General features: G+C 37.2%; 2 protein-coding genes, 2 long non-coding RNA genes, 3 other non-coding genes and 2 pseudogenes across 7 annotated transcripts; 8 read left to right on the forward strand and 1 right to left on the reverse strand.

Annotated features, from left to right (window-relative positions):
• Positions 1-1,085: 1,085 nt before the first annotated feature.
• On the reverse strand, positions 1,086-3,612 carry LOC114459523 (uncharacterized). Its single transcript, XM_028441739.1, has 4 exons — positions 3,121-3,612; positions 2,626-2,784; positions 1,961-2,053; positions 1,086-1,397 (listed from the first exon to the last, which is right to left on the reverse strand). Exons 1-4 carry the CDS (start codon positions 3,610-3,612, stop codon positions 1,086-1,088), a joined length of 1,056 nt encoding a protein of 351 aa, XP_028297540.1.
• Positions 3,613-10,362: 6,750 nt separating this feature from the next.
• On the forward strand, positions 10,363-16,580 carry LOC114459524 (uncharacterized). Its single transcript, XM_028441740.1, has 9 exons — positions 10,363-10,387; positions 12,496-12,541; positions 14,373-14,418; positions 14,707-14,928; positions 15,092-15,262; positions 15,390-15,537; positions 15,954-16,111; positions 16,225-16,342; positions 16,470-16,580. Exons 3-9 carry the CDS (start codon positions 14,405-14,407, stop codon positions 16,578-16,580), a joined length of 942 nt encoding a protein of 313 aa, XP_028297541.1. The 5' UTR covers positions 10,363-10,387; positions 12,496-12,541; positions 14,373-14,404.
• A 26-nt stretch (positions 16,581-16,606) lies between these two features.
• On the forward strand, positions 16,607-17,078 carry LOC114459522 (uncharacterized). Its single transcript, XR_003673384.1, has 3 exons — positions 16,607-16,686; positions 16,777-16,884; positions 16,972-17,078. It is a non-coding gene; the product is annotated as an uncharacterized LOC114459522 (long non-coding RNA).
• A 19,625-nt stretch (positions 17,079-36,703) lies between these two features.
• LOC114459520 (uncharacterized) lies at positions 36,704-38,234 on the forward strand. Its single transcript, XR_003673383.1, has 4 exons — positions 36,704-36,757; positions 37,663-37,727; positions 37,871-37,962; positions 38,098-38,234. It is a non-coding gene; the product is annotated as an uncharacterized LOC114459520 (long non-coding RNA).
• A 3,075-nt stretch (positions 38,235-41,309) lies between these two features.
• On the forward strand, positions 41,310-41,392 carry trnal-cag (transfer RNA leucine (anticodon CAG)). The gene has a single exon. It is a non-coding gene; the product is annotated as a tRNA-Leu (tRNA).
• A 368-nt stretch (positions 41,393-41,760) lies between these two features.
• trnay-gua (transfer RNA tyrosine (anticodon GUA)) lies at positions 41,761-41,847 on the forward strand. The gene is given in 2 exon segments: positions 41,761-41,797; positions 41,812-41,847. It is a non-coding gene; the product is annotated as a tRNA-Tyr (tRNA).
• Positions 41,848-43,515: 1,668 nt separating this feature from the next.
• On the forward strand, positions 43,516-43,598 carry trnal-cag (transfer RNA leucine (anticodon CAG)). Its single transcript has one exon. It is a non-coding gene; the product is annotated as a tRNA-Leu (tRNA).
• Positions 43,599-63,219: 19,621 nt separating this feature from the next.
• LOC114459526 (ras GTPase-activating protein-binding protein 2 pseudogene) lies at positions 63,220-64,941 on the forward strand (annotated as a pseudogene).
• A 926-nt stretch (positions 64,942-65,867) lies between these two features.
• The window catches only part of LOC114459528 (peptidyl-prolyl cis-trans isomerase FKBP8 pseudogene), a 12,776-nt pseudogene continuing 6,554 nt past the window's right edge, over positions 65,868-72,089 (forward strand).

A 72,089-nucleotide genomic window follows, 5' to 3' on the forward strand; every position in this document is an offset into this window, starting at 1 on the left:
CACTGTAAAATTCAATAAGTTGACTTTACTTAAAAAAAATATGCAAACTTGCTGCCTTAAAAAAACTAATTTTTGTTGACTTAAGTTAATTAGATTTGATTAACTTATTTATTATCAGTTAACACTCAAATGAACCTAAATAATTGAATTATTATAACTTAGTAATTTTGAGTTAACAGTACTCAATTTAACTTGAATAATTGGATTGTAATAACTTGTTTATTTTGAGTTTACAGTACTCAAATTAACTTAAATAAATTAGATTAAAGTAACTTATTTATTGTGGGCTTTCAGTACTCAAGTGATAGCTTAGTTCTTTTAAGTTTTTTCTCCATCACATTCAGCTGTTGAAATAAAACAATTCTATAATAGAATGAGAATAGAGCAGGATATAAAAACTCAAGAACAATGAATGGAATAAAAATCAATGGATTAACAGTGGGTTTAAAATTTATTTTCAAATGCTCAACAATGCATTTAACAAGACACATGGCACTTAACTGTTCTTTATGCTCGTTATGAAGGCAAAAATCACCAAATGTACTACATCATTTGAATTAAACATTAGCTTCAAACAATTGAGCTAAAATCTTTTAGTTACCTTGTAACATGCTGTAGCTTTGGACAAAAAAGAAGAAAAAAAAGTTCTCTATGCAGAATATAAAATAATCATGTTGATGAAACAGTTAAAAGAAACATTATTTTCAGAGCAAATCTCAGAGAATCTTTATAAAATAATATTTCTTACTTCAGTAAGTTAGGTTTATGTTTGGTGCCTGTACTTTTAAGTAATAATCTGAAACCCAATGACAAAAGCACATTAACAAAAATAAATTCCTGTTTGTCCGCTCTTCAAAATAAAAACAAATCAAGACTGAAACCACAATTAACACTGGTTTCATCTTTTGGGCAACATTGATCAAACAAATAACACTTTTTCAAACAATACAAATATATTTGAAATTCAAATTTAACTTCAACATTATACCTAGAACATAACTTTAAACACGGAAAGTTAGAACTTTTTAATAGAAATAAGAACAATATTCTTACTAACAGTAAGTTTTGGCACTGTATGAACTGGTCTACATCAGTAGTTTATTTTTCAAACCTAGCAATTTTGGGGGGAGGGCTTTGCTTCCCAATCCAAGCATGACGGCTTGAATGAACGTGAACGTGTTTGCCATGCATTTTGGGTAATCTAAGTGAAGGGCATATATAAGCCCAAAGATGAGGCAGACTGCCTGGGGAAAGTCCCTAATATTGTCCATGACAGTACCTCCCTCAATGATGATGGCATTGGAAATGGGTTGGAAGTGCACTGCATTTAGAAGCTGTTGCTGAGGATCTTCACTGACAACTGTCACTGAGGCGAGGACCTCTTCTTTAGTTGTATCCTGCAAGAGAAGCACACACACATGTTTTCAATCTAGCCTTTTTTTAGGGTAAAAATCCCCTGGTGCAAATAATTGATATTGTATTTTAATTCTGTAGACTGGCTTGTACCCCCTTGTGGCGCAATTTGAAACCTATTTTGAAATATGTTTTAAATAATGTAGCATCATCTATTGAATGCAACATTACACAACAACTAAGTGCTACCATGTTTAATTATAAGATTACAATTTCTCTTTGCTGACACATTCATTAAAAGCAATGTACAACACAAGGTGTGTCCAGTAGTAAAAGCAAACTTTAAAATAAAATAGGCTATATTTCCAAAATACACAGGAAAATCATTTTTTTCTAATTCAGTTACTTTTCCAGGAATTTCATGATGGTGGGTCCACAGTTAATTACATTTGTACTACAAACCAGTTTACTCGGGATTCTGATCAGTTTTGAGTGAAATCATAATCAACCTGATTCTGATCAACTGAAAATAATTATATTTTAAATAAAATGTGATTTGACAATACATTCAGATCAATATGTTTCATTCTTTCAATATGTTACTTACATAGCAAGTCTTGTACACTTCACTGGAGTCATCACCAAGTAGAATAGGAAGGCCTTTGAGGACAACAGAACCAAGTGCTGTCACATCTGGTGACTAAAAATACACAGAACAGACAAATGAAGAACTTCTAGCATTTTGAGGATGTGGGGGGAATACAGTGTGTTGATATACTGTTCTGTATTTACTCAGTGCATGCTTATCTTAGAGATAGGGCTTTAATTTTACTAGTATAATTGTTCATATATAAACATCCCACTTTCCCTGTAAACATTTTGTGTTAATACAAAATCAACATTTTAATTAAATGTAAAATGAAATGACCCAGTGCAAGCATTAAGCAGAAAAAGCACTCACTTGAAATGGGCAAACAACCATATGGTGGTACTTTTTTGTTACTAAGAATGACATAAAATCCTGTTGGATGAGTAGTCCCCAACTGGTATAGGTAGCGAAAAATGATTTTAAAGAGCACATTTAAACTGTTGAAGTGATTAAGTCAGTGTACTCATGGATACATATCATTGGTCACATGTCTTGCTTGCTCTCCACAGCAGCATGTAGACAGCGTGACTTGTATGTGACAGAGGCCTACGGTGCATTGCCGCCACCCATTATAATGGAGTGTAATTTACTCAAAATCTGAAAAAGCACAACAGGACTCTTACCATCCAGTTTATGTGGCACATCAAGTCGGTCAGTTTTTGTCCTGACATTCCTTTTTTGGATCTGAAAAGTTCAATGAAGCGTGGGGTATGTTGGTCTAGGGCTTTGTAAAAGTCTCCTTCAAGATTCTTACTTGTGATGCGATTAAACTCAGCAACAACCTGAAAAATGGATAGGGGAGGGAGGGAGAGGGATAGCAACATTAAGCTTGCCATCAATCAATTTATATTGTAGCAAATCTAAGAACTTAACATATGAAACTATGGTGAATAATACATAACTACTTATAATATTACACAAATAACATTACTTCACATAATGCTAATAAAATCATTTTACTAATTTGTATAGTGCAAGAGTTATTTTTTCATGAAGATAATGTCTGTTAATATTCCAAAGTATTAACATTTCTGACCTCACATCTTGACATGTTCAGACTGACATTTGATCTGCTGGAAACTTTATGGGGGAAGGCAGGCCTAAATGAAGTAGCTTACCTGTCTCTCAGTGAAGAGTGCTGGCCATCTTTCAACCATGCTCTGCACATCAGGCTCCTTTGTCACTATCTCTCTTCTGCGCAGTGGGAATGTTTGGTCCATCATTTTTGAGACTTGAGTGGCATTGGGTATTTTTTTCTTCAATTCCTCTACGACCAACATTCTGGCATTTTCAAGGGTTCTTTCATCATGTCCGGCAGGTAAATTAGGCAAATAATTGGCCTCACCTCTTTTTGGCCACTTGATATTCTTGCTGGATGATTCTCCTTCTGGGTTGGATTTACTTCGTTTTCCCCCATTAATCTTTACATCATCACATCCTGATTTTTGTAGCTTTGTTCGAAAGTTGGCCATCTTGAATTTAAGGCTGTTCTTCCAGCCAAACCATCCTGGCTGGGGACCAGGTTCAGTGAGGCTGGGGTGCTTGCTGATCAAAGCTTTTGCAACACTGCTGAAGTCATCATCGTCAGGGTAAGCCTTGAAACTGTACATACTTTCGGCAAGCTTCTGAAGTATGTCATGTTTCATATCTCGTGATAGAGTCATTGGGAGACGGTCTGTCATGAATAAAAGGTTTGCCTCTCTCAGTCTGTACTCTACATCCACTGAGAAATTGGGTATGTCGAAGAACTCTGGCCACTGTGTTCTTAGAGAACGTGGTGATCCAGCAATGGACAAGATCTCAGTGTCTGTTCTGCTGCAGTCTGAGTCTTCGGTGGGTGAAGACAGGGGGTTTAACTCGAGAAGCACAAGAGGAATTACTTTCAACGTAGCTCTTTCAGGCAAATCTGTCATACAAGTCAAATTGCAGAGCGCATTATTAAAGTCTGGGTCTTCATATTGGAGTTTGAAGTCATATTGCAACAACAGCTTATCCTTCAGCTGTGTCTTTAGTTCTTTAATGGAATCTGGTCTCTCATTTAAGGTTAGCTTCCTTATATCGTCATTATCTATGACAACTCGGAGCATCAATCTTTGGTCCATTTTTATGTCACCTCTTGTGAAAAAATTAGAGCTTTATCCAAGACATGCAACATGACAGTGTTTAAAACACTCAGCATAATATGTACCGTTGAGTGTAACAAGCCTGTTTGCCATCAACTCTGTAAAGTGACAGAGGAAACACATCATTTAATTCAGACAACTGAGTGACTGAGAAGGTGGGCAAATGGGTGCGACAGAGGTCATACGCTCTAAGATGCTCATCATACCATGAGGTCATCAGTCGGCAGACAAATGCTACATCGGTATTAATAACGACAATATTTGCGATTTCTCTGAAATCTGGGAGCCCTGCGCAAGATCCAACAGAAATGACGATATCAGCACTGTACTTAATGCCATCAATACAAACAGAGGAAGCGACAAGTACTGTGTTCTGCTGGTTGTTCCTTTGATTGAGCCAGATTTTCACATTTTCCGGAAATGAGGAAACCATCACAGACTTCACTTTGTGAATTTCAATAGATGGCTTAAAAAAAGATGTGGCAGCTAAATGGAAGGCTATCATTTTCTGATGTTGGTTTGCTAAAGTAAGGGGTATGTTCTTAAAGTTGTGAGAGTGACGCACAACTTTCTTGAAGAACTTGTGTTTCCCCTCAAAACGCATTGTCCACACATCAGATAGAGGACCAAACGTTCGAATAAGCTGAGGCTAGTGCTCCACGTAGTGGTGCTTTGGTCGTAGCTTTTCACCTGGGAAAACCTTCTGGAACAAGTGTCTATGTTCAGAGATTTTGCTATCAAGAAAGCACAAGGACTCTTCTGTAAAGCTTGTGGATACTGACAATTCCACCACATCTTTTAAGATCATTAAAACCTCCCAGGTTTCATCACCATTTGGAATGTGTTGACCAATCAATAATGGCAGAAGTCGGAGAAGAGTCCAATTTTCATGACCATTCCCCCCAATTGTTAACTTTGAGGAGAACGTCTTTGGAATGAGCTGGGGTTGATTTGTTCGGTCTGAAAATGTGTATGGGAACTGTTTAATAGCATTATTGAGGGCCTCAAAGGAGATGATTCCCTTCGATATCAGTGACTTTAAGCACAGGGCCATTTCTCTTGGAACAATACCCTCCAGAAGATCATGCAAAATGTCTGGAGGGTAACCATTAACAACATGAAAATGTTGCAAGCTTTCACTAAGTGGACAGCTTCCTTTAACACCATATTGCTGAGCCTTGGTTGAATCCTGTGAAACCTCTTGCAAATGTTTGTCATGGTTTTCTTTTGTTCTTTGTTGAAAACAGCCTGTCCGTACTTCCTTGTGCTGTATTTCTTCCCGCTTGGCCATACAGAATCGACACACTTGGCTAACTGTGAAGCTTTCAAAAAACCCTCCCAAAGAATGGGCAGCAAGATTGTCTGCTGCCACAAATAACACAGTGCCCTTAACAGTGGCTCCTAACTGTTCAATATATATGCCTTGTTGCTCAAGAAAAACAAGGTCCTGAATGAGAGGGCGGAGAATTTCAAAGTAACCATGGTGTTTGATGTTGTTGGCCTTGCAAAGCAGAGCAAGCTGAATGGAATGAAGAGACGAGCGATGTTTAGGGTGTAAATTGCTAAGTACCCAGTAGATGGCAGTTTGCTTGTGTTTTTTTCTAGAGGTTCCCAAGGGATTAGCCACCTCAAAATCATCAATATACAGGCAAAGAGCGACCCTGAACTCTTCCTCATTCAAGAAAGCATTGTCTTTGAAGCGGGCCCCATCTCTATAAGATTTGTATCCCTCTGACACAGTTGCCTCATGTGACATGGTCTTTTCCAGAATTTCTCTATTGCTCAGCAATGTTTGCAACATTTTTAGTACGGGGACATAAACAACAGTCTGCTTGTCATTTGATAGAACAAACTCAACTGGCGTGACCAAAGAGAATTCCCTTGAAATGTATGATTTTCGCCTGTTAGCAGTTGACAATGATCCTCCATCTGAAGTGAATTTGAGGAATACATTATTCTCAGTGACCACTCGATCTATCTCATTAACCAAAACATCATCAACATTTGCACAATGAGTATGTAGAGTTCTTCGAATAAAAGAATGTAGCAATGGCTTGGATAACAAATATATTTGGTTGATCTGATCTATGAACTCTTGCAAGGCAGTTTCAGAGATGTTAAGAATAAACGACATTTTCAGAAACAGAGCAGCTACATTGCATTCCAACTGATTCTCTACGTCCTCCACATCTTCATTCAGCACAGCAACTTCACACTCAATATCATCAACTTCAGAATCACTCTCCTCCATCTGAACACTCACATTAGTTGGAAGTTCTTCAACTACATTTTCTGAAACAATTTCAAGTTTAAATGCATTACTGTTGGGCATCTGATGTTCTTTGCTTTTGTGTGCAGTGAAGGTCGAATAAACACTACTCTGAAAGTTACAGTCTTGATATGGGCAAGAAACCATTTGCCTCAGCTTAAGATGTTTTCGCAAATGGGTGAAAAAGCCTGCTTCTGTGCAAGGCTCCACGAAGTTGCACAACTGACAGTGAAATGCAGTTTCTCCACTTTTGCCAGCATCCTTTTGATTGTGCCAAGTTGATAGGTGTACTTTGAGTGCATTAAAAGATTTAAATGTGCAAAGGCATTCCTTATGAAGGCATGGGAGTAGGGATGTCCGTGTATGGTATCCATGTTTTAAGCGGTAATGCTTTAGCAAGTAGCCTCGCTTTTCAGTAATAAATGTGCAGTACTTACAAGTCCACTGCATCAGATAATACTGCTCTGGTTGACCTGGAAAGACAAGATAATTTTAGCATTGAGCACATGTAAATAATAATAATAAAGTTCAAATTTTACTTTACTGCCATAAATTAAAATGTGCAGTTATTTTTTATATATATATATATATATATATATATATATACAGATTTTTTTAAATCACAAACTAAAAGGTGAAATCATTTTTTTTTTTTTTTTAAATTAATGTAATTGATTATTTTTGAACAAATGGACAATAAAATATATAATCCAACTGTAGTGGTGTTATTTTATGTCTATTACCCCAACCCATGAAACAAATACAAATATTGAATGATATACCTTTAATTGCTGAGACTGGGTAATGGGTGAACAGTTGACCCTCTGCTTCAGCCTGAATGGGGGACTGTGAAAAAGAATATCCAATTAAGGCAATAATTTCAAATATATACCCATACATGACTAACCTTCAACAAATCACTGTCATAACTGTGTCCAAATATCAGAGATATGTATTTTATAGCTTATTTTATATTGAATTGCTCATTTTAGTATAGTGCTTTTGCCATTTCACAGAACAGCACGAATGCAGTTAGACACATTCTGAGTGTGCCCTAATCCAGACCTTCCCCTAAACAAGACATACTACAGAACTCATTCACACGTGCTGTCCCTGAGAGGAGTAAAAGACAAAACAAGCTTAACACTGGTTTACACTATACAACTGCAATATGAAATCCTGAGAGAATTTAATTATTCAAGTCACCAATTCTTTTTAAAAAGGTGAAAATGTAATCTAAGATGGTACATTGCAATCCAATAAGAAACTTTTTCAACACAAAATTATAAACACAGAAATAGGCATCAATGTGGTGCCACTAATAATCTATTGCAGGAGATTATATACAGATTTTCATAATTTCTATCACTCTATAATAATAACTGAGTTTAGTGATAAAAATGTAATGATATAGAATAAAGTATATATAAAGATAATAAAGATATAAAATAAAATATTCTGTAAACGTCAATAAAATACCTCAAACGTTCAAATCAAGATTGTTCACTAATGCACAAAAAACACTTAATGCACATGATGTGTCCTATATTATATAACTCAAAGTTAGTAATAATAATATTTTTTTCTCGTGTGCCATGGTTTATTCTTTGTAGCTATCCTAAATCGTAAAAATGTGTTTTATTTAGTAAATTAAAAATGTGTATAATTTAAACCTAATAAAATAAAATAAATGGTTGATAATTTTATTCATTTAATGATAATTGTTTAATAATAATAATTGTATTTTTCTTAATCATGTTATTTTTTTTAGTGTAATAATTGAACTTGTAATCACATTTCGATTCATTGCACAGCCCTCCTAGAAAGAATGAGAACAGCTCCAAATATACAGCCTGACTCTAACAATGGAAGTCTGGAATGTTAGGGGGAAGTGCCCTGGAAGCTAAAGTCACAATGCCCCGTTTATTAACTCGTTCTGCTTGATGCTGGGGGAGAACAAACACAGACTACAAACATTGAAAGAAACAGAGTCACTTGAGGGCAAAAAAACATCAGATTTAATGTGTAGTGTAAATGGGGCCTGAGACAAATCCAGTAAGGACATTGTTACTGAGCACTTCAAGAACCTGGGTGTGCCTCTCAACAATAAACTGTATAATAAGGGCCATAGTGTAAAATTATATATATATTTTTTATTATCACAATCCCTTCACAACCTGGTCAAGACACTGATGTGCATCAGAATTTATGAAGTTTGATGAAATCATAGCATGTTCAGAATGTGTTCAGAGTATGTTCACAGGTTGGGGTGGGGTAGGGAGGAGCTGAGATCATTTCCATACCTATAGGAATAGCCTATTTTCATGCAGCCTTTTGTGCTGTGGGGAATAAATAGCTGACTGCTTCCACCACAGTCATTAAAAATAAATAATTTTTGTGTTCTTTTTGAATGAAGCTTGTGTTGGAAAGTTGGCATTTAAAAATAAAAAAGTAACCAGAAAAATTGTAGATGTTATACAAAAAATGACAAAATCAGGAAAAAAGGTTGCTGTGTAATAGAGGGTTAAAGCCTCCACCTTATGAGAATTTTAAATATATATTTCTTACATAGTCCATTAACACATGTAAAAAAAAAACCAAAAAGAGTTAAAATATCAATGCAACTGTATATAACTATATATTAACTGAAATTCTTCCTGAACCCAGGATGCAGGGCCCCTCCTGTGGTGCGACACTTACTGCCTCATTGACATAACAAAAGCAGCTGAGGACAGACTTTAGCTCAAATCCTGTGGGTCGAATGACCCCTCTCTGGGTTTTATAGGTAAAAAGTTCATTTGACCCCTCTATGGGACTTCTAGTGTTAAATGTAACAAATTAAATATATGACTTTATTGTTGTATTTTATGAGTTTAAATGTAACAAATTAAATATATGACTTTATTATAACAAAGATAAACAATTTACAGGTAAATGAAATAAACACTAAGATTAAAACTATTGATTTAAATGTTTTTTTGCCATTTTTTGTTGTATTTTATGAGTTAAGATGTAACAAATTAAATATATGACTTTATTGTTGTATTTTATGAGTTTAAATGTAACAAATTAAATATATGACTTGATTGTTGTTTTTAATGAGTTTAAATGTAACAAATTAAATATATGACTTTATTGTTGTATTTTATGAGTTTAAATGTAACAAATTGAATATATGACTTTATTGTTGTATTTTATGAGTTTAAATGTAACAAATTAAAAATATGACTTTATTGTTGTATTTTATGAGTTTAAATGTAACAAATTAAATATATGACTTTATTGTTGTATTTTATGAGTTTAAATGTAACAAATTAAATATATGACTTTATTGTTGTATTTAATGAGTTTAAATGTAACAAATTAAATATATGACTTTATTGATGTTTAATGAGTTTAAATGTAACAAATTAAATATATGACTTTATTGTTGTATTTTATGAGTTTAAATGTAACAAATTAAATATATGACTTTATTATAACAAAGATAAACAATTTACAGGTAAATGAAATAAACACTAAGATTAAAACTATTGATTTAAATGTTTTTTTGCCATTTTTTGTTGTATTTTATGAGTTTAAATGTAATAAATTAAATATATGACTTTATTGTTGTATTTTATGAGTTTAAATGTAACAAATTAAATATGTGACTTTATTGATGTTTAATGAGTTTAAATGTAACAAATTAAATATATGACTTTATTATAACAAAGATAAACAATATACAGGCAAATGAAATAAACACTAAGATTAAAACTACTGATTTAAATGTTTTTTTGCTGCTATGAAGTTATTCTTTTAGTTGATGGGATTAAAAACAGGTCTCTCCTCCTTTTGTTAGAATTGATGAGGTGAGAGAACACCTTTAGGCCCCTCCCACATCACACCCTAGAATCATTGTTTCAGTAGCAAACATTCATTCTCTTCTGTTCCTGCAGGCTTCACTTCTTCTCCTGCTGCTGCTGCTGCTCTGGATACAGATTGAACAAGGTAAGACTTTTGATTCTTGGACTGTGTTTTTACTTATTTTGCTATTATCAGCTCATGTGATGTTTTACCAGTTTGAGTAAATATTTTATATTGCTTTTTTTGCCGTTTTTTGTTGTATTTTATGAGTTTAAATGTAACAAATTAAATATATGACTTTATTGTTGTATTTAATGAGTTTAAATGTAACAAATTAAATATATGACTTTATTGATGTTTAATGAGTTTAAATGTAACAAATTAAATATATGACTTTATTGTTGTATTTTATGAGTTTAAATGTAACAAATTAAATATATGACTTTATTGTTGTATTTTATGAGTTTAAATGTAACAAATTAAATATATGACTTTATTATAACAAAGATAAACAATTTACAGGTAAATGAAATAAACACTAAGATTAAAACTATTGATTTAAATGTCTTTTTGCCGTTTTTTGTTGTATTTTATGAGTTTAAATGTAACAAATTAAATATATGACTTTATTGTTGTATTTAATGAGTTTAAATGTAACAAATTAAATATATGACTTTATTATAACAAAGATAAACAATTTACAGGTAAATGAAATAAACACTAAGATTAAAACTATTGATTTAAATGTTTTTTTTGCCATTTTTTGTTGTATTTTATGAGTTAAAATGTAACAAATTAAAAATATGACTTTATTGGTGTATTTTATGAGTTTAAATGTAACAAATTAAATATATGACTTTATTGTTGTATTTTATGAGTTTAAATGTAACAAATTAAATATATGACTTTATTGTTGTATTTTATGAGTTTAAATGTAACAAATTAAATATATGACTTTATTATAACAAAGATAAAAAATTTACAGGTAAATGAAATAAACACTAAGATTAAAACTACTGATTTAAATGTTTCTTTGCCGTTTTTTGTTGTATTTTATGATTTTAAATGTAACAAATTAAATATATGACTTTATTGTTGTATTTAATGAGTTTAAATGTAACAAATTAAATATATGACTTTATTGTTGTTTAATGAGTTTAAATGTAACAAATTGTATATATGACTTTATTGTTGTATTTTATGAGTTTAAATGTAAAAAATAAATATATGACTTTATTGTTGTATTTTATGAGTTTAAATGTAACAAATTAAATATATGACTTTATTGTTGTATTTTATGAGTTTAAATGTAACAAATTAAATATATGACTTTATTAAAACAAAGATAATCAATTTACAGGTAAATGAAATAAACACTAAGATTAAAACTACTGATTTAAATGTTTTTTTGCCGTTTTTTGTTGTATTTTATGAGTTTAAATGTAACAAATTAAATATATGACTTTATTGTTGTATTTAATGAGTTTAAATGTAACAAATTAAATATATGACTTTATTGTTGTTTAATGAGTTTAAATGTAACAAATTAAATATATGACTTTATTATAACTAAGATAAACAATTTACAGGTAAATGAAATAAACACTAAGATTAAAACTATTGATTTAAATGGTTTTTTTGCCATTTTTTGTTGTATTTTATGAGTTTAAATGTAACAAATTAAATATATGACTTTATTATATCAAAGATAAAAAATTTACAGGTAAATGAAATAAACACTAAGATTAAAACTATTGATTTAAATGTTTTTTTGCCATTTTTTGTTGTATTTAATGAGTTTAAATGTAACAAATTAAATATAAGACTTTATTAGAACAAAGATAAACAATTTACAGGTAAATGAAATAAACACTAAGATTAAAACTATTGATTTAAATGTTTTTTTTTGCCATTTTGTGTTTTATTATATGAGTTTAAATGTAACAAATTAAATATATGACTTTATTGTTGTATTTTATGAGTTTAAATGTAACAAATTAAATATATGACTTTATTATAACAAAGATAAACAATTTACAGGTAAATGAAATAAACACTAAGATTAAAACTACTGATTTAAATGTTTTTTTTTGCTGCTATGAAGTTATTCTTTTAGTTGATGGGATTAAAAACAGGTCTCTCCTCCTTTTGTTAGAATTGATGAGGTGAGAGAACACCTTTAGGCCCCTCCCACATCACACCCTAGAATCATTGTTTCAGTAGCAAACATTCATTCTCTTCTGTTCCTGCAGGCTTCACTTCTTCTCCTGCTGCTGCTCTGGATACAGATTGAACAAGGTAAGACTTTTGATTCTTGGACTGTGTTTTTACTTATTTTGCTATTATCAGCTCATGTGATGTTTTACCAGTTGGGGTAAATATTTTATTTTGCTTTTTTTGCCGTTTTTTGTTGTATTTTATGAGTTTAAATGTAATAAATTGAATATATGACTTTATTGTTGTATTTTATGAGTTTAAATGTAACAAATTAAATATATGACTTTATTGTTGTATTTTATGAGTTTAAATGTAACAAATTAATTATATGACTTTATTATAACAAAGATAAACAATTTACAGGTAAATGAAATAAACACTAAGATTAAAACTATTGATTTAAATGTTTTTTTGCCATTTTTTGTTGTATTTAATGAGTTTAAATGTAACAAATTAAATATATGACTTTATTGTTGTATTTTATGTGTTTAAATGTAACAAATTAATTATATGACTTTATTGTTGTTTAATGAGTTTAAATGTAACAAATTAAATATATGACTTTATTATAACAAATATAAACAATTTACAGGTAAATGAAATAAACACTAAGATTAAAACTACTGATTTAAATGTTTTTTTTGCCATTTTTTGTTGTATTTTATGAGTTAAAATGTAACAAATTAAATATATGACTATTGTTGTATTTTTTGAGTTTAAATGTAACAAATTAAATATATGACTTTATTATAACAAAGATAAACAATTTACAGGTAAATGAAATAAACACTAAGATTAAAACTATTGATTTAAATGTTTTTTGGCCATTTTTTGTTGTATTTAATGAGTTTAAATGTAACAAATTAAATATATGACTTTATTGTTGTTTAATGAGTTTAAATGTAACAAATTGAATATATGACTTTATTGTTGTATTTTATGAGTTTAAATGTAACAAATTAAATATATGACTTTATTATAACGAAGATAAACAATTTACAGGTAAATGAAATAAACACTAAGATTAAAACTATTGATTTAAATGTTTTTTTTGCCGTTTTTTGTTGTATTTTATGAGTTAAAATGTAACAAATTAAATATATGACTTTATTGTTGTATTTTATGAGTTTAAATGTAACAAATTAAATATATGACTTTATTGTTGTATTTTATGAGTTTAAATGTAACAAATTAAATATATGACTTTATTATAACAAAGATAAACAATTTACAGGTAAATGAAATAAACACTAAGATTAAAACTATTGATTTAAATGTCTTTTTGCCGTTTTTTGTTGTATTTTATGAGTTTAAATGTAACAAATTAAATATATGACTTTATTGTTGTATTTAATGAGTTTAAATGTAACAAATTAAATATATGACTTTATTGTTGTTTAATGAGTTTAAATGTAACAAATTGTATATATGACTTTATTGTTGTATTTTATGAGTTTAAATGAAACAAATTAAATATATGACTTTATTATAACAAAGATAAACAATTTACAGGTAAATGAAATAAACACTAAGATTAAAACTACTGATTTAAATGATTTTTTGCTGTTTTAAAGTTATTCTTTTAGTTGATGGGATTAAAAACAGGTCTCTCCTCCTTTTGTTAGAATTGATGAGGTGAGAGAACACCTTTAGGCCCCTCCCACATCACACCCTAGAATCATTGTTTCAGTAACAAACAGTTATCAGTTATCTCTGCTGCTTGGATTGACCAGCTGAAGATCCACCAGAACCAAAGCTATTTTTAATAGTTCTTCTTGTTCTCTGCTACTCTCACACTTTCTTTCTCAGTTGTATTATTCCTCTAACATTAACCTTTCCATCCCACATTCTGCTCAGGAAACACATTTTTCCTCCTGGACTTGTGAAGCTAATCATATTTGTCTCTTTTTAGGTTTACTCCTGTCTCAGAGTCATCTCCCAGACATGTCTTCCTCAAAGTAAGTGAATCAATATAACACATGTTATTACTCTGGCTTGAGGAGTAGCAACAAAGAAGGGAGACCACCAGGAAACAAGAATTAGCAGGAAATTATTTCAAAATAAAAGGTCAACCCTTTGACCGTCTCACACACAAGAAACAATGTTACTTTAAATGTTGAATTTGAAATAGTGTTAATAATATTATTTAGTCAATATTAGTGTACATTAGCATGAGTATTGTGGCTTCTCACACAGATCTGCTCTCAGTTGAAATGAAATCATTGAGTGTATCTTTCTCTTTTCAGGAAACCCAACAGACACTATCTCCTCTGCCCCGTTTGCTTGAAAACAAACGAATCCCTGTCCGTTCATCTCCGCCGTACCTGCATGAAGAATGCTACACCTGAAGCCATTAATGCAGTGGTGGAGAAGGCCAAGAAAGAGGCCCACGAACTCCTGGTATCTGGCAGAATCTTTAACTACGGCCGACTTTGCCAGATCATGGCTGATGCAAATCCCCTCAAAAGGTGGGTGGAAGAGCCATTGTTCATGTTTCCTCTCTAGTAAACATAGTGTACATCATTTTACACAGAGTGCTTTTAATGAAAGATAAAAATAGTGCATAACAATGCGTACCTTATTCAGGTCCACTGGATAACATTTCTCTTTCTTCCTCTTTGTCATTGATAGGATGATTGAGGAGTTGCAGCGTCACCACATGGTAGTGACTGATATCCCTCCAACTCTGCCCGACCCAGTTCCAGGTCCATCAACCACACAGCAACCACAGAGTGCTGAGCCTGAGGAGAGCGAACCTGCATCTGACATTGCTTCTGTGAGCAGTGGAGAGACCTTTCAATGGTGAGTCCCACCTTCATCTTTGTTTCCTTTGATATATGAACTACAAGAAGAATCATCTTCCTGCTTGTGTCTCTTCAACCTGGAACATAACAGGTCTTTTTAACAAAATGCATTTCCCAAAATACAGTGTCCCAGACGTGCAGTGGCAGAGAAAGAACAGGAAGCTGATGGCAGACAAAGGCCTCTACCAGAAGCACTCCCTGGACCATCCTCTGCTAAAGGACTTTGCCACATACCTGGAGAAGGAGCTCTGCAACGAGAACTTTAAACAGGAGGTGAGGACTACCATGAAATAGATATATACTGTATATATATATATAGTCCCAATATCAGAATGTCATTTAACATGTTTTTCTCTTTAAACAACAGTTTAATGAAAAAAATAAAATACAAAATATTATATAATCTCATGTTGTTATTATTATTATTATTATTATTATTATTATTATTATTATTATTATTATTATTATTATTATGTTGCAAAGTTACAGCCGTAATGCCATGGTCTTACATTTTCACTCAAGCTGTGAAAACATCATATGTGCTGACTTTAGCGAAATGAGTGAAAACACAATAATTCTAATAATGTTTCACAATTGACAAAATTAGTCCCATAGTGTTAAAAATCTGCTAAAGTTATCCAAAAGCATCCAAATATCAGAATGTCATGTAACATGTTTTCTTTTTTTAGGTGGACAATGTATCAAGGTACCTCTACTACGCTGACCCACAGACACCATCCCTGCGGTTTGTCATGGAGAGAGAGAAGCTCAGGGCCTACATGTGTGAGCTCAGTGATGCAAAGCTGTCAAAACAAACACAGCTGAACTACTTGAAGAGCTTGAAAAGGTTAATAGCATTTTTTTTAGTTTTTCCACATAATATCAACACTTTTGTAGACAATGGTGGTATTTTGCTTCAGTACATGTAAATACTTACAATCCTTGCACTTCCTCCAACAGATTCCTTTATTTCCACACTGTGAACACCAGCCTCAGTCGTGATGATGCAGAGCTCCATGCGCAGTGCAAGGGCTTTATGGAGTTCATTGGGTTGCGCCAGAAGGTTTGCTCAAAGCAAGTGAGCAAAGAGATCACCCAGAGGAGGTACGTTGAACTATTATATCAGTGAATTGGAATACAGAACAGATAAGTGAGCAATGTGTCTGATAATGTTATGATCATTCATTTTATTATTTTCCTCATAGGCACTCCCTGTTGACTGCACCGGAGAGTCTGACACCAGCAGAATGCTGGACAGTGCTGAGGGTGGCCAAGAAGGACTTCCTGGCCGTTATCGGGAAGGTCTTCAAAGATAAGAACGCTGTGCTGGTGATGGCAGAGTGCAGCTTTGTGGTAAACTATCTACAGGCAGTGGTGATCCTAAGACACCTCCAGAGACCTGGTGTGGTTGAGCACATGACTGTGAGTATTATTGTGCTCTTTTTTGTCTTAATTGGTTCTAATATCTTTTGACATTTTGTAACCAAACAATATGCTATCCTTGATTTGCAGGTAAAGGAGTGGGTTTTAAGAGTATCGGACTCACGTGGCAACGCTGTCATCGGCGTGAAGGCAGCTCAGCAGGTGGCCACATTTGCCCTGTCTCAGGAAGAGGAGATGGTAGGTTCAAGTTCAAAGTTCAAGTTTCCAATGACAACCTATTCAAAGCAGAACTTAATCTTTATTGCTATTTTCCTCTGTCAACAGTGGTTTGATACATATTACACCAGGGTGCGGCCCCAACTCCTCAACTCCAAGAAGCGGAAGAGAGACGACACAGAGGAAGAAGAGCGATTCTTCGTCTCCACGACGGGGATGCCCATCTCCAATGCTTCCAATGACCTGAACCGTCTGCACAGCAAGTAAGCAAACCACCATGATTAATTTCACCTCATATAGACTTCTACTCATAGCTGTCTTATGCCCCAGATAAGAAGTGTTTATACATCTCATTTTAATAAACTGTTTAAACTCTGATTTTAGATACAAACTTAAGCCAGTGACCAGCCAGACAGCACGTCGTGTCTTTGAGACAGCAACTAAGACTCTGACAGAGGTCGAGAAGTCCCTGGTTGCTGACTACCTGACCCATTCAACTGCAACAGCTGAGAAGCATTATCGCATGATGCAGCCGGACAACGTTGGGTTGGCCTCTCATGTGTTAGCTAAGCTAGCTAGTGATTCGGGGTAAGCATGTTTCCACATTTATCAACACGATTAAAAACATCTAATCTTATACCTGTTCTATAATAACCTTAATTCTTTTTTATTTTTCTCTATAGTGCTGAATCTGCTGGTGAGGGTACCAGTGCTGGCCATGGTCGTGTCCGTGGTGCCGCTCATTCTGCACAAGGTAATGTGCAAATGGATGTCCAGGCAGCGTACAACAGACTTGTGGAAAGTCACCCGGTGACTCTGGATGGGGTTGTGCCGAGCAAGGCTGAGCGCAAGAAGTTCTCCGCTGACGACCAACGGGTCCTGTATGAGAGATGGTTGAAGGCCCAGATGAAACTGCGCAAGCAGCACGTTCTCGGTGAGATTTTTAATTAATGAATAGCTTTCACTTATACTCTTCCTGTCTAACATTACCCTATCTCCTTGACAGCACACTTCTCCCGCCGTCTCCCGGCAGAGAGCCGTGTGGCCTCCTGGCTTACCAAGCAGGGGTGGAAGAGCAACATCCCCTCCGCTGCCCGCATCGTCAAGGAGTGGAAGCCCTCTGGATCTGAGGACACTGTGATGGACTCCAGCCAGATCCGGAAGATGATGAGGACGCAGAAGTGGAAAGGACTTCTCGTCACTGACGTTGAAGGCAAGGGGAAGGTCGTGGTTGCAACACGCAGGTTCCAGGTTGGTGAGGTGATCTGTGATTACCACGGACGGGCCATCACAGCCAAGGAGGGAAAGGAAATACACGTGAACACCAGTGAGGAGGAAACTGGGTACATGTTCTTTTACAAGGACAAGAGAGGGCGTTGCATGTGCATGGATGCACAAAAAGAATACTGTGAATGCCACCCCGAAATGCAGACTGTTGGCCGGCACATCAACCACGCTGGGGAGGGTGCAAACCTGAAGACCAGACTGTACACTGTGGACATAGATGGGGAGGAAAAGGATGTAATCCTCTTTATTGCATCCAAACACATCGAAGTGAACGAGGAACTGTTGTTTGACTACGGTGTGAACTAGAGTTCTTTTGGTGGGGAGGGTGAAAACCTGGCTTGGCTCTCCTGAACACGTTGTGCTGGGCCATAGGCACTTTGGCCCTGGGGTTGTAAACCATTCATACCACTTAGACTGATGTACACCTTTCCAGTCTCTGCAGCAAAACATGAGAATGAGTGGGTTTTAGGGATTATATTATATATTATACACAATCCACCATCTACACATAGCACCAATGGGCTTGCAATGGTAGGATGTCCACACAGACACAGTTGTGCCAGGTTGTAGACAACCTCCCACTTCTGACCCTCGTTGCATACCCATCATACTGCTCACACTGCTTCACACCACTTACACTGATGTACACCTCACACACTCATTCTCATGTTTTTACTGACTCATTGTGCTGTTTATATTGTAAATATTTTCTACTGTAAATAAAGTGCATGGTTTTTAACTTGAATTTGTGTGTTTGGTCTTTTCTTAACCAACTTAATAGTGTCTATGGAGATATTTTTTTTTAAAGGGCCCTTAATGTTTCCACTAATGTTAGTTTTAAAGATTTAAACTGTATTGAGTTTCTCCTGTGTTATGAAGCTTTTGTTTGTTTGCTGTTTTTTAGCTGCTTGAAAGGAAGGTTTTAACAAACTTAATGACTATTGTCCAGCTTGTTAATCAAGGCAATAAACTAAGATTAAGGAAGATGTCCAGTTGTCCTTAATGTTTCCTCTGAAATATACTGTATGTCAAAAATAAAACATTTAAAATCATCAGTAAAATCAATAAGAACATTTAAAATCATCAGTAAAATCAATTAAAATCATCAGTAAAATCATCATTACATCAACAACATGACAAAAAATCTCTCTCTCAATCATACGCAGTAGAGAAAAAAAGTGCCTTTAACTTTGATTTAAAAATGTTCACATTGGATGCTGACTTCAGCTCCGCTGGCAGTTTGTTCCACTTCTTTGCAGCATAACAACTAAAAGCAGCATCACCATGTTTACTGTGAACTCTGGGCTCCACTATCTGATCTGTGTCCATAGATCTGAGAGACCTGCTGGGTTCATACCTGACTAACATGTCACTGATGTATTCTGGACCAAACCCATTCACAGATTTATACACCAGCAGCAGAACTTTAAAGTCTCCTCTGAGGCTGACTGGGAGCCAGTGAAAAGACTTTAAAACTGGAGTAATGTGCTCTGACCTCTTTGTTCTGGTTAAGACCCGAGCTGCAGCGTTCTGAACCAGCTGTAGCTGTTTGATGCTCTTTTGGGGGATTCCTGTCAGAAGACCATTACAATAGTCCAGTCTGCTGGAGATAAAAGCATGGACCAGTTTCTCCTGATCTTTCTGAGCCATTAAACCTTTCACTCTGGAGATGTTCTTTAGGTGGTAGAAGGCTGTTTTTGTGATAGATTTGATCTGACTGCTGAATGTAAGATCTGAGTCAATCAGAACACCAAGGTTTTTGACTTGGTCTTTAGCTTTTAAAGATCGAGACTCAAGATAATTGCTGATAGCAGTCCTCTTTTCCTTGTTACCAAAGACAATCACCTCCGTCTTGTCATGGTTTAGTTGAAGGAAGTTTTCACTCATCCAGCAGTTTACTTTTTCTAAACAGTCACACAACACCTCAATGGGACCATAGTCATCTGGGTTCAGTGATAGATATAGTTGTGTGTCATCTGTGTAGCTCTGATAATCAACCTTACAGTTCTGTAAAATTTGTCCTAAAGGAAGCATGTAAAGGTTAAACAGAAGGGGTCCAAGAACAGATCCCTGAGGAACCCCACAGGACATTGGTAATCTGTCAGATTCAAAGTTTCCAATGCTTACAAAATAGCTTCGCTCCTCCAAGTATGACTTAAACCATTGCATTACTTTTCCATTTAGTCCAACCCATGTTTGCAATCTGTGCAACAAAATTGTATGATCTACAGTGTCAAATGCAGCACTTAGATCCAACAGAATGAGAACAGATACTTTTCCTGAATCAGTGTTCAACCTTATGTCATTGATCACTTTGATAAGAGCAGTTTCAGTGCTGTGATGAGAACGAAAACCTGACTGAAATTTATCAAATATTTTGTTGAATGATAAGAATTGACTCAGTTGGTTGAAGACCACCTTCTCAATGATCTTGGCCATGAATGGAAGGTTGCTGATTGGTCTATAGTTAGCCAGTATAGAGGCATCCAGTGTTCTCTTTTTTAACAGCAGTTTCACAGCAGCTACTTTCAGGGATTTTGGTACGGTGCCTGATTGGAATGAGCAGTTAATTATCTGACACAAATCAGTGACAATTGACTTTACAACAGTTTTAAAGAAGTTTGAGGGTATTGTGTCAAGGCAACACGTTGATGGATTCAGCTGCTGAACAGTCTCCTCTATTGTTTTTGGGTTCACTGTAATAAACTCTAACATTGTAGTTGACTCATCCCTCAGTGGTTGAAGCTGTTCAAGCTTTTTGTGATTTTGCTGGTTTGTTCTGATGTTTGACCTTATTGATTGTATTTTTTCATTGAAATATACAGCAAATTCATTGCATTTTCCAGCTGACAGTAATTCAGGGGCTATCTGATCTGGGGGGGTTGTGAGCTTTTCAATTACAGAAAACAACGTGCGAGAGTTGTTGACATTTTTGGCAATAATTTCAGAAAAGTATTGCTGCCTTGCTTTGAACAAGCCATCATTGAATTTTCGCAGACTTATTTTGTACAGTTCTAGATGAATTTGGAGTTTTGTTGATCTCCATTTACGCTCAGCTCTTCTACAGTCAGATTTCAAATTCTGCATTATCTCAGTCCTCCTCCAAGGTGTTTTCTGTGTGTTTGGTTTTCTCTTAGTTTTGATTGGAGCCACCACATCTATGACATTACAGACGTTTCTATTATACTCATCCAGAAGATCATCAACTGTCTCAGCACTCAATGTTGGTGTCATTGCTATGGCTTCCATAAACTGTGCACTTGTGTTCTCATTTATGTACCTTTTCTTTAAACACACATAACTAGGGGGAACAGATGTTACAGTCTCTAGGTCAAAAAAGACACAGAAATGATCAGATAGAGCTAAGTCTCTTACATCAACAGCAGAGATATCAACACCTTTAGAGATAACCAGATCCAAAGTGTGACCTTGAGTGTGTGTCGGACCAGTCACATGTTGTGTAAGACCAAAAGTATCCATTAAAGCATACAGTTCTTTGGCAGTATTGTCCATGTTATTGTCTTCATGAATATTAAAGTCACCTGTTATTATTAAAAAGTTGTATTCAGTGCATACAACTGACAGCAGTTCAGCGAACTCATCCATGAATTCTCCAGAATATTTTGGGGGTCTATAAACGACTAAAAACAGAACTCTTGAATCACCCTTCAGTAAGAATGACATATATTCAAAGGAGATAAAATCACCAAATGTTATTTCTTTGCACTGAAATATTGATTTAAAAATGGCAGCAACTCCACCACCTTTCCTGCAAGTACGACACTTATTTAAATAAATAAAGTCTTGTGGTGAACTTTCATTGAGAATAGTATTACTGATACCATCATTCAACCATGTTTCATTAAGAAATAAAAAGTCCAAGTGATGTGTCAAAATAAAATCATTAATTATTAGTGACTTGTTAACAAGAGATCTAACATTAAGAAGAGCTAATTTTAAAAACTTTACTGGAGACACTGGTGGACTTTTTGGATGACATGTTATAGGAGTCAAATTTTTATCTCTATAAAGCTTTTTGCTTTTCTTTAATTTCACAGTTTTACCTGTGTTACCTGTCACCACAGGAATTAAAGAAGCTGCATTAACTCCATAAGGCCCTGACTTTTTCTGGTTGTTCCTAAAAATAGAGCTATTGCAGTCCGGACCCAGCACACATCAGACCTGTGTCGCTCTAAGATGAAAACAGCTGGCCTGAGGAGAAGAGTGATCCTGAGCCTGGTATCGTCGAGGAGGGATGGGTGGTGCAGATTGACCATGGTGGGGTAAAGGGTGGGGTGTCAGTCTTGTGCCAGCCAGAACCAGCTCGTTCATCTGGGCAGTTAAATCCAAGAAGGCAGGGTGTTAGTGGAATTATTTTTAAGCTTGTACCTTAAAAAAACCCAAAAGAGTCACACAGAGGAAAAATGAGAGATATGCCTTCTAAGTTGCAATAATAACTTGATTTATTTAACAGGTAAATCAAGGAGGACAAAAGAATACAACCTGAGTTGATGTCAGAAAGTTTGTCCTAACATATGAGTTCAACATTGTGATTATATAGCTGGTAGACATCCTTCGATTTTCGGACCATCCCAGAGTCATAAATGAAAACATGATTAGGTCTATCAGTGACTAGTTAATGAGTACAAAACTTGCTTAATACAGATCTTGATATATGTGAGAAATGCAAACAGTTGTGGTTTCAGGTGTGATAAAGACGTTAGGTAAGATGTTTTTCAAACCATAGCCTTGGACTCTGAAAGATCATAAAACACTGTGCAACTCATCGTGAACTTTGAGATTTACTAAAACACAGAATATAATTTTAATAACATTCCCCCCTGTTTATGATCTGAAAGGCAGGAAAAACATACCAAAAATCTCAACTTAAAATCAATCAAAAATCATAATATCACACCATACAAAAAAAAAAAAAAAAAAAAAAAAAAACCATCAATAACATCAGTTTAAGAGCACTTCACGAAGATTTTAACTCAAAAACCTCACACTAATGGTTTTAGATAAACTCATAAGCATTGATAGCAGCAGGCTGCTTGTTGATAGGACCATTTGGAGCAAATGGGGTATTCTCTCCAACCTCCGACAGGTTCTGACCAGTGGCGGCTGCTGGTCTTTCATGCAGGGGAAGCTCATTTTCTGCCTACTTCAGAAAATGTATCTGTTTATTTAAATGTGAATTCTAGTAGAATTCACATTTTGTTGTCAACAACTATTTGTAGATTATCACGCACGCACGCGCGTAGCTGCTGCGCGCTGGAGTGTGAGTGTTTGGTCAAAAGTCTCACAACACAAGCAGTAACAGTCTCCACAAACACCAAAAACAGACACTAGGTTTGTCAGAAGTTAATTCGCTATGAGAGGATCAGCTAAGTCTCCGTGTCAACACAGAGCAACGGACTGAAATATTTGAAAACCCGCCTGTGTGCTTACAACGTCATACTCTCTGATTGGCTCATTTCGCTGTCAATCAAAATTGAATTAGCCTGAGACAGATCATCCAATCATCATCCATTATTCCAGCGTCCGGAACAGACAGATCCAGCCCACTGCTCCATAGACCTCCTGTGAAGCCCGGCGTCCGATGGGCGGGACTAAGTGCGTCATAACCGAGCATTTATCCAATGAGCGTCTAGTTTGACTGCAGTGGATCAACCCCTAAATCATCTCCCATTGACTTCAATTGAAGCTGAACTTCACCACTGTTTATTAACACTGTGACGCTGCGGTAATGAATGAAGAACGTCACGCTGTCACTGTCAGTTTCCTGTTATAAGAAGCTGATTCTGAACTAAACATACATGTGTTCTGTCATATATTTAGTCAATGAAATGTACACACAACACTACATATTTGACCACTGATTTTAGGGGAAGCTGAGGTTCCCTTGTAGTCTTAAAGCATCCGCCACTGGTTCTGACTCAGCATGGTCCCACTAACGAGCCTGGTGGTAAGACGGACGATGAGCCCTCTGACAATAGGAATGATCACCAACCCCACCACGGCCAGGACCAGCAGTGTCACACCTGCGGAGATCAGAAGAGAATAACCAAATGAATACCAATTATCATACAACGAACCAAACCATGTAGAGATAGGATTAGACACACCGGATGTAGCAGCCACCTCCTCAGACAGGGCCTTTAGGTTGCTCAGTGCACGTGTCACGCTGCCATCCGGTGCAGTGTTATTGGGAATGAAAACACAACAGTCATCACCAAACATCGTACAGACCCCACCCCTCTCTGCAAGCAACATATCCAGCCCCAAACGGTTCTGCCAGGCCATGAGTGAAGTGGGTGCCAACTGCTCATGTATACCTTGAATTGCGTCACGTGTATAATTGATAAAACGTTGCTGATTGTAAAATGTGAAATTCAGCCAATCTACGTTCTTGTTTATGGTGGGAAATAGAAAAATTGACTCAAAGCCAGCCCCTATTTGACACCTAGCCTTGAATTCATCAGGTACTCCACGTGGAACACCAATAGCATCAATGTAAATGTTTTTGTCGAAGGAGCCAAGTGGAGCAGCCCTGCGGGAACGACGTGGAAGAGGCCCAACAGCAGCAACGACTTCATCCTTAGTAATGTAGGGTATTATCTTAAAAGGAGCAATAAGCAAAGTTAATGTGCAGATGCCATGCCAATTAGCCGGTAAAATAGGACGCAGACGCATGTCACCACACAACCACCACAGGTCAGACCTCGGTTCATCCTGTCCAAGAAAGAAAGCCTCAAAGAGGCTATCATTCATGGCAGGTCCAACCGTAATGTTCTTAGCACACCATACTGGAGGTAGTAACCCCACACTCACACTTCCTGGAACGGCTTCCCGTAGGAAACAAGTGTAGTTGGCTGGATAAGCAGTCGCAGTAGGTGGCGCTCCAACAGGTGCTGACACAGCGGGATATTTGTACGTCAAGTCAAAACACGGCTTAGGCATTGGCACCGTCCTCTTAAATAAAAGAAGAACACAATTAATAGTTGTTAAATCAAAATCAAAAGGAGAAGTTGCTAGTGATGGTCGGGCCCCAGCACAGACGATACAGTCAGCCTTCACCACTGTACGTGCTGTGTATCTCATCCACTGTAACCACAGGTTCCTCTCATTGAACCCCTTCTCTACAGATAAAACATCAGAGTAAGACATCTCCTTTCCCAAATAGGTGTTATTAGGTATAAGGTTAGTTACCGACTCCGTGACAGTAGGTATAGTTGAAGTCAAATCATTAAAATCAGAATCAACTGTCTTAACTTTGGGGTTCACCTGTATAGCATCTGGCAACCCATGCACCAGTACCCTGAAAGAACCGTGGGGATCATGGTGGGCTGGACGATAAACATGCAGCTTGAAATGGCGTTGATCCTGGAATCTAGCATTGACAACAGAGATATACAAAGGGTTACAATCACCAGGTTCACAAGATTTCAAAGAAGTGTCCCTAAATATACTCATTCTCTTTTCGAGTCCTCCAAAGGTGTAAGTGGGATCCTTGCCCCAGGTAGGGTCAGTAGACCACACGCACTCAGGCCAGGTGTAAGCTCCATGCGCTGGAGAGAAGCTGGATGAGGTGGAAGTAGGTGAATTTTGGGGTGAAGCAGGTGGGTCCTGAGATGCGGGGGTTGGGTTGACCTCTTCATTTTGGCGATTTTTATTTCTTGCTGGAAGCTCATTGACTCCATGTTCTTTCCTTGTTGTTTTGTTCTCCGATGGTACATGTTGTCCTCTGTCTTTATCAGAACTGATAGCAGTGTGACTGGTGAAGTAAAACAAGTTGGATGTGAAGAGTTTTACTCCAGCCTTGTTTAGACACAGTCCATCTGCTCTAAAAAGATGACGACGTTCCCAAAAAATAGGAAAATTTTCTATAAAATTTAGTGAAAGGGCAGCACAAGCCGAAGACAGAAATTTATTCAAAGAGTAAATCCTTGAGAATTTCAGATCTCCTTTGCGGACTGGAGGTATCGGGCCACTGATGAACACTTTAGGCTGTATACAGCTCACAGTTTTTAGCAGATGGGTGGAATCCTGCTTTAACACCTCAGACTCCTCCTTGGCTAAATCATTTAACCCAAAATGAATCACAACATTTTTCAAATGTGGGTAATCTGCAACGATATGCAAGATTTTGTCAGCCAGGTCTGATACTGTGTCATTAGGTAAGCAGATCACTTTCACGTTGCTGCTAAACATCTTCTGAGCATCTTTAACAGAAACGTCTCCCACTATCAGTGTGTGAGGTTGTTGCTTTGGCCTACCATATCGCTTTTGTTTTCCTGAAGCACTTTCAGTCTTCGCAGTTCCAGAAGATTGTGTGTTGACCTCATTAGAGCCAGATCCTAGGTCATTCAGCAGTGGGGCGAATCGATTACCCAGTTCTACATGAAACTGGGTTTGTGACTTGGTGATACTCCTGCCTTTAGCAGATGTCCACTTTTGTGCCTGGGCAGACAAGGGAGTTGATGTTGAGGCTGCAGTCTGCGAAGCCAGTGCAGGCCAGTCCGTCTCATTATTGATATCAGGGCGCTTTTACAAAAGGTCAAAACAAATGAACAAATATGGAAACATTTTTACAATTACAATGTGCCTTTGTAAATCTGTCTCAACATTAGTAAAAGTGTTTTGCTATTTGCATTTAAAAAAAATAAATAAATAAATAAATTATATAGTAAATTTGTTTTCAGAATTGTAAATTTGTTGTGGCATTTGTAAAAGTGTTGCAATAATTTGTAAATATGTTGTGGTATTTGTAAATGTATTTTGCACTTCTCAGCCACCGTAGTTATGAGACAATTTGTGCATTTCTGTTGTCCTTTTGTGTATTTTTCCTATAAAATTTGTGATTTCTGGAGTTATTGTGTATTTGTGTTGGTTTTTGTAATGATGTGTATTTATGTTGTTGGTGATGTAATGTATTGTAAATTGCACATCTTATATGTGACAAGATAAAAAGCAATGCACACATAGTTTAGATTAAAACACTGAGTTGATGAGTTTAAATACTTAAATACCACTTGAATGTTAAAAGACAGTTAAAAGTGTTAAAAGAGTGTTAAATAGACATGATTTACTTCACTCTTTATTGTTACAATTCTGACTGAGTGATGTTTATCTGTGATCCACTGAGTGTTCTGAGTTAGACTATCTGGGATGGATTGGTTTTGTCTCCGCCCCCACACGTGCTGTTTTCCTCATTCTACTAACGCTCCTGATGGAGGAAACAGACCTGAATCACATTTGTGATCATTTCTCCTCTTTTCAGGTATGTTTATAGTCAGAAACACAGCTTATATGTCAGAAATAAGTGACTAACAAATGAAGAGTTTCATGACGTTGTAGTTTTGATATTTGAGTTTGATAAGAGTTCAGTTTTATGAACAGTAGTAAGTTAGCAGACTGTGCCATGTGTAGCGTGTTCAGTTGTTAGCTTCTGTTTCATATGAGCATGTGTTTAAAATATGTCTCCAGGGACTAAAATTAGCTTTTGATAATGTTTGTTGTTGCCAGGATTCATTTTTAAAAGTCACAAGATGCACCAGCTCAGATATTTTCATGCTGCATTTTATTTGAACTAGATTTATATTTGAGAAAGTGAAAGTATAGAATACAGTTGTTTAAGAGTGTTGTGTGTGGTGTAATGATTTGAAAAACAATAATTAAAACATTTTAAAAGTAACATTTTAATCAGTGTTTTTATTCATCTAAATGAGACATTTCAGGGGATCCAATTTGAATTCCAGGCGACCCCACATTGGGTCACGACCCCAAGGTTGAAAAACTGCACTACATTATTCTGTTTTTGAAGTTTGCAGGAGTAGGGGGTACATAGCTTCAAGTTAAATGTCTGAAGGGGTACAGGACTGTGAAAAGTTAGGGAACCACTGCCATAGAACATCAATAATTCTACTGCTTGTGTTTCCAGCTGCTGGGAGTGAGGACAGATGTTTTAGAGGAAGAGATGGACTTCTGGTGTCTGATGAGGAGGATAGCACAGCTGATGGAGAAGCTGGGTGGATAGATTGGTCTCCATCCTTCAGAAGTCTGGATCTTTCTGCTCTGTGTTCAACGTTACAGAAGAAACTGGAAAATGAGCCCAAATATCAAGCAACCCACCACAAAAGGCTGCATTATGGACCACCCCCCAAAAGACCTGCTCCATCTTTTTATGACCCTGAAGCAGCCAAGAGGCACAAGAGTTCAAGTTTTAGTGTGTGACCCAGACAAGGGAACACAGTGTAAAGTTTGTTTTTTTATTTTAAATAAAGCTCTATTTTCATTATGTTCCTCCTATCTCTCTTATTCTCAATAAACTGTTATTGTGATGTGTAGTTCTCACTAAATAATATTAGCAATAATAATAATTACTATCATAATTAATTACAGCCATTTACAGTGGGGGGTTGAAGATTGAAGCCTCTACTTTCAGCAGAAAAAAGAATTTGTTTCTGTCTCGTTTCATTCTTTTGTAATCAGCTGTTGAATAGAGCAAGTTTGACACAAATCTAAAGTTTCAGTTTCAGACCAAAAAGCTGAGAAAAAGCCTTTTTCTAAAAAGTGACTTGTAAGCTTTTTATTTTTTTTAACTCTAACATCTGGACATTGTTTCCTTATATGTAAAAACTAACACTGAGACAGGGCTTTTGATGAGAAAATTCATTTTATTTTGCTATAGAGGTCAGAGTTGAATGGATTTCTTACCGTATTTCGGCGTTCCTCCAAGTCTCTCCCATCAGTCTGCACACACACAACTTCCTCTTCCTCACGGACATGCAGAGTGTCACTGCTTTTTAATCATTTTATCTCACCATCGCCACACTCCAATAATCCACTAAAGTTCTACACATGCTCTTGTTGGCTGCACTGGTGGAAACATCAGACATTTTCTGTCTTGTAAACTCCTTTCCTCTCCATCTGAGCTCTGCATTCAAAGGTGCTGCTACCACCGACATGTCACCTATTATTTTGATATCTGGTTCACAGTTAAGGCCCATCCTCCCCCCGTCGATCACACAGACGTTACTTCCTCTTCCTCTCGACACGTAGCGGTTACCGTTTAGCTCAGTTAGTTGATGGTTTTATCTCAGGTCCACATATTCTGTGTTAGTATGTGGTGCTGTGAGCTGCTGATACTTCACAATATCACATGTTCCTGCTTCTTCCTCCTTAGCTAATGGTAGCATCAGAGGCTAATCTCACATCTTCTCTAAACTATCAGACTATTCCATTAACTGGTCAAAATCATCAATCCTTCCATTAACAAAAAATCATGAAACCTGGCAAACCAAAACCCACAATACCCCTCCCCCACATATATAATTAAATATCTAGGCTTAAATATATCACCAAACCTAAATGAATGAATTAAACTGAACCTGGATCCACTGTTGGATAAAGTCACAGAAGATCTGCAGAGATGGAACAATCTCCCTATCTTACTGCTTGGCAGAATAGCCTCAGTTAAAATGAAAATCTTACCTAAAATAAACTATCTGTTCTCTATGATCCACTGAAACCACCAACACAATGGTTCAAAAGATTAGATTCTGCAATTACAAAATTCTATGCTAGGAATAAAAAACCCAAAATAAGCCTTTCAACCCTTCAAAAAAATGAAAACGAGGGAGGGTTGGAAGCCCCTAATTTCATACATTATTACTTCGCAAACCAAATATTATAATTAACAGAATGGCTAAAACCAAAAGAATACCACAACACCTGGCTAGAAATAGAACAGCTAGACTGCAAACATATTAAACTCTCTGATCTCCCTTTTATCTCTACGACCCTCAAACGTCATAACTGCTTTAAAAACCCACTGATTGCCTCCACCCTGACTGCGTGGTGGAAAGCCCTGGACATTACAAATGTTCAATTAAAAACTAGCGTGCTGTCTCCAATCTGGCACAACCCCAACTTTAGACCTTTAGGCCTCTGCTGGCGGCACTCGTGTGCGGTGCCTGGCTGGGGGTGCTTAGGGAGAGCCAGGGTTGCCTCCCTGTGGAGGGTGCTGTATGGTGGTGCCGTGCAGGCCTGTGCTGGCCCTGGTGTGGGCACTGGCCTCTCTCCTGCTCGGCCGTCCCCTGCTTTAGCGGGGCCCGCTATGTGGACGGGCCGGGCTCATACCAGACAGGCCTCCTACATGGACACTTCACTCACTCCCAGGTGGTCTGGCTCACCCACTTGGTGCACCACACACATTTACCCAACCTTTGGGGGGCTGGATGGTGAGGCCAGGGTTGGAGGGGGCCACCTCCTGTGCTACTAAGTAGTGGCGCAGGGGCGGCACTCCCACCTCTGGCTGCCCTACTAATCCCTCCAATTTTATTTACACCTCAACACACCACCCCCTGGAGGGTGGGACCACCACTTCCACCCTCCGGAGCTATTGCACCACATACACATATTTATTTATTTATTTATTTATTTATTTATTTATTTATTTATTTATTTATTTATTTATTTATTCAGTTCATTTCCGACATGGTTGCATTCACAGAAATTCATTTGACATTCAGAGCAAAATCACATCATTGTTTTTTTTTTTTTTTTTGCATGCCGGAAAGGGCGACGGAAAAAAGCATTATGCTTATCCAGATCCGTCCCCTAATTTGAACACAGATAATTTTACATCCAACCTCGTTTCTTTTTTTTGTCCTTTTTTATGTGATGTGTTCTCGTCTGCAGTCATTGTTCCTGTTGTTACTCCTCTTCACTGTCCTTTTTCTCCGTATCTTTGGCGCTCAATGACCAGTTAATGAGTTCCATGTCGTCGCTGTAGAGTTTAATGAAGAGTTGACTTGAGATCTGTATGTGTGTAGAAATGTACTCCTCGTTTTCTCCTTAAATCGTTTCAGATTAATGGACTGTTGTGTCTCTGCGTCAAGGCTGTTCCAGAGGTTCATGGCTCTATACACAAAACTATGTTTGCCAACGTTTGATATGACCCTGTTTGGTCTAAACACATTATTATGTCTGAATTCATAGGAATTTTGATTGTATGTGAAACGTTTTTGTATTCGATGTGGTAGTATTTTTGATGAAGCCCTAAATGTGTGTATTTGTGTGTTGTAGTGTATTATTTCTTGCAGTTTTAGGTATTTTGACTTCTCAAATAATTCGTTTGTGTGTGTGTTGTGTGGTACTTTATGTAAAATTCTTATAGCTTTTTTTTGTTGTTTAAATAGTGGTTCAAGATACGTTTTGTAGTTATTACTCCATATTTCGGAGCAGTAATTTAAGTGCGATGCTATGAGTGAAGAATAGATTGTTTTAAGTGATTTGGTGTGTAGGATTTGTTGAAGCTTCCATAGGATGTAACTGCTTTTGGCAACTTTGTTTTTAACTATTTGTATATGTTTTTTCCAGGTCAGCTTGTCGTCCAGCCACACTCCTAGTACCCTATATACACATAGGTTGGATGGGGAGCACCGCTCCCCTCCATCCACCCTTTTTTAATAGCACTTCATACATTCACTAAACACACACATTCACTCATCGGATAGGGAAGTGCCTCTCCATTGGGGAATGGAGATAATAATAACAGGGGGGTGGGTAGTTTCACACAATTGGGCCTGTCGGGTAGGGGGCCTGGCCCCTCTGTTGACAGCTGGGCCGCCGTGTAGAGTACAAATACATCAGGAGGGTGCGGTCAGGTGTGGTGGGGCGGTGGGTTTCTGGGGGGCATGGGGGGGGGTTTGCTGGGGGCTGCTGCTCCGCACCAATTGTGTGCCGTTGCCCTGTGGCTTGCGCTGTCTGGTGGGGGCGGGGCCTGGGCTGCTGTTCTTGCGCCAGCTGGGGCTGTGCGGTCCTGCTGGGCTGTGGCTGGTTCGTGGGCTGGGGTTTTCTGGGGCAGGTGGTGTGGACGGTGCGAGCCGCGCCCTAGCATGCCCACTTGGGCTGCGGCCTGTGACGCCGGGCTCCGCGCTGCGGTTGGGCCCTCTGGTGACGTACGGCATGCTGCCGCGAGATGAATCAATGGATGAACCAAAGCACTTGACATCTCTCTCCATGAGGATAGAAGGATGGAGAGCTCTCGCGGCTCCGCCTTGGGTGTTACGAACAATATTGAAGGGTTACAGGCTGCAGTTTAGTTCCGCTCCTCCCTGTTTTGCCGGCGTGAATCACTCTCGGGTCCATGGAGAGTCAGCCGGTGTGATACAGGAAGAGATCACATCCCTGCTGCGCAGGGCATTATCAAGTTATCATGAACCTACGATGCTTCAGACTCTACAATCCCTGTCATCCTTGATCTCGTCCACAACAACAGAACAACTGCAACTCTTCACCAGAAATGGCCGTAGCTTCACAGACACATCAAAGTTATGTGGGAACTGGTCTGCTCAGTATTTTGGTAGTTTAGACGTGTTTCGTACATTTTGGACGCTTCAACATGTTGTTTAGCTCAGGACCAGGAGGGGTGCTGAGGTGCACCAAATGAACGGTCCCCTGAAACATTTCCCTTTGCCTCACGATGACAGTGTTTCATTCATAATATGTAACTTTCTGCATTTAACAGTGGATTCTATTTTTATTTAACGATTCTGTCTTTTTGTCTGTGATTCCATTAATGCAGATATTATAGGACCCTAATTAGCCAATCATGAGCTCATTACAAGTTGTTCATTAATCCTGTAAGAACAAAGTCAAACTGTTTCCACTGAAGACCTTCATTTACAAATCAATGGGAACTTAAATTTTTCAGCCCCAAAATCTAAATATTTTCCTCCACATCATGTGATCTCTGAACAAAATGATCACTGCGCAAAAAGAGCAAGAATCGAGAATATCCGGTTTTTGATTCTGTCGAGAATACAGACATTTCCGATGCATATCCGGAGTTTTTTGATATGCCCCATATCTGGTCAAATATTCAATTCAGTTCAACTTTCGTCTCAAAGTGCTTAACAATATAAAATGCACAGTAAGAAAACCCAACAAGATCCACATGAACAAGCATTTAGCGACGGTGGGAAGAAAAAACTCCACATTTTTTTTAACAGGAAGAAATCTCCAGCAGAACCAGGTTCAGAGGTGGTAGTCATCTGCCTCGACTGGTTGGGGTTAGTGAACAGAAAGACTATCAGAACAGGATAGAGGGCAGAACATCTGAGTGTCCCAGACTAGTTGAACCATGAACCATCGACCAGGAACTGCCAGCTCTAGCATCAAGGCACCATTAATCAGGAACTACTAGCTTCAGCCGCAAGACACAGACTGCAGGATAAACATGATACACTACGATATACTCGTATCGATGCCATGCTCTGAAATGCTACCACTACAGATGAGGTTTCGTCTTGTACTGGGCACACGTAGGCATCTCAGTGATCACTACAGAGGGGACCATGTCTGCTTTAAATGATATCAATTATACGATGTATGCTTTAGTAAATTAGTAGATTTTGAATGTAACGGTCTGAGGTGTTGTCCATTTACGTGTAATGGTCGGTGATTATGACCAAAACAACGAGACCATGTCCGTTTTAGGTTATTGCTATTATACGATATACGCTTTAGCAAATAAGTAGGTTTTGAGTTTATTTTTAAAGGTGGAGAGAGTAGCAGCCTCCTGTACTAAGATTGGGAGCTGGTTCCAAAGGGGAGGAGCCTGGTAACTGAATGCTCTGTCTCCTGTTCTACTTCTAGACACTAGAAACTTCAAGAAGACCAGCAGACTGAGGGCCGTATTCACTAAGATCTGAACTAAAGGGTGGTAAAACAGTTGCTTCTCTAAATCCTTTGATGACGCAGTTTCCCCACCTACTGTGAGGAATTCACTAAGATTGCAGCAATAATTAACGTGCATGCAGTGGTGCAGACCGCCCCATTTAAATGAGCATTTTGCTCATTTAATGTGGACGTCAGTGCGCTGCACAGACATTTCAGGAAGTTAAATTGGAGGCAGATGGACTTCTCTGTCTGCTGCACAAACATATAATAATGTAGAAAACATAATAAACAAATAAACATAAAAAAATATAACAAAATGTAACAAATGCGTGTATTTGTTTTTCAGCAGCACTCTGGGCCAAGACATTCCTGATTTTAGAGATAATACGGAGGTGGAAGAAGGCTGTCTTTGTGATTTGTTTAATATGAGAATTAAAAGATTAGTCAGTATCAAAGACAACGCCTAAGTTTTTTACTGTGGTGCTGGGTGACAGAGTAATGCCATCCAGAGACACTATTTACTCTGATAATTTATCTCTGAGGTGTTTTGGACAAAATAAAATCACTTTGGTTTTATCCTGGTTAAGGAGAAAATTACGGCTCATCCAGGATGTGATGTCTATGAAATCTATGCTTTGACCTACAGTGGTGTGAAAAAGTGTTTCCCCTCTAAACCTTATCAGAATCAGAATTGTTTTAATTGCCAAGTACAGTTAATTCCAAATTATGTGGCTGGTTTATTCCGTTTTTAATTCCAAATTAGATAATTCCTCTTTCTTGTAAACACTTAACTTGGTTAAAGCCGCTTTATTTTAATCTGTATTGTTTTGCGCATGCGCGACTTGCGAAGATGACGCGCTGGTGACGACATAATCCAAGATAGCGACGGCCCGGACTCCAGCCTAGACTATTTGATAAGAGCCTTAAAAGACATGGATATAATGAAAAGAGTGGATGGACAAAGACATAAGCATGCAGACTTTCACACGGACATACACGGACTTATTAAACACACACGAACCTCGGTAAACGTAACAGGCTTCATCGGACGGCTGGCACTAGGACCCCCCGGAGTAAATGCGTCCCAGTGCTGCATTCTCAGGCTGTAATATCACCAGTTTATCATTTTACCTGTTATTAGAGCTACTGTCTTTACCAGGGAGCAAATATTTATTCGTGGTGATTGTTTTCAGAGTTTTACTGGGATTTTTACCAGTGATTAGTTCATATCTCCCTTACGCTCCGTGGTCCAAACTGAAACCGTGTGTTATTGTTGAGCTGATGCTTCAAAACTAAATCAAAATAAAGGTGAAACCAATTCTCGTGTGTGGTCTTCTGTTTCATAGACGACAATAAAATGTTTGTTGTATGTTTTTCCTGATAAACCCCTGTCCCCCTGTCCAGTCAGAGCCTTCCCAACCCCCAGCCCTAAAGTGGAATTATCTAAAGACGAATAAACCTGTTTTCCATGTAAACCTCGTTCGGGAATTACCACTTTAATTCCGAATGATTTAAATCGGAGTAAATAATTCCGAATGCAAAAACATCATGTAATCGTTGCCATTCGGCAAAATCAAAGATAAAGACACACATAAATTAAGTTAGTTAAAGATTAAATTTACTGCTGATTTAAAGCAACACAAATTATGTTAAAGATCTATTAATTGATTTATTATTATTTATTATTTGGGGGTCTATTGTGCCTGCTTTATTTGATTTATTTGGTATCTGTATGTGAGTTGTTTAATGTGTATTAAGTTTAGTATTTAAATTAGAATTATTTGTTAAAAATTTAGATTTTGTGTATTTTTCTTCCAAACTGTCTTTTTAGTTTCAATCTGCCTCAGTTATATCTGATTAGTCTCATTGCTTACGTACATGGTTGTGCTAAAGTCAATCTTTGACTGTCCATGAGAAGCTGTGTTGTTCTTTAGATTATCTTGGAGCCCATTCCATTCTTTGATGCCTGTAAAGGAACATTCTAAAAGCTAAACACAACTGTTTTATGAAGCTGAAGCCACTTTAAGTTTTGACCTTTGATTCTGAATAATATTCAGGTTGTTTTGTGTTATTTATTTCAGAATTCCTTGTAACATTTTCAGTTTCTGCTGGTCTCAGGTAAATAAACTGATATTGAAAGAATAGAATACTTAGTGTTTCAGTCAGATTGGTATTTGTAATGATTAATACTGAGCAGAGTTTAGTACTGTTAATGTAAATGATTATAAACTGTAGGGTTAGATACAATAACATTTCATTTATCAGAGGCTTTTATCCAAAGCAATGTTAATACAGTAGGAGTAGGAGGGATTCAAACCTCTGATTATAAGTCAGCTTCATTAACCACTGTTCCTCCACTACAGAGTTGATCAACAGTGGATTCTTTTCTGATACAGCGCTGATATGAAGCTGTACAGACACAGATGATCCAAAAAATAATGCATTCTTTAATTCTAAGTAACTTAAAAGTTACTTTTTCATGTAACTCATTAGTTTTTGGGGTAAGTAATCAAAATAGTAACTGAGTTCATTTGTGAATGAAGTAACTAGTAACAGTAACTAGTTATGTTTTTTCAGTAACTAGAACAACACTGGTTGTGACAGAAGTGTGACTGAGTTCAGAAAAATTATTGTACCAACGTTTTTATTTAGATTTTTTACTTGTTCTTGCAGCTAAAATTCACCAGAATGCAGGAATTTGCATGTCTTTTGTTAAAACATTTCTGGGGGGAGGACCCCCATGACCTTTCCCCTCAATTCTAGGAGAGGCTTTAACATGTAAATGAAAGTGCTGTGAGCTATACACATGTAAATCAGGGTAACAGGGGAACTTCTACTGCAGGAGCTTCAGTACAAAGCACATCTTCATCACAGCTGTGGAGTTCAGCTCAGACGTGACCGATTAAGATCAAGGAGGGTAAGTGTTATTATATTAGATTTGTTTTTGGTCAGTGTGACTATTTTTCATGTGTATTAGTGTTTTTTTTTCAATGCTAACAAGCATTGGTCTAATCTGAAGTCACATGTTCAAAACATGGTCTGCAAATCTCTCAGTCCATGTGGACTAAACTGTGACTCATTTTTCATTGTTTTCACACAAAACACATTCACTGACCACAGTCAACAACATTCATCAACTCTTTTCTCACTCACTAGTTTTTATTATTAATAATGATGAGTTATTATAATTAGTTCACCACCTGCAAAACACGAAACGTTTACAGCACATTTTTAAAATGCTAACACACTTTGTTCAAAACACATCAGCTAAACGAAATATAATGATTACAGTATTTTGTGTTTTATATAACTGTACCCTATAGATTATTTTTTTGTTTACAGTAATTTTTATATTTTTTTGTGCAAAGATCTTATTTTGTATTAAAATACTGATTTACCTGACAATGTAATGCTCTTTGTTGTTAGTATTTAGTAGTTCAGTGTGCTCAGAGTGACTAGATGAGATTATTTGTTAGTGTTGTGGTTGAATGAGCTTCATTTGAGACGTGTATGAAGTGTTTTGTTGGTGAGAAACACTTTTGGAGATGAGAGTAACTGTTGAGCTGAGATGACTGATGGATATGCAGGCTGTGTTTAGAGTTTTGAACATGTGACTTCAGTTTCAACCAATACTTGTTAGCAATCCGAAAAAAAAAAAACTCTAATAGAGTGGAAGGGTCCCAACCCACAGGTTGAGAACCACTTGTGTATTGCATGTCCAAGAATCCATGTACTATGGCTAGATCGTATGTCCAAGCATGTATTTATGTCTCTCCTCTACATTGCACACATTTGATCACCACTGTATTTATATCCATACAGGGCTTGGTCCGTCATACATATAGAAGCCTCACAGAGCTGCAATGGAAGGTCTAGCCAGAGGACAAGTATGTTTTTGGTCTTTTTCCCTCTGAATTGGCACATTTTGTGAAAATTACAAAACACAGTTAGTTAGATTTTTTTTGGTTTTTTTTTGTAACATGTTTTGCTGAATGATGAGTATCTTCTACCTTCACCACCACCACCACAGATTCTGTTCTGATCACAATGAAAAAGTGACCATGGCTGTGATGGGGGCCATTTAAGATGCTGAGCCACACTGGGGCACAAGCCAAGTTAGAAGTAAGTCTGATCACATTAATCTGGGGACCTAATTTAATGTATTTGAGTGATCATTAGCCTTTTCAGATGCCTTAAAATAATACATTTAGTATGAATTCATGACATAGTATTTGTGTTGTCATTTTCATTCACTAGGAGCTGCAACATGGCTTTAGAATCCTACGAGGCCAGTGAGGAGCAGGACCTGAATGGGACCAAGGAGGATGTAAAGAGTAGGAAGACTCTTACCACCAGGAGAGATCCAGTGTTATTGCCGTGCTCCATACTGCTGCATTTATTGATCATGGTATTTATCAATCACCTGTAAACAAAGTGTATACAGGCTATTTCTAAAGTGACTCTTTAAGACATTTTAATTGCCTGCGACAAGCTGTTGAGCTAAGGTTAATGCATCAATAAACCAATTGGAACAACAATTAATAACAGCAATGGATTTGTTTCTGTTATCATTTATTGTCATAATTTAAGGACCCATAATTGTTTTGTTACATTGTGTTAGCCAAGAAATGTATGGGATTAAATATTTAAAGTGGGTCTTGTGTTCATGTTAGGACAGCTGAAATAAAAATGGTCAGGATACTGACCTCTCTTCCCATTTGTCACACAGCTTTTCAAGGAATGGGTCAAAGTGGGACAGAGGATCCTCTCTCCAGAAGAAAAAAACTGTTTACAAATCTGCCTCTACCAAAGCAACACAGCTGTCAGAGATGAAGGAAACCTGCTAGAAAGCACTGGGCAATAACAGAAAAAAAAGTGTTGAGCCAAGATCCACTCACTTATGCACAGACTCTGGACACTTTTCAAAAAGGCTCCGCCCTAATTCAGATAAAACATCTATCTATCTGCATGTGAGTGAGGTGGAAGAAGACTCAGATAGAGATGTTTGAAATTTTGTTTGTGTGATATATGTGTGTGTGTTTCTTTTCCTACCTCGTTCTAATTTTATTGTGATAGAATAAAATGTTATGTGCACTAAGTGATTTTTGTTTTTAATATTTATCTTGATAGTCTCTATCTTCAAAGTAGATCTGCCATTTTTGATGGGACAATTGGTACAGAGGGGAAAAAGGTTTAAGTGGACCTAGTATAGAGTTAGGGACACTGCATTTAACTGTCGGTGAGTCACCCTATGGGCCATGAATTGTATACTGAAATATGCATACTGCTGAAATAATTTGTTGGACTTCAAATATGGTCGAGGAGAGTATCGGTGCAGTATTCGGAATCAAAATACTAGTGGTGTTCGGACTTCAGATATGACCGGGGAGAGCATCGGTGCAGTATTCGGAATCAAAATACTAGTGGTGTTCGGAATTCAGATATGACCGGGGAGAGTATCCGGGAAGAATTGAACTCCGGGATACGGCAAGTATAAAAGTGTTCCCATATCCGGAGTTTGACATGCTCTGAACATGACATCTACTTCAACTGCTGTTCGGAGAGTATCCCAGGTGGATATCACCGTATTTGACTCATATCTTGGAATATTCTGGGTTCGATTCTTGGGCTTTTTGCGCAGTGGCAGTTCCAAAAAAAAGGGAAGAATATTGCTTAGGCTTGTCCCAGTTGCACTAACTGCATAACTCTGATAAAAGAATCTGACTTTATGTTGTATAATTTGAAAGAAGAGAAAACAATAAATTTCACTAAAGCCAGCCAGCCAAGCCACAGTGGGCAAGCCGAGGCAGCTGAGACAACGACCAGACAGCAGCACCTTCGATAGCTCAGATGGGAGAGCGGAGGACTGTAGAGTGGGTTGCTGTGATCCTTCACAAGTTTATCTTATCAACCGTAATATTTCAACTATCTTGCCTTCGGGTGCCAATCCTGCAGGCCAGCAACCTCTTCATAGACCATCCTCAAGGGAAATGTTCTGTATCCTCAACACACTCAGTGCTGTTGACAAGAAAACGCATTATTTGCGTTTTTATCACGGAGATTACTAGAATACACCCTAGCAGAGGTCCCTAATCAATATCCATACATTTTCAGGCCCACTTATTCCTGTTTGTCAGTGTCGCAGCGGTCACCGGAGCTCTCATTGGGCGCTGGGCGGGGGTACACCCTGGACAGGGCGCTCGTCCCTTCATCAATATCTAAGCTGTAATGTGTTGCAGTTACCAACTGGTGCCCTGAAGGTGGCAGCAGTGCACCTTTAGATGGGAGATCAGTCACTGACGCTACCATTAGCTAAGGAGGGAGAAGCAGGGAGGAGGGAGATTATGGCGCTATGAAGTGATATTGTGAAGTATCCAGCAGCTCACAGCACCACATACTAACACAGAACATGTGTGGACTTGAGTGGATTATTGATAATGTTGTGATTGTGAGATAAAACCATCAACCTACCAGACTAAACGGGTCATCTGAGCATGTCGGCAAGAAGAGGAAGTTACGTCTGTGCAACTGACAGGGAGGGATACAAAATACAGTAAGTAAAACATTAAACTGTGAGCCAGATAGCAAAATAATAATAATTTTGCCATTAAAATCCTTTTCTCAGTGTTGTTGTTATTTATTTGTTTTTTTGTTTTTTTTTTTAAGGAAACCAATGTTCAGATGTAATAGTTTTCAATCAAGCACAAAAAATTGGTTCAAAGTCGCTGGCAGATTTTTTTTAGGAAAAGCCGTTTCTCTTAACTTTTTGCTCTGAAACTGGCAATTTGTGTAAAACTTGTTCTATTCAAGGGCTGATTTCGGGAGAACGAAACAAGCCAAAAACAAACAAACAAAATTCTGATGAAAGTAGAGGCCTCAATCTTTCAGAGTCTGCTCTCAGATTTCAGATAGTCATAGTACAAAATATCCTGTGGCTCTTTAAATATCTCTCAAAATGCTCCAAAACGGCTGGCACTCAGGGGGGTCGAAGCTCTGAAAATGGCTGGCACTGAATGGGTTAAACAGTCAATAAATCTGCAAACCACTTTTTTCTGCTGAATACAGGTGTATTTGGGGTATGAAGTAGTGTTGTTGATTGGTCATAGTCCAATTCTCAACATTTTAGTCAAAGTATTTCAATTTGGTACATTTGTAATAATGTAAGAGTGACTGCCCTCAATGGGACAAATCTTGGCTATTACAATTTTGCTCTTGGCTTTAAACAAGATTCTGTGACTTTTCGGGACAATCTTGCATCACAAACAAGCACTGTTAGCCACAGGAGCCAAAGGTGCTCTAACAAAAAACTAACACCTGTGGCCACTGCAATATGTGGTGAGTAGGTTGAATTGAGAGGATTATGGAAAGAGTGGGAAAATGAGTATTGAGTAGCTTGTTAGCATAGCTTAGATTGTTCTTTGAAGATTTTGTCATAGACGGGGGGTGTTGATGGTGTACAATTGCGCTTTGTCAGAATGGCCGAGCGGTCAAAGGCGCTGCGTCCAGGTCGCAGTCTCCGCAGGAGGCGTGGGTTCAAATCCCACTTCTGACAGCAATACAAGGCATTTATGCAGTCCTGATTTTTTTTTTTTTTCGTATAAATTGTAGATAAAACGTTCATACAAGTTTTGCATGTGGCAAGGACAATAAGCATATATTATGTTTTGCAGTTCCAAAAAAAAGGGAAGAGTATTGCTTAGGCTTGTCCCAGTTGCACTAACTGCATAACTCTGATAAAAGAATCTGACTTCATGTTGTATAATTTGAAAGAAGAGAAAACAATAAATTTCACTAAAGCCAGCCAGCCAAGCCACAGTGGGCAAGCCGAGGCAGCTGAGACATGACCATACAGCAGGTTCTTCCAATCCGCCCAGCCAGCAAGCCAGGTAATTAGCTAGCTAACTAGCCCATACAGCAGAACCTTCGATAGCTCAGATGGGAGAGCGGAGGACTGTAGAGTGGGTTGCTGGGATCCTTAGGTCACTGGTTCAACTCCGGTTCGAAGGAATAATGTTTTCACAAGTTTATCTTATCAGCCATAATATTTCAACTATATTGCCTTCGGGTGCCCATCCTGCAGGCCAGCAACCTCTTGATAGACGATTCTCAAGGAAAATGTCCTGTATCCTCAACACACTCAGTGCCGTTTATGAGATAATTTGTAATTTCAAATCCAAACGCTCAGTGCCAATGACAAGAAAACTCGTTATTTGCATTTTATCACGGAGATTATTAGAATACACCCTAGCAGAGGTCCCTGATCAATATCCATCCATCCATCCATTTTGAGGCCCACTTATTCCTGTTTGTCAGTGTCGCAGGGGTCACCGGTGCCAATCTCCGGCTCTCATTGAGCGCTGGGCGGGGGTACACCCTGGACAGGGCGCTAGTCCCTTCATCAATATCTAAGCTGTAATGTGTTGCAGTTACCAACTGGTGCTCTGAAGGTGGCAGCAGTGCACCTTTAGATGGGAGATCAGCCACTGATGCTACCATTAGCTAAGGAGGGAGAAGCAGGGAGGAGGGAGATTATTGCGCTATGAAGTGATATTGTGAAGTATTCAGCAGCTCACAGCACCACATACTAACACAGAACATGTGTGGAATTGAGTGGATTATTGATAATGTTGTGATTGTGAGATGAAAACCATCAACCTACCAGACTAAACGGGTCATCCGAGCATGTCATCCGAGCATGTCGGGAGGAAGAGGAAGTTACGTCTTCCTCAGGGAGGGATACAAAATACAGTAAGTAAAACATTAAACTGTGAGCCAGAAAGCAAAATAATAATAATTTTGCCATTAAAAGCCTTTTCTCAGTGTTGTTGTTATTTATTTGTTTTTGGTTTTTTTTTGTTTGTTTTTTTATTGAAACCAATGTTCAGATGTAATAGTTTTCAATAAAGCACAAAAAATTGGTTCAAAGTCGCTGGCAGATTTTTTTTAGGAAAAGCCGTTTCTCTTAACTTTTTGCTCTGAAACTGGCAATTTGTGTAAAACTTGTTCTAGTCAAGGGCTGATTTCGGGTGAACGAAACAAGCCAAAAACAAACAAACAAAATTCTGATGAAAGTAGAGGCCTCAATCTTTCAGAGTCTGGTCTCAGATTTCAGATAGTCATAGTACAAAATATCCTGTGGCTCTTTAAATATCTCTCAAAATGCTCCAAAACGGCTGGCACTCAGGGGGGTCGAAGCTTTGAAAATGGCTGGCACTGAATGGGTTAAAGAGTCAATAAATCTGCAAACCACTTTTTTCTGCTGAATACAGGTGTATTTTGGGTATGAAGTAGTGTTGTTGATTGGTCATAGTCCAATTCTCAACATTTTAGTCAAAGTATTTCAATTTGGTACATTTGTAATAATGTAAGAGTGACTGCCCTCAATGGGACAAATCTTGGCTATTACAATTTTGCTCTTGGCTTTAAACAAGATTCTGTGACGTTTCGGGACAATCTTGCATCACAAACAAGCACTGTTAGCCACAGGAGCCAAAGGTGCTCTAACAAAAAACTAACACCTGTGGCCTCTGCAATATGTGGTGAGTAGCTTGAATTGAGAGGATTATGGAAAGAGTGGGAAAATGAGTATTGAGTAGCTTATTAGCATAGCTTACATTGTTCTTTGAAGATTTTGTCATATAGACTGGGGGTGTTGATAGTGTATGATGGTGCTTTGTCAGAATGACCAAGCGGTCAAAGGCGCTGCATTCAGATTGCAGTCTCCTCAGGAGGCGTGGGTTCAAATCCCACTTCTGACAGCAATACGAGGCATTTATGCAGTCCTGATTTTTTTTTTTCGTATAAATTGTAGATAAAAACGCTCATACAAGTTTTGCATGTGGCAAGGACAATAAGCATATATTCTGTTTTGCAGCGCTCTACTACTGTGTTCTGCTAACGCTAATCAAACTTGTTGTCATTGGTATTTTAGCCTTGAAAACACTTGTTTTAATTTTTTACCGTACAGTTAAACGAGGCAGTGTAATCTCCTTTAAACTTCCTTTTGTCCTTAGCTTAGCTTAGCTTAAATTTAGCACCTATGGCTTCTCTCTCCTCCCCTCCGCTCTCCTGCCCGGTGTGTCAGATGTTTAGTTACTCCTTGTCCTCCTTTAGGGACAGTGGTAGTTGCATAAAGTGTAGCGTACTGTTAGATATGGAGGCGAGGATCAACAATCTGGAGAAGTGGTTCAGCACCCCTGATACCAAAACCGAAGCTAGCAAGCAGGACCTAGCCGGTGCGGCCCGTGCTAGCTCTAGCTTAGCTTCCCCCCCGGCCAGCAATGACTGGGTTTCTGTCCGTCGTAAGCATAGTCGAAGGTCAAAAAGCCGCTCGGGACACCACCATGTTCACGTCTCAAACAGGTTCTCCCCCCTCCGTGAGGACAACACACTCACCGGGGAACAAACTCTGATAATTGGCGACTCCATAGTGAGAAACGTGAAGCTAGCGAAGTCAGCGGGCATCGTGAGGTGCATCCCAGGGGCCAGAGCGGGCGACATAGAATCAAATCTAAAGTTGCTGGCAAAGAGTAATCATAAGTTTGATAGGATAGTCCTCCATGTCGGCACTAATGACTCCCGACGTCGTCAGTGCTTCTTCACAAAGGTGATGACACATGATAAAAAAAACGCGTGTGTTGTTGTAATGAAGGGAAACTGATCACTGTCCGTTATCAAAGCAGGCTGACTTGATAAGTGATAAAACCATTCATGTTGTGGGTTAAAACTACTAATAAATGGTTAATAATATGATGAACTGTATTAACACATCTATAGTAACAGGTTATGTACCACAGACCTTTAAAACCACTGTAATCAAACCTCTCCATAAAAATGACTTGTCCAATTATAGACCATTATCTAATCTCCCTTTAGTTTCCAAAATTTTTGAAAAAGTCATCACAGGTCAACTATGTGATCACCTACTTAGGAACAATTTATACAGAGCTTTCAGTCTGGCTTTAGAGCCAATCACAGCACAGAGACTGTCTTAGTAAAAGTAACCAATGATCTTCTCTTAACCTCAGACAGAAGGTTGATCTCAGTTCTGGTTCTCTTAGATCATATCTGTCAAGTTTTGGATTTGAAAATAAGGGAAATTTTACAAGAAATCAAAAATACCCACTTGTCAACTACTTACTAATACAATGATGTGATTAGAATCTGGTAGGTCGACCTTTATTAACATTTAAATGTTTTGAACATTCCTACTAGGGCTGGTGATATGGACCAACACTCATATCTCAATATATTTTATCTAAATGATGATATATGATATAAATCTAGATAATTTTATCAAATAAAGTCTGACCAGAAAGAAAATTCTGGGTTAAATTTGCTGATGCAAAATGTTACACAGGCTCATTTATTAACAAACACCTGATCAATATGTGACACTTATTAATCATCTAACTGAGCTTTATATGTTGTTCTGAGAAATAAAAGCAGCGACTCTTAAAACTAGTATTTTGATACATAATAAGCTGTAATATATACATATATATATATATATATATATATATATATATATACATATTGTTACAACCGTTTACGCTGTGACACAAAGGTGGGAGGCGACAACGTCTTAAAGGTGTACAAAGCAAGATTTAATGCCAACAAAACCAGGCTTAAACATAAAGAACGACAACCAAGGCTAACAAATGCTCAAAATATACTTAAAGGTGCATAATAAATGATGATGCTGCTGAGGAGAGAGCCAGCAGCCACACCCATGGACGGGATCCTTCCAACTGTCAAAAAGCCAGTGGTGCGGACAGAAATAGTGAAGCCCAACAGGCGGGGCCAAAACACAGCCAATCAGCACCTGCAACGAGGAGAAACAAGAAGGAGCGGCTGCCAGAACAAGCAGACTCCCCACAGTACAGGACAGGGCCGTAACAATATATATATATATATATATATTGATATATGAAATATTATAGTTTTCCATATTGCCAAAATAGAAAACTTGATACATCTTGAATCTCAATTTTTCCAGCCCTAATTCCTAAATTATAAAACAGCCAAAATAAAAACATAAATGTGTATATGAAGCACATGTGTTTATTTAATATACTTACAGTTTATATACAAGTCAGCACATTGCATATTTATTATTAATTTCACATTGCTTGTCTTTAAGTCAGACATTAACATTTTCTTTTCATTAGATATTTTCTTATAATTTCTCATACTCACTCATGTGGTTCTCTGGTATTCACTAATGACTTATTATAGACATTTATTACAGACTTTATATTCTTTAACACTTTTTTAAAACAGTGTATATTTGTTGAGCTTGTGATTGGCTGATTTTTCATGGTGATTTACGTGGTTCCTTCCGCTGTGGTAGATGCTAAAAGTTACTAGTCTAACAGAACGTGTAACTGTGTCCCATCCTGCTGTTCTTTAGGAAGTTAAACTCTGTCACATTTTACAATGTATTTACACCAGTTCTTAGTTTTTTTTGCTGGAACGTCTTCATTCATTCATCTCTGTTCTGAGTTGTTTCTGGGTTTGTTGCTGCTGTCGGCACTAATCTCACGAGAGCTGCCGCCCAGGCTAATTCAGGTGGCAGTTCTCGTGGCATCTTTTAATTTTTATTACATTAAAATACGGGATATTTACGGAAAAATAATGATACATGAAGATGGCTGGAAAGAGGGGTAAAATATGAGAGTTTCTAGGCCAAAACGGGATACTTGACAGGTATGTCTTAGATCTCAGTGCAGCCTTCGATACAGTGGATCATCATCTACTGCTGCAGAGACTGGAAAGTGTTTTTGGGATTAAAGAAACAGCGCTGGGTTGGTTTAAATCCTACCTGTCAGACTGTCACGGCAAATTTCCAGTTGACCTCCTTTGGAGACATGATTTGTGCCCTGGTTGAATGATGAAGTCCAGTCAAAGCATGATGATTTTATAAAGAAAGGATTTATTATAAACTAAATAAAAAAGCTTCCATCCTGTAAGAACGAAAGGCAACTAACTGGGAAAGTTCCACAGCTTCAACTTTATACTGATAGAGAAAAGTCTCACCCTGATGAAAGAAAAGGAGGGAGTCAGATGTTCCCAACAGTGGAGACGTTGGAGCAGTGATATCTGTCTGTCTGATAATGTGTGTGCGTCAGTTGGTGTGTGTGTGTCTGTATGTGTGTGTGGTGTGAGTGTGTGTGAGTATGTGTGTGTGTGTGTATCTGCATGTGATTCCACATGTGAGTTTGAGTTTGGCCTTGATTAGATGGAGCTCATCTGTGTGTGTGTGTGAAAAAATGTGAGTTTTTGGTCTGAGGCCTTCAGCAGAGACTGTGTGTTGCTGTGATTACACTGTCTGTACTGTGGATAATCTAATCTAACATGACTCAGCAAAGGAGCAACGTCTCTGTTCAAAAGCACAACAATATAATGCAGTCATTGTGTATTTACACATGACAAATTGTTCACATCAACACACATTTGCCATAACATTTTCCACTTTTGGTCGCCATCAACGACCAAATCAATAAACAAAATGATTATATTCCAGTAGAATAACCTTGGATCCACCTTTGCTGTCTGTCAGGGTAAACCATTAGCATCGTTATTGTCATACATTTGATTGTTCGACTCAACTTCACTTTAATTCTGTCTAACCTTAAAAGGGCCAATAATCTTGCTTAACTCTGGTTCAGACACAGAATAGGAGACACTTTTGCCACCAATTTAGCTTCAAAATGATATATATATCCTTTGAATATACAGCCAGCGTCCTGTATATTGAAAAAAAAAAAAACCACAATAACAACAACGAAGACATAGACAAGCGTACACAACAACGAGTTTACACAGACAACAACAAAAACATGGACACTGAAAATGAACAGTAAGGTCAGTCCAGGTCAAAGCAAGTCATTCCACTGAATGTGGTATTATATATATATATATATATAAACAGTAAAATAACAGTCCAGGAGCCGCTTTAACCGTATAGAACGGGAGCCCTCGGAACGCCGTCCGGAAACACAAACGCAAACACTGCTCAACTAGAATTGTATAAATACAACCCAGGAGCCAAGCTCAAAACCGTACTTTTTTTAGACTCAGAAAGTCAAAAAAAAAAAACAGAAGTAAACTCAACCTCACCTTTTTAGAACAAAAGGCTGGGAGTACTGGGAAACAAACACAAACACTACTCAACTAGAAAGTTAATGACCATCTTGGAGCCTAGAGGGTTTGCCACATCTAAACGGGACCTCTCAAATCCGCTTCCACCGGATTCCTACCTAATTGGAATTCGGGAGCGATTGACAAGGGCAGCCTCTACCAACCCTCACTCTAAGGGAACGTACAATATTAATATCATAGACTGAAACATTTGTTCAGAACGATATTCTGTTACCAAGCATGTATCAGATCAGGTGGACCGCTATCCGCTGGCAAGACAGTATGACGCATCATCTGATGTTGGTTATAGAAACTAAAATGTAGATGGAGGCAGATTTACAGACTACACTTTAGATGTGTTTGTGGTGTTTTGTCATTTTCAATTTGAGTTTTTTAAGAACTTTTCAACTTTTTAAACTATTCAAATTTTTAATTAATTTTAATGAAAATGTAACGTTCCACTGGTCAGCAGTTCTTAAACCCATTTCAGCTTTTAAAATGTTCAGCTTTTTTGTTCATTTTTAGTGAATACCTTCAACTTTTCTGTATTTTTAACCGTTTTTGACTCACAGCCCTTCAATGAGTTCCATTTTTAGCTTTGACCAACTTCTAGAGTAGAGGGACAGCTTTACCTTCAACTCTTTGTCAACACATTGTCATAACTTCTAAAATATTCAACCTACAGTCCTAATGTTTTTAAAAGTAGTACTTCTATCTGTCTAGCTGCTCACAATAGCACATTTGAATTTATTATTGTTATAAGTTATATCACTGCCAATGACATAACCATAATTGTTGCTTCTCATTTCAAGTTTTTCATTCCTGTATATCCAGAAACACACAATGCAAGGAGCATTTATAAAAGGATCTATTACTGTATTACCATGCTACCATTTAAACTGTCTCTGACAGGTCTTCATTTATTTATTTATTTATTTATTTTACCTTGTCTGCACATGTTGTCAAAAGTCAACACTACAAGAAGTACAATCTTTTTAAGACAGCAATGCATGGTTTGTTATTACAATGATATAAATGTTTTTATTTCATTGACAGGTCTTCAGGCCCTGAAGTTGTCCTTATAGCTCTAAACACTGAGGACTACCAGGGCCCAGGAACCTGTCTTTATTTATTTTATTTAACCTTTATTTAACCAGGAAAAAAAATCCCGTTGAGATTAAAAACCTCTTTTTCAAGGGAGTCCTGGCCAAGAGGCAGCAAAGTTACAACACTGAACAGAAATACATTTACATTACATTAAAATGACAGGATAACATAAGAATCAAATAAAACAATTACAGACAACTGAGGCAGTCTCAAATTATCTCAGTTTCATTTTAAAAGCATTCAAGGATAACAATTCAGTCAACTTCCAGTCTCTTTGCAGTGTGTTCCAAGCACAAGGAGCTGCATGTACAAAGGCTTTTTTCCCCAGCTCTGTGCGGGCAAAAGGAACTGTGAGCAACAGCTGATCATTGGATCTCAGTGCATAAGTGTTCGTGCTTCTCTTTGTAAGTAATGTACAGATGTAAGAGGGCAGTAATCCAAGAAGAGCCTTATAAATAAAAGTAAACCAATGACACTGCCACCTAGTGTACAGGGATGGCCATCCCACCCGAGAGTACAGCTCACAGTGACGTGTCATGGCTCTACAGTTTGTGATGAACCTCAGAGCAGAATGATAAACAGAGTCCACCATCAGAAGACATGTACAAGAAGCATTCATATAAAAAAGGTCACCATAATCTAACACAGATAAGAATGTGGCAGAGGCAAGGCGCTTCTTTACACCAAAAGAAAAACATGTCTTGTTGCGGAAGAAGAACCCTAGTTTAAGTTTTAATTTCCTCACAAGTTTGTCAATGAAAAGTTTAAAAGTGAGGGAATCATCAATTACGACACCAAGGTATTTATATTCATGTACCACTTCTATGATATTTCCTTCAAGAGTGGACACGACCGGGGGAGCTTGAGGCACCTTCTTATGATTAGAGAACAACATTAACTTTGTCTTCTCAGCATTGAGAACCAGTTTTAGATTAATCAGCGAATGCTGGACAGAAACAAAGGCTTTCTGCAGGGAATTAACAGCCTGTTCAAGAGATGATCCGAAGCAATAAATAATTGTATCATCGGCATAAAAATGCATATTAGCATCAGAAACATTTTCTTCGACATTATTAATGTACAAGATAAATAAGAGGGGCCCCAAAACAGATCCCTGCGGCACCCCCTTGTGAACAGTAACAAATTCAGAACAAAGGCCCTCGTATTTAATACACTGGGTCCTGTTTTCTAAATAATTTGAAAACCAAGCGACAGTGTGCTCTGACAGTCCAATGAGATGTAGCCTGCGTTTTAAAATAGCATGGTCTACAGTGTCAAAAGCTTTAGAGAGATCAATAAAGAGTGAAGCACAGTACTGTTTTTATCAAGTGCTACAATAATGTCATTTATCACCTTCATAGTAGCAGTGATAGTGCTGTGCTTTTTTCTGAAGCCTGATTGCAATTTAGAGAGGATTTCATTAGAATAAAGAAACTCTTTCAACTGATCACAGACAAGCGACTCCAGGATTTTTGATAAAACACATAAATTTGAAATTGGCCGATAATTGGTAAGAACTGCTGGGTCACCTCCTTTTAATAAAGGGAGCACAAAAGCTGATTTCCAAACAGATGGAATATCTTTGTTTCTAATTGAAAGATTAAAAAGAATTGAAAGTGGCTCTGCTATAAAATCAGCTGCCAGCTTTAAAAAGTAAGGCTCAATCAAGTCAGGTCCTGGGGGCTTTCTGTGGCCTAATGTTTTTAGAGCTTTGTGCACTTCGTGACAAGTAAAAGGATTAAAATTAAAAGGATCACCAGAAAACATGGAAGATTCTGTGCAAGAATTCCCAGTCGTTATGCCTTTTGAATCAAATAGAGAACCAGATGATAAAAAATGCTGGTTAAAGCAATTCAAGACTTCAGTTCTATCATAAACTGGGACTGAGTCTTTAAGTACAAATGACGGAATAGTCTCTGTGTTTTTGTTCAAAGACAGGGACTTGATCACTTTCCAGAATTTCTGTGGATTGTTGAGGTTCTCAGTGGGGACCGACAAAAAGTATCCTGATTTGGCCTTTTTGATAAGCGAAGTGCATTTGTTTCGAAGCTGTCTGAAGAAGAACCAATCAGTGGCAGAATTACTTTGTCTTGCCTTGTCCCAGGCCTTATTACGCTCATGAAGGCTGTCGGCCAGTTCTGGAGAAAACCAAGGATTTTCTCGCCCCTTCACCCTGTATTTCTTCAGAGGTGCATGCTTATTTATAATTTGCATGAAAGTGTCTTTGAAAAAAGTCCACGCTAGCTCTACATCAGGGATTAGACTTATATATTTCCAGTTCACCATCGACAAATCATGATGAAAGGCTTGTTCATTCAAATGTTTAAGATTCCTTCTACAAACAATACGGGGTTTGCACTTTGGAATCCTAGTGTTTCTACAAGCAGCAACAACACAATGATCACTTAAATCATTACAGAAGACACCCAAGGAAGAGAACTTATGAGGCACATTAGTTAAAAACAAACCAATCAAAGTAGATTTATCAGGACTTTTGGGATTAGGCCTTGTGGGAAAGTTGACTAACTGGGTGAGATTAACAGAATCACAAAACCTTTTAAATTCATCAGAAGTTGCATTGAACCAGTCCCAGTTGAAATCACCTGCCATAAGTAATTCAGTGTAATTTATCTGATTCAAAAGCAGTTTTAATGAATCTAGCGCCTCCTTTGGAGCAGATGGAGGTCTGTAACACCCAACCACAGTAATATGTAGCGATTTAACTATTTCTAAATCTAAGGCCAAGAATTCCATTTGTTTACTGATTGACTGGGAAAGAACAATTGAAGCATTAAATCTGGATTTAACATAAATAGCCACACCCCCACCTTTTTTGGGCCTATCGGTGCGGAAAACATTGAACCCAAGAATGTTAATGTCTTCATTTGTAATTGACCTAGTAAGCCAAGTTTCCGATATCATAACAACATCTGCACCTGTTGATTTCACCCAAATTCTGACCATGTCCATCTTTGGTAGTAAGCTCTGTACATTAAGATGAACATATTTTAGACCAGGCAATGATTTAAAATCAGCGGGTGTCTGGGAGCACAGAAGCTCAGGTCCAGGATTTGGTTGCACATTTCCGGACAAAAGTAGAAGCAAAGCAATCAACAACCTCTGCTTAGCAATAGATTTACTTTCAGTTCTTTGATATGTTGAAGCCCCTCCATTTAATGGATTGATAAGATAGTTATACAAAGAAAATATACACTTGAGTTTAGGTAGGTCTCTGGGCAGGGCTGGGGACACGTTTATATCACTTTCCAAATGTACAGGTGGTTGCCCTGGATAAAGAGAAGCTATAGGGCATGTGCTTTTTGAATAAAACACTTTTCACATTGAGGTGATTGTCAGTGTCTTTACAGTGTGGGCAGGGACAACAGTTTGTAGTTAGATCCCATAAGGCCAATAAGCAAATAAAAGCAAGAACTTTCGCCATCATCCACAACAGGTAATGATGAAGTAATGAGGATTACAGACCTGAGTGGGAATGGCACTGTCATGAATCTTAGCTGCAGCAGTAGAATGGGACTCACTGTAGCAGGCTCAGGCCTGTAGCTCCAGAAGAAGGCTCACTGTAGCAGGCTCAGGCCTGTAGCTCCAGAAGAAGGCTCACTGTAGCAGGCTCAGGCCTGTAGCTCCAGAAGAAGGCTCACTGTAGCAGGCTCAGGCCTGTAGCTCCAGAAGAAGGCTCACTGTAGCAGGCTCAGGCCTGTAGCTCCAGAAGAAGGCTCACTGTAGCAGGCTCAGGCCTGTAGCTCCAGAAGAAGGCTCACTGTAGCAGGCTCAGGCCTGTAGCTCCAGAAGAAGGCTCACTGTAGCAGGCTCAGGCTATTAGCTCAGCAGCAGAAAAAAGGCTCACTGTAGCAGACTCAGAGTATTAGCTCCAGCAGCAGAGGCAGACTCACTGTAGCAGGCTCCGGCCTGTAGCTCCATTGCAGACCTCAAAATCCAATTTGCACTGTCCACAGATTAAATATAACCGACTGCCATGTTTAAATAGGATAAAAGACAATAAAATCCTGTCAAAGAACTATGGAATATTTTTAAAAATAATAAAACATAGACAAACACTTAAGAGACATGAGACATGCTGCCATCTTGGAATGATCCTAAAGTGATCATTGTATGATGCCACATTTTACCTTGCCACCCAGACCGATGGTCCGCCACTGATGGGTATCAGGGCTGCGTGGAGCTGGGGAGCTCTCCCTCACAACCAGTTTAGGAGTGACTTTCCTAATTGGAGGTGATGTCTTGGGAGAGACCCAGGGTGTAGGAGGTGGTGTCTCCAGATGTTGGCTGGCAGCGGACCAGAACAACTGGACAAGGATGTGCATCCCCTTATCATCGCTCAGATGGACCTGCAGAAATAAGACATTAAAAGAGAGACAAAATATTTTATTATCAATGTGTCAATGAGCATCTGGTGTTGACTCATTTAAAGTTAACAACTTTGTTTTTCTTAGATATTGTACTCACACCATCCTTGCTCCACAGCGCCAAGTTGCTTAGAGGGAAGTGCTCTGTAGCGCTGAAGTACGGAACACCTTGAAAAACAAAATAAAACATCATCATGGTACCAATATATTCATTTAGACTTATGAATTGTTATAATGCAGTTCATATATTTTTTCTTTTGATTTCTTAATGAATGGATGTAGATAATATTTTTCTCTTACCCAAACGAGCAGCCACACGGCGGTACTCTTGCCGAAGCAGGTTCTGGTGTTGGGAGTCAACAGCCAGGCGCGGAGGGAAGTCGACGACAAAAACCTGCACAAAATAAAATGTGATAAAATTAGAATTACGCTATCATACAAAATCACACACATGTTCACTAAGTCAAAAGCTACAAGATATGAAAGAAAAGCTTACTTTAGACTTTGACCAGCAGTTGCTGCAAGTGGTGAGGAGGTTTTTAAAGTCCCCACCAGCCACGTCAACAGTGATGCTGGTCAGCTTGTTGCCTGGGGCCATGACGCAGATTGTGTGAGGTGCGCGAGGAACTGTGGTGTGCAGAACCTCGGTGCGGATCTCTGAAGCAGAAGCCCCGCATGCCGACAGGAAACCAAAGCTCAGCTGAGACTCTGGCATCCAGACGTAGCCATCCACAATAGCACGTAGATGGGAGTTCCTGACAATCAGAACAGTCTGCAAAACAAATACCACAGCTTTAGCATTAAAATCACAAATAAATTACAATATAAAGTACTTCTTTGACAAAGTGAGAGATTCAATAATAGTAATACCTTCTTGCCAGGGAGCTCAGGCGGATTGGCCAACTTGAAGTGGCGCCCGGTTAAGGGCGAAGTCAGCCATTCCAAGACCCTGTGGTGGTAACCAGTACCGTGGCCTGTTTACAAAAAGACAGAGCAAAAGATAATTAAAAAGGGATTTCAGACATATAGAGATAACATACAACTATCACTGTTTTCTACTAGTGACTGAAAACACTAGTTAAAAAAAGGCGATAGATTAAAAACAATTAGTTAAGATATTTAATGATAAAAACCACCGGATACTTACGTGCATGAAAGGTCGCATGCGTGTCAACCGCTCTCCAGAATGGTCCGGCTGGCAGGGACGAACCGACCTTCTGTTGAAAATAAACATTAAATTCCACACTGTGAATGATGTGAATACCCTGTGGGTTGCTTTCGTGAGCATGTCAGTTGTGGTGCAAACATACCTTGTTCAGCGGAGAGCTGGGGCAGGGGTTGCGTCCCTGGGATCAGGAGCTGGGGCGGGCAGCTCGGACGCATCCGGCTTCTCCAGCACTGCTTCTGGGCCTGGGAGCGTCTTCCCTTCTGAGGCATTCAGACAGAGAGAGAGAAAGATACACAAAGCAAAACCTAATCTAACCTAAACTAATATAAGCTAAACCTAGCTAAACTAAAGTTAACCCCAAGCTATCTAATAATATTGTATCTAATCTAACTGAATATATTAACAATGACAATGGAAAAAAACTCTTAAAATAATGTGAGGCAATATGTGAGGTGCAGTGAGATGAGGTGAGGAGGCTGACCAGAGGTTGACCAAAGGTTGAAAAGAACAAAGAAAATACAAATCCGTGAGCTGCAAACCCTGCTATAAATCAGTAAACCGCAATATTGGTAAGAATACACAATAACTAAATATCTAATGTCTCCACTATGTCAGCATTGCTAAGATTGTTTCATATTCACAACAACTTAACAATAATTAAGTTAAACTACAGTGAAAAATATCTATAATCTACCGTCACTGCTGACTCACAAACTGAAATAGCTCACAACCAGTTTACAATATGACAGATAAAGGCCTGACAATAGCTACTAGATTAAAGTGCTAAATTGCTTTTTGCTTAAAAGTCATATCAAACATGTTTGCTCATAGAAGGCTGTCATTTAACCACATATTTTTTTAAGCAAACACTGCTATGAGGCACAAGCATTATTTTATCAGTCACCATTTCACACAGACAATTGTTCAACATTAATGCTAATTAAAATTCATAAATGGAATGGGTATGTAAGCGTGTGAGTGTATAACGAACCACCATTTAGTCCGTTTACAGTCTGTATCACAACACCCGTTCATAGCATGGTAGTCAGAATCAGAAATGTTTTATTGGCCAAGTACAGTTTTTAGGACAGCACAAGGAATTTGACTTGGTAGTCACTGTAGTGTTACGCTCTGAATCAGATCTAAGTGTTTACATGTCACGGTGACGGTGCTACATCGTGAAGCGCTCCTGATGATTACTGCAGCTTCACTCACGTCACACTTGCCACTACACCTGACTACAGAAAGTGAAAGTTAGGCAGGCAGGTACACGTGGATGGACTGGTGCGCATAAATTTAGAATGGATTCCCCCACAAACACACACACACAACTGATGCGCGTGCGTGCACTACACAGGGACGTAAATGTTGAACTCACACAGAGCCGTTTAGCGAGAGTTGCCACTTTGATGTTGCATTGCAAAACGTTTATTTTTCGTGGTACTTCCGTGTCTCTTTCTCTTTTTTTTTTTTATCTCTCAACAACCTGCGATGGATTATGTGCAAGACACGCGTGTGTGTGAGAGATAACGCACGGAGGAGATGGAGGTAGACACACACACAGTTTATAATAAAAATATACTAAATGAGTAAAATAAAACACAAAATTAATTGATATTTATACAAAAAGTACACAAAATGACAACAGAAATGCACAAAAATATACAAAAAGGCTCCAAAAACAGGCATGAAATGACTGCAAAAAGCAAACACTACAGAAAAAAACATATGAAAATGACTCAAAATACACGAAAATAAATGTTTATACACTAAATGACAAAAGAAATGCACAAAACTACACCAAAAAAGATACAAAAATACACAAAATGAATCCAGAATCACTACAATGGCAACAAAAAACTATAATTACAGAAAAAATGCACAAAAAGACAACAGAGATACAAAAATACACATAATGACTTCAAAATACATACATTACAGAAAAATACACCAAACAAAAAATTATAAAAGTAAGTAAAAAAAAAAAACAACAAGCACATTTATCATGTTCATGTCCCGAGTATGTACACCTCTTTGTACATCCAATCTTCAAACACATACTCATTTGGACATAATTAACAACTCTACTTTAGCTCCTCCCACTATATGAATACATACTTGTGATGGGCACTGTACTAGTCTATTTAAATAGTCAAACCTCTGTAACAAGCACTTTTGTACTGTAAGTCTACCACCACCTCCTGGCTGTTCATAGATACTGCATTTACAAGATTTTTAACTGATAATATAAACTGCTTTGCTAAAATTATTGATTACCAATGTATATCGTGAGAGGGGCTTGTGAAAACATGATCAGCTTTAATCACCAGCTCAGAGGTTTAAACATATAATAACTTCTGATACTGTACAATATTCTGACCCCTAGTGGTGAAATAACTGAAACATCCTTGAGTCCATTTATTTTTGTTTAATCATAGTCTGGAATGATGTCATCAGGATCATTTAAATTAGGTTAATTTCAATTAATTTGATCAAAACTTAATCAATAAACCTGATCAGATTCAGTAAAAAATTGATCCCTGAGGAAAATATGGTGATATTAATGTTGCTCTCATACATATTTATATGACATGAATAATTAAAAATGAGCAGTCAGAATAACACAACAATGTATATTTACCTTTTAATTGTATTTTATTTTTGATTATTATAATTATGTTTTTTTTTTATTTACTTTGTTTCTTCACAGTACAACTTATATACATTTCTAATTGTATCTTACTTTATTTTTAATAATTTTTTGTTTAATTATGGTTTGTTTTTTTTAAAAGATGAATGTGGAAAGCACGGAATTAAAAAAAAAAAAAAATAAAGCAGAATTTTGAAAAAAAATAAAATGCACATGAATGGAAATGTGTAAAATTTGCTAAGATTGTTTTTCATATTCACAACTTAACAATAATTAAACTACAGTGAAAATAACTATAATCTACCGTCACTGCTGACTCACAAACTGAAATAGCTAATAACCAGTTTACAATATGACAGATAAAGGCCTGACAATAGCTACTGAATTAAAGTGCTAAATTGCTTTTTGCTTAAAAGTCATATCAAACATGTTTATATATACACTTATTTTTCCTCCTCTCATTCAGCAGAGCACCGTAAAGACAGCTTCCTACAGAGCCCCAAAGGAAAAAAAGACTATTGTGAAGGCTTGCAAAACAGAAATCCACCCCTGAGCCTCATTTGAGTCGCAAAAGTTGTGCTTCCGGGTCAGAATTCATCACAATGGCGTCATCCACACTGCAGGATATTCTCTTTATACATTTTTCCTTTGAAATCGGGTTAAAATATAGTGACATTTGCTTGCTAGATGGCACATTGTTAACATGAGTGACGGACAGGTAAATAGGATACTTTAGTTCTAGAGGACACAGTCATAGTAAAGCATATTCAGAGCAGAAGAAGAAGGAGCTCAGGAACATGATTATAATAAAACTCCATACAAAAATAAATAATTTATTTTCCAAAAAAACATGATTATAATATACATTGCAGTAAAAAACAGTTAACCTAATGTAACTTCATTTTTTAAAATCATAAAACCATAAACAAAGTTTTAATATCTGTTTTTAGGGTAAAGGACTTGTGTACTTTTACATTTGTTTTTAATGCTGGTGAGTTTTAAGTTTAGCTTTTGAGTTTAGATTTATTTATGAAATATGTTATATTCATTAAGAAACATGACGTTACTTGTTCCTGTTCATTTCATACGTGCACTGATTTTTCCTTTTTGTTTTCTATTGCACTTGTTACAGTTAGTTTAATTTAGTTTTTGATTTATTGTGAAATGTGATGTCATTTGTTCCCTGTTGGTTCAATAAATTTGAAAACGTGTTATTTGTCAGGATTATTTCAGGGGACAATAATGAACACAGGTGGTGCTTGAAAGTTCACAAAACATAAATGCACAGTGTAAGTACAAGTAGCTTGATAGTTAAATAAAACACTGACACAATCTGCTTCATGTTTATTGAACTTTTGTACAATGAAATACATGTGTGGTGTTTAATGAACCATTATGTAAAACAACATCAAACCATCCAAATCCCTATTATTCACAGAATGAACAAAGAGCTGTGCAATAGACTCAACATTTAACATTTAATAACTTAGCTTCATGTATTAATACAAGTGTTTTATTTGACAAAAATAAATCTAAAAGAAACACCTGCATTATTAACAAAAACACATTTCTGTTACTTGTAACATTTGAGCATCATGAGCTATATTTAACAAACACTAAAGAACCAATCAAAAGTAATGCTCAGTGCTTCTTTTGTTTTGCTAAGCAGACATTAAATTGTTGTTTTTCAGGTGCAAATTACTTTTGGTGAATATTAGTAACAAGTGTCAGCTTTTATTATTATTATTATTATTATTATTATTATTATTATTATTATTATTAACCAGATTTATATTTGACAGTGAAAGTATAGAATAAAGTTGTATATGATTTTAATTTGTAAAATATATATATATATATATATATATTTTCAACACAATTAAAGACATTTCAGGCGATCCCATTTAAACTCCAGTCGACCCCACCTGGGGTCCCGATCCAAAGGTTGGAAAAAATTGGAGGACCAAACCTACCAAAATGATTAAATACAAATAAATAAATATAAGTGGGGGGAGAAATACACAAGTTAAAATATAAATACATCATTAAATTAAAAAAATGCAAAAATACAAAGATCTTTTCCAAAAAATAAAAATAGATTGACGAATAAAAGTGGAAATAAAAAAGAAAATACAAATATAATTATTTTTTTTCACTTATATTTTAGAATTAAATGAATAAATAAACATAAAAAGGAAAATTAAATACAAATAAATAAGTGGGGGAAAAACAAAAGTTAAAATATAAATATAAATGCAAAATAAAAATGTTCAAAGATTAAATATAGATTGATAAATAAAAGTGGAAATAAAAAAGAAAATACAAATGTAATTTATTTTTTATTTTATCTTTAACTTTTATTTATTCATTCGTTTATTTTATACAAAACAAAAATTTGTATTTTTGTTTTCTTTTGATTTTTACTTTTATTTCTTAATTCATTTATTTTAAATTTTGGCAGGTTTGGTCCTCCTTAGAAAACCAATGGCCTCACAAGATCTCGGTGGTGCGTTCAGGGTCCATGGGACACCAGCCAATTGCTATGAATTTTACTCAAAAGCGGACAGAAAAGTGAAAAGTGGTCACGTGCGTGGTAAAACGTTTCACCCTACGTACATTTTATTTTTATATGTCATATAAAACCTTTAGAGAGCCCATATTAAAGGTATTGTAGACGATGTTTAGCTTCCGGGTGGATCATCAAGACTATTGGTCCTCCTAATTGTCAATCATGTTTACTAAAGGCCGTCGTATGTGCTCGTGCCCGGTGCGTCCTTTGAAAATAGATTTTCATTTACCGGTGGCGAGTCTGACATAGTGGGAAAAGTGCAAATCTTCTTTTGTAAGGTAAGCTTGTATGACCGATGTCCACACCAACTTGTAAACAGAACTGTGCACAAGGAAAACGGGGCACGTGCACGCTCTCCCGCACACGTAGGCGTGTTGCGCATGCGCGTTTTTTTTCAAAATGTGGAGAGAGTGTTTCTTTTTCAAACATCGTCCACAATACCTTTAATGCTCACAAAAAAAAACACAGTGTATCTTTAAAAGTTGTCTTCGTGTTTAGGTAAAGTTGCGTTGCAGTCATGGAAATGAGGAGGTTGCAGCATTTAAATTCACCTACTGAACTTGAACGTTCTTAGTGAGCAGCGAGAGACGTTGAGATGAGAGCTGTGAACATCTGTGAGCATTTTTGAGCTGAGAAAGGAGAGAAAACTCTACAAAACACAGAGAAAAGTCATCAGTAAACCTCTACAGGACCAGGACTAGAACTTCAGAAGAGACTTTTAAGACCCGGACACCAGAAAAATAGACCATGGCCCTGGGCGTGGCACAAGGTAAGACCTGTTGTAATTATTATCATCTGATAGATCTTATTTAATCATTTTAGCACTAAAAAGTTAAACATATGTTATGATTTATATTCTTGGTCTGTTTAAATCAGGTTTGGGACCTAAAACGTTTATATTTCACATTATAGGCCGACATAAAATGGTTTTAACATAACAATATATAATCAAGAAATGCTGATTTATCATGTGTTACTCTTGCTTTTGTAATATTTTTACTCTGATGTGACACTTGCTCAGACTGTTTTACGATGGAGCATTGTAAGGCAAGGCAAGGCAAGGCAAATTTATTTGTATAGCGCATTTCATACTCAAGGCAACTCAATGTGCTTTACATGATAAAACATTCAGTTGTTTAAAATCAATAAGAACATTTAAAATCATCAGTAAAATCAATTAAAATCATCATTAAAATCAATTAAAATCATCAACAAACACATTACATCAACAACATGACCAAAAATCTCTCTCTCAATCATACGCAGTAGAGAAAAAAAGTGTCTTTAATTTTGTTTTAAAAATGTTCACATGTGATGCTGACTTCAGCTCTGCTGAAGTTTGTTCCACTTCTTTGCAGCATAACAACTAAAAGCAGCATCACCATGTTTACTGTGAGCTCTGGGCTCCACTATCTGATCTGTGTCCATAGATCTGAGAGACCTGCTGGGTTCATACCTGACTAACATCTCACTGATGTATTCTGGACCAAACCCATTCACAGATTTATACACCAGCAGCAGAACTTTAAAGTCTATTCTGAGGCTGACTGGGAGCCAGTGTAAAGACTTTAAAACTGGAGTAATGTGTTCTGACCTCTTTGTTCTGGTTAAGACCCGAGCTGCAGCGTTCTGAACCAGCTGTAGCTGTTTGATGCTCTTTTGGGGGATTCCTGTCAGAAGACCATTACAATAGTCCAGTCTGCTGGAGATAAAAGCATGGACCAGTTTCTCCTGATCTTTCTGAGCCATTAAACCTTTCACTCTGGAGATGTTCTTTAGGTGGTAGAAGGCTGTTTTTGTGATAGATTTGATCTGATGCTGAATGTAAGATCTGAGTCAATCAGAACACCAAGGTTTTTGACTTGTCTTTAGCTTTTAAAGATCCAGACTCAGATAATTGCTGACAGCAGTCCTCTTTTCCTTGTTACCAAAGACAATCACCTCCGTCTTGTCATGGTTTAGTTGAAGGAAGTTTTCACTCATCCAGCAGTTTACTTTTTCTAAACAGTCACACAACACCTCAATGGGACCATAGTCATCTGGGTTCAGTGATAGATATAGTTGTGTGTCATCTGCATAGCTCTGATAATCAACCTTACAGTTCTGTAAAATGTGTCCTAAAGGAAGCATATAAAGGCTAAACAGAAGAGGTCCAAGAACAGATCCCTGAGGAACCCCACAGGACATTGGTAATCTGTCAGATTCAAAGTTTCCAATGCTTACAAAATAACTTTGCTCCTCCAAGTAGGACTTAAATCATTGCATTACTTTAACATTTAGTCCAACCCATGTTTACAATCTGTGCAACAAAATTGTATGATCTACAGTGTCAAATGCAGCAGATTAGATCCAACAGAATGAGAACAGATACTTTTCCTGAATCAGTGTTCAACCTTATGTCATTGATCACTTTGATCAGAGCAGTTTCTGTGTGTGATGAGAACCAAAACCTGACTGAAATTTATCAAATATTTTGTTGAATGTTGAGAATTGACTCAGTTGGTTGAAGACCACCTTCTCAATGATCTTGGCCATGAATGGAAGGTTCTGATTGGTCTATAGTTAGCCAGTATAGAGACATCCAGTGTTCTCTTTTTTAACAGAGGTTTAACAGCAGCTACTTTCAGGGATTTTGGTATGGTGCCTGATTGGAATGAGCAGTTAATTATCTGACACAAATCAGTGATAATTGACTTTACAACAGTTTTAAAGAAGTTTGAGGGTATTGTGTCAAGGCAACACATTGATGGATTCAGCTGCTGAACAGTTTCCTCTATTGTTTGTGGGTTCACTGTAATAAACTCTAACATTGTAGTTGACTCATCCCTCAGTGGTTGAAGCTGTTCAAGCGTAACTTTTAATTGTATGTTCTTGACTTTTGGTGAGGTTCCACACAGAGGTAACCCCACTGCTCATTTTTGGGGTATATATTTAGTAGCACCGGTATAATTATTCAATCAGAGTGCTTAGCACCAGGACAGCTTTTAATGGTGTCCCGGTTCAACTGGCATCCTGTTTAATTGAGGATTTACTTCCGACTACGTCACTGTGCTGATTGTGGCCGCTCAGCAACCTGTAAAATAATACTTGACTTCTCCCTCAATTATTTGAGCTCATTGTTTAATGTCTGTTAAATTATTATTAGTTTTTGACAACTGTTAGTGTGTGCAATTAAACATTTTCTTCATAGTAGCACATAACAGTACAAAGCTGTTTTTTGCTGAAAAACTGATGTTGACAGGTAGCCACGGTAACTCAGGATGAGTTAGAACAGCTTTGTTGACAGGTTGTCATGGTAACTCAAAAGATGATAGAGCTAAGTTCTAAAAGTCCCAGAGGTAGACATCAAAGCCTAACTGTGGAACTACGGTGCTGCGCTAGTTACTTGGACCATAGTAATTTGGACCCCCATCAGAAGCTTACAGCCTGTTGGTATGTAGGAACTGCTAAATCAGCCTGATAGCACTGGTAATAGGTGTTTGATAAGCGTGTTGTGATGATGCATTTATTCCGTTTTAGGTTTATGTACTGTGGTCTGTGGCCAATGAAGTTTAAAAAAAAATTACAAAGAAAAACATGAGTTATAACATTGTTTGCTGTCTGGCAAGCTTTTTCGGAGGGCTGGAATCAAAGATCCGAACACCTATGATGATTGTTTTATAGTTATAATGTATTTGATAGTACTTGTTTTAGACAATTTGATGATGTCTAATGTCCCCCCATTTTTTTTCTTTTACAGCACCTAATATTGTTTACCGAAGAAATGGTGATGGAGAAGCCAAGTCCCCTGGATGTAGGGCAGGAGTTTGTGAGGCAGTATTATACTGTCCTAAAGAAGGCTCCAGCTTCTTTGCACAGATTTTATGGGAGGAGATCATCCTTTGTTCATGGAGGACTTGATCCGAATGGAAAGCTGGCTGAAGCTGTGTATGAGCAAGAGGAAATCCGCAAGAAGATCAAGTCACTGCAGTTCAGTGAATGCTGCACAAAGATCTGGCACGTGGATGCCCATGGCACTCTGAGTGATGGAGTTGTTGTACAGGTGCTTGGAGAGCTGTCCAACAGTGGCCAACCAATGAGGAAGTTTATGCAGACGTTTGTGCTTGCTCTAGACGGTTCAAGTTCCAACACGTTCTATGTGCACCACAACATCTTCCGCTATGAGGATGAAGTATTCGGAGACTCTCATGCTGAGCATAAAGAAGAATCAGAGGAAGCTGTGGAAAAGGAGCCAAAGGAAAGGCAGCCATCCCCTGAGCCTCACCCTGACACTAATGGAGTAGAGGGGCCAATGGAAGAGCCAGCTCCAGAGCCAGAGCCTGAGCCAGACCCTAAAGCAGAGGAGATCAATTCTGAAAGAGAAAATAAAGTCCTGGAAGAAATTAAGGACAAAACACCATCACAAGTTCATGAGGAATCTCCAACAAATACTCAGGAGGCTTCCAAGACATCATCCTGGACCCTGGTGACCAGCAAAAATCACTCACAAAAAGAGAAGAGGAAAGCGTGCAGAGTCGCCCCCTCTGGTATCCCCCCTCATGTTGACAAAGCAACACCGCCTAGAGTTGAGATGCAAACGACACCCCTGCACCCCAAAGAACAGCGCACTCGTGACAGACTGAGCGTCCCTCCACGAGGCCCTAGACCTGGTGGCAGAGATGGTGAGCCTGGGGTTATAGACAACAGGCGTGTTGTTCGACACCCTGACAGTCACCAGCTGTTTGTTGGAAACCTTCCACAGGACATTGTTAAGCGCGAGCTCAAGGAATTCTTCATGACATATGGAAATGTTGTGAACCTGTGGATTAACACCAAGAGCGTTGGGGGAAAATTGCCCAACTTTGGATTCGTGGTGTTCGACAACTCTGATTCCGTTCAAAGAATCCTGGAGGCGCAGGTAGAAGGGCCCATAATGTTCCAAGATAAGGTGCGTCTCAAAGTGAAGGAGAGGAAGCCGAGGGCAGTCCGTGAACAAGAGACCCGTCCCCGTCGGGTGGACATGGCCCCTAAACTGAGCATGGGCTCTGGAAGAGGAGCTGGTGGTCAGGGAGAAGGTCGCTTCAGAACCCAGCGCCGCTGAGACGAGCATTGACAACAAAGTGGATGAAGTCTCATGTTCATCTTCAAGTGTTGTTGTTTAAAAAATAAAATATTCATGTAAAAAATTCTGATATACTGTATTTGTTTTTCTCTCATTACTTTGTAGTGTAACCTAGCTGGTCAACCAGTTGTTAATAAAAAAAATGAAAAACCCAGAAAAGCGCTATATAAAATTGATGTATAATAATAGAAATAATAATTTATTTTTCTCTTGTTTGGTGTTTGTTCTTTATTTGAAGTAAATATTGAGCGGATGTAACGCAAGCAATTTCTCGCTGAGATTATTAAAGTATTTCTGATTCTGAAATTACATTCTTGAAAACTAATGTATGTACTGTATACATAAAAAGGTCACTCTTTATTTGAAGTTTTATACATAAGGCTGACATTACGCTGTCATTAGCATAAATAAGGTGTCATTAAGCTGTCATTAAGTGTTGTTTACAAAATTATGATACATTATGACACTCATTTCAGTTCAGGGGCCAAATACACAACAGTTTAATCTTAAATGGGCCACAGATTTTATGCTGGAAAACGAGTAATTTTAACATTATTGAGCCCTAGTTTGCACTTCTACATATACAGTTCATAATTTTAAATTATGTAAGAAACGAACCATATCTAAGCTGATATCAGACCCAAAAGGATCTTCACTTTAAATACCCTAGATTTTGTGACCAATTTAATTAAGGGAAATACTATGTAAAAATTTGAGGAAAAGTTTGTAAGAATTTTGAGTTTTTCAACAGTTTCACTTTAAAAAATAACTGCAATCATGCGATATAAGCACCGGGAAAACTGTGAGCTTCTGCAAATATTGTTAAGATTGGTTTACACAATGATTCGTGTTTTCTCTCTCATTTTTACTTTCTCCTGCGGATTTGGCCCCGCCCCATGCGTTTGACACGTGTAGGTTAGGGTAACGAACGACACTTAATAACATCCTTCATGACACCTTATTAATGCTAATGATAGGTGTCATGTCATAAAAATAACAGCGTAATGTCAAACTTACGTATAAAACTTTTAAAGTGTTCCCCCAAAAAATAATGCAAAATATGACTTATGTGTGAGAGACAACAGCAGTTATTTCTTTGGCCATCATAACCCTGACTAAGGGTGTTTTGATCCAATATTGATGTCGGTCCCAAATCAGAAAAATGAAAGAAAGAAAGAAAAAGTTTCAGAATATATCAGCTTCCATATAAAATTCCTATTGTAATACATATTTTGTTCATTTATTTTTCAGGGTCCTCTACTATTATTATGTATTTAATACAATTGTAGAATATTCTGATGTTTAAGGTTAAAACGTATGTAACATTTTATGGAGATGGATTTGTGTTGTTATTATTCCATTACAAATAAATATTTTCAATCAAAGGAAAAAAGTGTTCAAATGCAAATATTTGGGTCTCATTTTTTTTTTTCATTTGAAAACTGTATTTCTTTGATTGAAAATGTTTATTTTTGATTGAAAAGGTTTTTTTTTCTCTTCTATTGAATATTAAATACACAAATCTACCTCCATATCTATTGGTTAAGAGATTTTATGAACTCACCTGTTCACTGGTGTTGTGGATTATCCTGCAGCTGCTCCCAGGTTTTTCTCCAGTGCTGTTGAGCGTAGGGGACCCCAATGTTGTAGTGATGGAGCCCCCTACGCTCTGTTTTCAGCAACGTAGGGGGATTTTCTGTTGTTTTTTCATTTTTTAATCAATACTATCGTAATAATTGTTGCACACTTGGACACAAAGGGACTTCCAGATGTTCACGGGTTTTTTAATCTGAATAATCCAGAAAGACATACATCAGCCTCACCATCTATTTAATACAGGCGATCTGGACGGATGCTCCAGTCTTTACCTGAGGACCCCTGCAGCCCTTTAGCTGCCCCTGATGCTGCCTGTGTGTATGTAATAACTGTCTATGTATATAAGCTCTGAGGAGAGCAGACAGTCTGTTCTCCTCAGAGTTTACAGACTGGAGAACACCACCATGTAGTAGTTTTCATTAAAATCCTACATGTCCCATGATTCTTAGCTCTTCTCTGTAGTCCTTGTTCTCCTGGGACGTGTTTTAAAGGTGTTTCTACTGTCGTAGCTGGTCTGTCAGTCTGTCCTCTAAGCTGGTGTTCATCTCTCCTCTGTTTCACCAGGAGGTGAAATACAGGTGTGTTACATTTAATGATGGTGGATACAATGCTGAGCAGTGTTTACTGTGACACCAACTACACAGAGACGTCCACACGCTCCTAAAATCTGAGTTTTACATTTATTTGGTGCTTCACTGGTGTCTGTCTGAGTATGTTTGAGCCTTAAACAGTGTAGCTTCAACCAGGACGTAGCATGTAGCGACACATGAAGCTGTTTGTCATGTTTATAACTCACAAAGGATCATTCTACATGTACACGCACGGATCTGATAATCAAAATTAATGCGTTAAAGTAACAGCCCTAGCGTAACACACACACACAGTTTTTTGTGCACACACAATGTGTGTGAGCCTAATCTGAGCCCATACTCACCTGTCCAGGAGCCGTTGGATGCTGTCGGATATGACCACCTGGCTTTGGCTGCAGCCATGGATCTGATCAACAAGAGATCCCAGCTGTAGCTGTGCACACGTCTGGATACCATCTACCACAACTTTCTGCTGGATCCACAACTCTCCCTCTTCTTTTACCAGAGAGCCAGAGGATTGGCTGCTGAGCTCAACGTCAGGAGCAGCAGCGCCCCCTAGAGCTCATCAACATCTGGACTGAGGAGACCCTGTACAAACCTGTACATCATCATCATCATCATGATGAAGATTTATAAAGTGAGGGTGTTCTAAGGGTTTTGTTTATTAAATTCATTTACTAAAACCATGATAAAGCTGTTATTAAGTCAGTGATTCTCAACATGTGGCTGTTTTACAACTTCCTTTGTCCCATTTTTATCCCTTTTCCAAAAAAAAATTTGACACTTTTTCTTGTTTTTTCAGATTTTAGCTTCTTTTGCCAAAAAATATCGCTTTGTCCTATTTTTGCTCCATTTTTCTAAGTTCTTTTTGACACTTTTATTCAATTTTTGTCTATTCTTTAACCATTGTTAACCACTTTTCATCCAAATAATCAACCTTTGGCAAAATAAATAGCACTTGTTTCCTTTTTTCCTACATTTTGCCTCTTTTTGTTCCACATTTTGCTCATTTAAGCTACCTGTAACCATATCATACCACCTGTTTCCTCTTTTTTGTCATTTTTTGCCACTCTTGGCTGTTTTTGGTCCATTTTAGTCACTTTTCACAATTTTCTTGCCACTATTTTGCCACTTTTGGACCATTTTTTACCACTTGTTATTCATTTTTCATCACTTTACTCATCACTGTTAACTCTTTGTTTACCTTTGTCAAATGGCTGGCTGTGATTGGCTGATCACCATTCAATCAATCTAACTGGATCAATACGTTCTCAACAATCAATTCCTCTGTAAAAAGTGAGGGAGATGATTTTTAGTTTTAATTAAAGTGGATGATGTAAAAAAGACAATTATTCTGAAATGTGTCGGTTTCTGAACCATTTTATTGTTGATGTAACAAAGATCTTAGAACTCTCACATTAATAAATAAATGACTTTGATCACCGTGCTTTCCTTTTGTTGTCATATTGGAATAGTTTTTGTAACGTTACACAACAGATGGATTCACTCAGAAAACAATATACAGATATATATATATATATATATATATATATATATATATATATATATATATATATATTTATACAGTATATATATAATCTGCTGTGCTAAAAATATTGACCCCCCAAAAGTATTAGTATTTATTACTAACACACAACTACAGAGATTACGCCGAACTAGAAAAAAAACAAAAATAATAATTTCCTGAAGATAATGTGACGATGAAACACATGCTGAACTCTGCATGAAGGAATGATTTTTTAACAGAAATAAGTTAAATATCTTTTAAAATGTTTGTTTAAACAGATTAAAATATATATTGTTCAGTGCATGTTTAATAGTTTTCTTACTTTATTAATATAGTTTAAGTGAAGGCACAACACGTTTTTTTTAAAGAAAACAAACTTTATTCACATTGTTCCATTATTACAAGGTTTCAAACAGATTTAAATTAAACTTTAGCCTCGAGGTGTGGAAATATATTAAAATGTGAATGACTATAAATAATAATAATAATAATAATAATAATAATAATATAATAATAATAATAATTATAATAATAATAATAATAATAATAATAATAATAATAATAATAATAATAATAATAATGGTAAAAAGTAATTAATTCAGGGTTTTAAAAAGTGAAAACCTAATTCAACATCTCTTCCTTTAAAAAAAAAAAAAACATCACTTCCGGTACGTTCTTAGCGTGCTAGCACCATAGCAACAGCATAAAGCATGATTAATGTTGCCAAAACAAACAAACTATGGATCCTATAGATAAACTGAATAGATATTATATAAGTTAAGGATACATTTCTCACTAGAAATGTCATCAAAACAAAGCTAAAGCCACAATCTCTCTTAATATTGCTGTTTACAAAGGGTTGACAGGTGGTCATGTGACCTGACGTGACGTGTAGGAACACATTCAAATGTGAAGGAATATAAATAAAAATATTGATTATAATGAAAAAACAACATCCAATCGCCCTGTGCATGGATATTTATCTGCTTTTGGTTTGACATTTTTTGGCCTCTATATAGGTTGTCATAGCAACCACAGAATGTACCGGAAAAAATACAGATAGTTTACATAAACCAAATGGATATTATGAAAGTTAAAGGTACATTTCTCAATGGAAATGTCATCAAAACAATTCTTAAGCCACAATCTGTCTTCAAATAAAGCAATTTGCCATTGTTTTTGATGAGTCAGCAGTGACGTGACCTGACTTCAGCCCACTGAATTTTGTGCAGTTAATACACGACAATACATCGTGCTGTTATTGCATGAAGACAACACTTTATTCATGCTCTAATAGCATGAAATAATAGATATACTGTTGTGGTGCTAATGCATGAACATCTGTGAGACTGGGTTGATTTAAAGCTGCAGGTTGTTCTGGCTGCACCAGGACACCAGTCGGTCTGTCTCCACCTGTAGGTGGACTCGTCTCCATCAGAGATGAGTCCATGATGGTCGTGTCATCCACAAACTTCAGGAGTTTGACCACCTGGTGAGAGGAGGAGCAGATGTTGGTGAACAGGGAGAAGATCAGAGGAGAAAGACCACAGCCCTGAGGAGATCCAGTGCTGATGGTCCAGGAAGCAGAGATGGTTTTTCCCAGCTTCACGTGCTGCTTCCTGTCAGACAGGAAGTCTGTGATCCACCTGCAGGTGGAGTAGTTATGATCATAAACAGACTATTTATTATTAATGTAGGTTTTGTTTCAGATTTATTTGAATAAAAAGTTATTTTCTCAATGTTGAGCTACTTTTTTCCTCCACCTGGTTTTACTGGATCCCAAGCTGATGATATTTGAACCAAAAACATCTGGACCAAACATGTAAATTTCAACTCACAGCATATGAAACGTAATCCTTGGTTACACATATTTAAATATACATTTCCATACAATACATCTGAACCAAATATTTCCAGTATCTGAATCAAAGGGAAAATCAGATCCTTGTGATCAGGTGCAAATGAGGAAAATCATCAAAGAAAGAAGGGTATTTTCTGTTGTTATGGTAACTGGCTTATTTCAGTTATATTTTATCAGAGAACAAAAGGTTTGAAATGTTTCCCTATCCTGACTCTCACAATGTGACGTCCAACTGCAGTGAAGGACCAGTTGAGAATCATTGTGCTAATGAATCTAACAGGAGATCAGACCTGTTCATAGAATATATGCTTTCTATTAGGGATGGGCTATATTATCAAATGTTATATTGGTTTTTCCACAGATATTGAAAAATTACTGTATGTGCTGTTGTTTAAGACAACATAATAAAAATGAAAATGAAAAATATATAAATAATATTAATTTTTCAAAACATAAAATAAATAAATAAACAAATAATTGAATAATTAATAGGAAAAAATATTCAAAAACAAACATGACTTTTTCCATTACTGAAGAAATTGGAAATTTAGTGTTGGACAATATCGGATATCAGCAAAAAGCTAATATTGAACTTTCTATAGAGTAGCACATTTTATAATAAATACAATGTTATTTAACAGAACAATCCACTCCTGTCCTCATATGTGTCCTTTAGCCATAACATAACATTATTGTAAGAATGGCCTCATGGGTAGCCTTAAAAAGTAGTCCAAGGTTCCAAAAATGCAGTCAAGTGTATTTATTTACAGTGAAAAAAAGTGCATCAGTATTTCTGTTTTCACAACATTTCATATGAAAAGTGTGTGTTCACATTGTTATGTCTAAGGTGGGCCCATAATAGAAATATAAGGTTTCATTAGCCAGGACAGAAATGAAGCTAATAGTGGTTGGTCAGTGACAATTCATATAAGCAAATAGTACGGTATAGTGGCTTCTTTGATGGAAATATTTGTATTGATTGATCATTTATTTTTCCTTCAAAAGTCAGTTTTAGTCAAGTTATTGACATTTTCTTAGAAGTATTAATTTTAGATCAAAGCTCCACAAATGGCATTACACAGTGAAGGATCTGATAAAAGCACTTTGGTGTTTGGTTTGCTCACAGGTTCCAGTCAGTTTTGATTTCTGGTTATTGTTCACTGGTATTAAATGTTGTAAGAATTGTGTTACAATAAATATCATTTTAGACAATGTTGATATTTTTGTTTTCTTTCCACATTAATAAACACATTTGGATAATGTTCTTAAACAACTGATTATTTTCATTTTTATTTATTGTACATTATATTAACTGTCATCAATGCCTTTAATTGTAAAACATATTTTCCCTTTGGTCTGTATTTTCATCATAAGTTTGGTCTTAAATTTTCTTAAGGTGGTATTAAAAAGTCATAAATATATATTCTTATATTCTTCTTACCTGTAGTCACCCTGTATTTATCATCATCATGCTTGTAACCTATGTGAATAGATGCTTGTAAAATAAAAATGTACACATTGGTTTTTTTTTTTTACATTTAAACTTTTATTA

This window comes from Gouania willdenowi, unplaced genomic scaffold, assembly GCF_900634775.1.
Source record: "Gouania willdenowi unplaced genomic scaffold, fGouWil2.1 scaffold_322_arrow_ctg1, whole genome shotgun sequence".
NCBI lineage: Eukaryota > Metazoa > Chordata > Actinopteri > Blenniiformes > Gobiesocidae > Gouania > Gouania willdenowi.

Bases quoted from the DNA above. Each gene is read 5' to 3' on its own strand.
- LOC114459523 (XM_028441739.1), bottom strand. From the start codon at position 3,612: ATGTACAGTTTCAAGGCTTACCCTGACGATGATGACTTCAGCAGTGTT. The intron at 2,785-3,120 runs GTAAGCTACTTC...TCCATTTTTCAG, and splicing joins CACTCTTCACTGAGAGACAG to GTTGTTGCTGAGTTTAATCG. The intron at 1,398-1,960 runs GTAAGTAACATA...CTTCTCTTGCAG, and splicing joins AAGTGTACAAGACTTGCTAT to GATACAACTAAAGAAGAGGT.
- LOC114459524 (XM_028441740.1), top strand. The intron at 14,929-15,091 runs GTGGGTGGAAGA...TGTCATTGATAG, and splicing joins GATGCAAATCCCCTCAAAAG to GATGATTGAGGAGTTGCAGC. The intron at 16,112-16,224 runs GTTAATAGCATT...TTCCTCCAACAG, and splicing joins TACTTGAAGAGCTTGAAAAG to ATTCCTTTATTTCCACACTG.